The sequence below is a fragment of the Lucilia sericata genome, unplaced genomic scaffold (genome assembly GCF_015586225.1).
Source record: "Lucilia sericata isolate MDLA Ls3-8-SP2 unplaced genomic scaffold, ASM1558622v1 Contig000670F_arrow, whole genome shotgun sequence".
In the NCBI taxonomy this organism is placed as follows: Eukaryota; Metazoa; Arthropoda; class Insecta; order Diptera; family Calliphoridae; genus Lucilia; species Lucilia sericata.
Window position 1 is genome coordinate 30143 of NW_023994675.1, and position 72089 is coordinate 102231.

Consider the following 72089-nt stretch of genomic DNA (forward strand, 5'->3'; position numbering starts at 1 on the left):
CAGTTCTAGTTCAGTTCTAATTTAGCTCTAGTTCAGTTCCAGTTCAATTCTAATGCAGTTCTCGTTCAGTTCTAACTCAGTTCCAGTATATTTTTTATAGAATATTAAAAATATCAAAAATTTTAATTGTTTTTCTTTCGATTTGGGAAATATATTCAAAATGTAGTGTTATATTACTTGTTACTAAATTAAGGAATTTAAAACATCTGCCTTAGAGTTTTGTTTCTCTGGGCAACCTCCATATGTTTACATTTGTACTGTTGGATTTCCCCTTCATTTCCTCCAGTACGCTATCATGATTAATTCAATTATTACAAATCCAGTTACCTCCCAAGATTAAATAACATTTAAAATTAGCATAAATTACATACGCCAAGCAAAACACTGCATATATTAACTCATACACTTATTCAATGATTTACGAATATTCGATCTTATTCAATCAGTATTAATTTTCACCCACCCCAACCACTATATGTTGTTGACAATGTTTGCAAAGTAAACCTATTAAAACGTATTTGTTTTTCCTAGAAATTATAAGCAAAGCAATTGTCAGACTCATCCTGAGGCTTATAGAAAACGTCTTAAATATTGAAAAGAAATCCTTAGCAGAGCAAGTATGTTAAAGGAAATCGCGCTATCTATGACTTGTTGAAAGTGAAAAGGTGCGAGAGTTTTTGTGTTTATTTTCAATTTATAAACAAAACACACGCAGGATAAACATAGATACTCAGAACACCTATGTAGACGGTTAGAAAACTTACAACGTTTTTTCGTTATAGTTGCAATACAAACCACAAACTACTTACAACATATTGCCTTTATTTGTATAATATCGCTTGTCGTCTGACGGTTTTATTGTAAACATAGGTTTAATTCTGAATTTTTCTTTCCAAACGCTAAATATAAAACCGTTTCCTTGCAATAAAAATTGTCTCGATATTTAAGCTGCTAAAGCTATTTGTCATTTTCCTCCTTGTTCCTTAATTTTCTTACTTGTTGTCATTTATCTTCCCCTGCTGCTGTTGTGGTTGTGACTTGCCGAGGGTTGGGATTGATTTTGGTTTTTTGTCTTGTTACAAATATTGAATACCAAAAAAAAAATTAAATTTCTATACAATTTGCATGAATGTCTTCTAATGAAAAGAAGACCGACAAAATCAACCACAACAGCAACAACAATAGAAGCAACGAAAACATATCATCTTCGAAAGAACAACATCTGCATGGTATGGATCATGTACTAATACAACTGAACACCCAACAATTTTTTTTTTATTATTTTGTGCTTCATTTAATGGTTTCAAACGCCAAAGAGAGAAAAAACGGGGAAGGATCTAAAAAAGTTACAAGCTAGTGACAAAAAAAGAAAAACACCTTCCATGGTTACCACCCCTTTGTTGTGTTAGTTTGTTGCTTTAATAGATTTTACCTTGAAATTTTCGAAAAATTAGCATTTTCTTTGTAAGGGTATTATGGATTGTGTGCGAGTGTATAGAAATACCTATATATTTGTGTTAGTTAAGATGATTTTATAAACTTTAACACCACGAGATATTTTGTACATAAGATAGCCTCAAAAGTTATATATATCTAATTAATACTTTCAATTATACTTTTATGAACTTTAAATGAATGCTGCTCCCTATATTTTAGGATACTGATTACGTCTAATGAAAAGCAATATCTGAGTCAATGTAGTCGATGTCATTCTTAAATTAAGTTCGAATATCACTTTAGATTTTTTTATATTTTTAATTCCTTACAACTGAAATCATACTAATATTGACACATACTTGCAGTATCTACAAACACATAAAAGTAAAAAATTATAAAAACATGAGTTTCATCATAAGAAAATTCACAATATTAACTGACCCGTGAACAAATTAAATCAAATTGCAAGTCCTTGTGCTCTGGTAACACTAACATGAAATAAAATGTTTCTGAATTTATAAGGCAAACGACAATATCCTCAACATCATGAGCTTTGTAATAATTATCAAAGTTCAGTTCTAGTACAGTTCTAGTTTAGTTCTAGTTCAGTTGTAGTTCAGTTGTAGTTCAGTTCTAGTTCAGTTGTAGTTCAGTTGTAGTTCAGTTGTAGTTCAATTGTAGTTCAGTTGTAGTTCAGTTGTAGTTCAGTTGTAGTTTAGATGTAGTTCAGTTCTAGTTCAGTTCAGTTCTAGCTCAGTTCTAGTTTAGTTCTAGTTCAGTTCTAGTTCAGTTCTAGTTCAGTTGTACTTCAGTTGTAGTTCAGTTGTAGTTCAGTTCTAGTTCAGTTGTAGTTCAATTGCAGTTCTCTTCTAGTTCAGTACTAGTTCAGTTCAAGTTCAGTTCTAGTTCAGTTCTAGTTCAGTTCTAGTTCAGTTCTAGTTCAGTTCTAGTTCAGTTCTAGTTCAGTTCTAGTTCAGTTCTAGTTCAGTTCTAGTTCAGTTCTAGTTCAGTTCTAGTTCAGTTCTAGTTCAGTTCTAGTTCTAGTTCAGTTATAGTTCAGTTCTAGTTCAGTTCTAGTTCAGTTCTAGTTCAGTTGTAGTTCAGTTCTAGTTCAGTTGTAGTTCAGTTGTAGTTCAGTTCCAGTTCTCTTCTAGTTCAGTACTAGTTCAGTACTAGTTCAGTTCAAGTTCACTTCTAGTTCACTTCTAGTTCAATTCTAGTTCAGTTCTAGTTCAGTTCTAGTTCAGTTCTAGTTCAGTTCTAGTTCAGTTCTAGTTCAGTTCTAGTTCAGTTCTAGTTCAGTTCTAGTTCAGTTCTAGTTCAGTTCTAGTTAGTTCTAGTTCAGTTGTAGTTCAGTTATAGTTCAGTTGTAGTTCAGTTCTAGTTCAGTTCTAGTTCAGTTCTAGTTCAGTTCTAGTTCAGTTCTAGTTCAGTTCTAGTTCAGTTCTAGTTCAGTTCTAGTTCAGTTCTAGTTCAGTTCTAGTTCAGTTCTAGTTCAGTTCTAGTTCAGTTCTAGTTCAGTTCTAGTTCAGTTCTAGTTCAGTTCTAGTTCAGTTCTAGTTCAGTTCTAGTTCAGTTCTAGTTCAGTTCTAGTTCAGTTCTAGTTCAGTTCTAGTTCAGTTCTAGTTCAGTTCTAGTTCAGTTCTAGTTCAGTTCTAGTTCAGTTCTAGTTCAGTTCTAGTTCAGTTCTAGTTCAGTTCTAGTTCAGTTCTAGTTCAGTTCTAGTTCAGTTCTAGTTCAGTTCTAGTTCAGTTCTAGTTCAGTTCTAGTTCAGTTCTAGTTCAGTTCTAGTTCAGTTCTAGTTCAGTTCTAGTTCAGTTCTAGTTCAGTTCTAGTTCAGTTCTAGTTCAGTTCTAGTTCAGTTCTAGTTCAGTTCTAGTTCAGTTCTAGTTCAGTTCTAGTTCAGTTCTAGTTCTAGTTCAGTTCTAGTTCAGTTCTAGTTCAGTAGTTCAGTTCTAGTTCAGTTGTAGTTCAGTTGTAGTTCAGTTCTAGTTAAGTTCTAGTTCAGTTCTAGTTCAGTTCTAGTTCAGTTCTAGTTCAGTTCTAGTTTAGTTCTAGTTCAGTTCTAGTTCAGTTCTAGTTCAGTTCTAGTTCAGTTCTAGTTCAGTTCTAGTTCAGTTCTAGTTCAGTTCTAGTTCAGTTCTAGTTCAGTTCTAGTTCAGTTCTAGTTCAGTTCTGTTCAGTTCTAGTTCAGTTCTAGTTCAGTTCTGGTTCAGTTATAGTTCAGTTCTATTTCAGTTCTAGTTCAGTTATAGTTCAGTTCTAGTTCAGTTCTAGTTCAGTTCTAGTTCAGTTCTAGTTCAGTTCTAGTTCAGTTCTAGTTCAGTTCTAGTTCAGTTCTAGTTCAGTTCTTGTTCAGTTCTAGTTCAGTTCTAGTTCAGTTCTAGTTCAGTTCTCGTTCAGTTTTAGTCCATTTCTAGTTTAGTTATAGTTCATAAATTTTTTTATAAATATGTATAACTAAATCATTGAAGTGTTTAAAATCGGCTCTAGTGCCTACAATGTTAATTTTATTGAATCGATAAAAATGTCATTAGTATCATAATTTACAAATTCTTAAAGTATTCATTCCAATTGTAATATAATACATTAAATAGTGATGTCATATTCACACTGTGTGTCCCATTACGTACATTCTCCATGTTATTTTCGAAGTTGTTTGGGTCACCATTCAAAGTGTTTAATTCTATTGCTTTGTCATCACCATTTTCATTGTTTGATTTTACTTGTTGTTGCTCAAGATTAAATTGTATCAAGATGATTAAATATGTTGTAATGCCACCACAAAACTTCAAATTTTTTTATAGGAAATTAAAAGAGTTATTGGTTTTAAAATGCTAAATGATAACTTACACCGAATAAAGTTTCCATATCTAAGGAAAAATAACCGCAGGCATTAGAGTTTAAAGCTTGATTGAATAGTTTTAACGAGAGGTGATTAATCTAAAAAAAAAATAATTTAGCCTTGAAGGGGTAGATAAAAAAACTTCAGATGTCAATTACCATTTCATAGGTGTCATTTTTATCATCTGCCATTGCACAGCGATGCATACAGATGCCGGTCTTTTTCGATTCCAAATTTGTTTTCCAGTTTCCACTTAAAATTGTAATACATTTGGAGGATATATACCAGATATATAGAGAGGTTATCCACCAACTTTGGGCCGGTCGAAACAGGGCTGGAACTAACTGTAGTATAGGAAAATTCAATTAATTTAGTAAATATCTTTATAGATTAGTGGATTATTACTTGTTTTAGGATGCAATGCTTCCTTCTATCTTAAACTCACCTGATTCACTTGAGAACAGTAAAAGAAATACAATTGGGCCGTGACAATAAAAAATCCATAACCCATCAGCATTAGAATGGGAATGGCATAGACTTCGTTTAGTTGTCTGCCCACCCTACACAAAGTATCATGCAGTTGACAAAATTTTACGAATCTGTCCTCCAGACTTGCATAAGCTGGACCATAAGATGTCGAGGAATTAGAGGATGTAGAAGTTGAGCGAGGTTTTGAAATTTCTGCTATAGCATCATTAAAAGAATTGGAAAATATTTGAGGATTGCGGACGACATCACCGAAAACTGCTTGAAAATTCGTAGCAACTTAAAAAAAAACAATAACAGATTAGTAACTGAAAGTAACATTTTGGATTTTCAATCACTCACCTGGTCTTATTTGATTTTTGAATGAATATTTTAGAATCCTATTCTCGTTTTTGATCTTTTTAGAAACTTTAAACCTTTTTTCCTTTTGCTGTTTTCTTCCTATTTTCAAAGCCTCCTCATCGAAAGCTCTATTAATGGCCTCAAAACGCTGTTTGATGGCCATGAGTATGAAAACATACCACATTTTGTCCAGGGTATTAAATAAAGTCGGTATGTTCGTATAAATCCACAACCAAGCCGTCCAATTGTCCTTGTCCACATATAATATGAAGCTTAAGATAAATATTACGATTTCCCAGATAAATGTCAAAATATGCCCCACCACAAACGATATTTGATAAAACTATTATCGAATATAATATTCAAATCCCTAAAGTCTTCATCTATTTCTTGCAGTTGCTTAAAAATTCCAATAAAACCTTCCTGTTTCACCAAACCCGTTATACGATCAGCCAAAACTAAGGCCAAACTGAAATAGGTCAAGGCAAATCCTATGCCCACTGACAACAGATCTAATGGTATAAAAAACAAACTATAAATATATATTTTTCCAAAAACCAATATCTCACCTTTTTGCGCTATGTAGGATCTTGATTCAAACACCGCAACCATTAAATTAAAATTAATAAATAATATTATTACGCCTATTATTACCAATCCCTCTCCGGTTGCTGATTTCTTTAAGTGTTTATACTTGCGAAATTCCTCCCAATCCTGTGAATTAATGCCCAGTACTTTGCATATATAAAATAAAACAGTAAAACTTTCCAATAACGGTTTGTTGAGTTCCGTTTGTGTTCCCGAAGTTTTCCTTCTATAAGCGGTCATTATGTTTAAAGGGTTGCGATTGAACTAACTTCAAAACAGGTTATTAATGTAAATGTTTGCACCTAATAATATTAATTGTTTATCATAATTGTCTATCTAATGCTTTAATTAATTAATTTTATAATTTGTCTATATGATAAACAGCGTAATTATTTAATACCTATTAATGTATTGGAAAAATACAGGTTGGTTGGGTTACGATGGTGGTGAGTTTTCTCAACAAATATGTAAATTTGTTAAAATAATATTAAGTCCGGGTTTTAACTGTTCACAATAAGGGAAGAAATATTATTTAAATTTTGAAATAGTACAACAATTTCAGTTATAATTTAGTTTTAGATTATTTCTAGTTCAGTTCTAGTTCTAGTTCATTTCTAGTTCAGTTCTAGAACTAGTTCAGTTCTAGTTCAGTTCTCGTTCAGTTCTAGTTCAGTTCTAGTTCAGTTCTAGTTCAGTTCTAGTTCAGTTCTAGTTCAGTTCTAGTTCAGTTCTAGTTCAGTTCTAGTTCAGTTCTAGTTCAGTTCTAGTTCAGTTCTAGTTCAGTTCTAGTTCAGTTCTAGTTCAGTTCTAGTTCAGTTCTAGTTCAGTTCTAGTTCAGTTCTAGTTCAGTTCTAGTTCAGTTCTAGTTCAGTTCTAGTTCAGTTCTAGTTCAGTTCTAGTTCAGTTCTAGTTCAGTTCTAGTTCAGTTCTAGTTCAGTTCTAGTTCAGTTCTAGTTCAGTTCTAGTTCAGTTCTAGTTCAGTTCTAGTTCAGTTCCAGTTCGGTTCCCGTTCAGTTCTAGTTCAGTTCTAGTTCAGTTCTAGTTTAGTTCTGTTGAGTTCTAGTTGAGTTCTAGTTTAGTTCTAGTTTCAGTTCTAGTTAAGTCTAGTTGAGTTCTAGTTCAGTTCTAGTTCAGTTCTAGTTCAGTTCTAGTTCAGTTCTAGTTCAGTTCTAGTTCAGTTCTATTCAGTTCTAGTTCAGTTCTAGTTCAGTTCTAGTTCAGTTCTAGTCCAGTTCTAGTCCAGTTCTAGTTCATTTCTAGTTCAGTTCTAGTTCAGTTCTAGTTCAGTTCTAGTTCAGTTCTAGTTCAGTTCTAGTTCAGTTCTAGTTCAGTTCTAGTTCAGTTTCTAGTTCAGTTCTAGTTCAGTTCTAGTTCAGTTCTAGTTCAGTTCTTAGTTCAGTTCTAGTTCAGTTCTAGTTCAGTTCTAGTTCAGTTCTTGTTCAGTTCTTGTTCAGTTCTAGTTAGTTCTAGTTTCTAAGTTCTAGTTCAGTTCTAGTTCAGTTCTAGTTCAGTTCTAGTTCAGTTCTAGTTCAGTTCTAGTTCAGTTCTAGTTCAGTTCTAGTTCAGTTCTAGTTCAGTTCTAGTTCAGTTCTAGTTCAGTTCTAGTTCAGTTCTAGTTCAGTTCTAGTTCAGTTCTAGTTCAGTTCTAGTTCAGTTCTAGTTCAGTTCTAGTTCAGTTCTAGTTCAGTTCTAGTTCAGTTCTAGTTCAGTTCTAGTTCAGTTCTAGTTCAGTTCTAGTTCAGTTCTAGTTCAGTTCTAGTTCAGTTCAATTCACTTCCAGTTCAGTTCTAGTTCTGTTCTAGTTCAGTTCTAGTTCTAGTTCAGTTCTAGTTCAGTTCTAGTTCAGTTCTAGTTCAGTTCTAGTTCAGTTCTTGTTCAGTTCTAGTTCAGTTCTAGTTCAGTTCTAGTTCAGTTCTAGTTCAGTTCTAGTTCAGTTCTAGTTCAGTTCTAGTTCAGTTCTAGTTCAGTTCTAGTTCAGTTCAGTTCTAGTTCAGTTCTAGTTCAGTTCTAGTTCAGTTCTTGTTCAGTTCTTGTTCAGTTCTAGTTCAGTTCTAGTTCAGTTCTAGTTCAGTTCTAGTTCAGTTCTAGTTCAGTTCTAGTTCAGTTCTAGTTCAGTTCTAGTTCAGTTCTAGTTCAGTTCTAGTTCAGTTCTAGTTCAGTTCTAGTTCAGTTCTAGTTCAGTTCTAGTTCAGTTCTAGTTCAGTTCTAGTTCAGTTCTAGTTCAGTTCTAGTTCAGTTCTAGTTCAGTTCTAGTTCAGTTCTAGTTCAGTTCTAGTTCAGTTCTAGTTCAGTTCTAGTTCAGTTCTAGTTCAGTTCTAGTTCAGTTCTAGTTCAGTTCTAGTTCAGTTCTAGTTCAGTTCTAGTTCAGTTCTAGTTCAGTTCTAGTTCAGTTCTAGTTCAGTTCTAGTTCAGTTCTTTAGTTCAGTTCAGTTCTAGTTCAGTCTAGTTCAGTTCTAGTTCAGTTCTAGTTCAGTTCTAGTTCCAGTTCTAGTTCAGTTCTAGTTCAGTTCTAGTTCAGTTCTAGTTCATTCTAGTTCAGTTCTAGTCAGTTCTAGTTCAGTTCTAGTTCAGTTCTAGTTCAGTTCTAGTTCAGTTCTAGTTCAGTTCTAGTCAGTTCTAGTTCAGTTCTAGTTCAGTTCTAGTTCAGTTCTAGTTCAGTTCTAGTTCAGTTCTAGTTCAGTTCTAGTTCAGTTCTAGTTCAGTTCTAGTTCAGTTCTAGTCAGTTTTAGTTAGTCTAGTTCAGTTCTAGTCAGTTCTAGTTCAGTTCTAGTTCAGTTCTAGTTCAGTTCTAGTTCAGTTCTAGTTCAGTTCTAGTTCAGTTCTAGTTCAGTTCTAGTCAGTTCTAGTTCAGTTCTAGTTCAGTTCTAGTTCAGTTCTAGTTCAGTTCTAGTTCAATTCTAGTTTCAGTTCTAGTTCAGTTCTAGTTCAGTTCTAGTTCAGTTCTAGTTCAGTTATAGTTCAGTTCTAGTTCAGTTCTAGTTCAATTTTAGTTCTAGTTCAGTTTTTATTTCTAGTTCCGTTTTATTTCTAGTTTCGTTCTAGTTGTGACACTCACGTCTACAATGATCGATTTAACGCTTTAGTGTTGCCAAACAAAAATTTGTCGCTAAAAAATTTCCGGAACTGGCCGTTACAAAACGGTTTAGTTTAAATGCAAATACAATTTCGTAACAATATTTGTATAAAAAAAACTTTATACGCTCTTTTGATTTTAAATAAATTAAAGAAAATACAACCATTTACTATGGGTCATAAAGACGATCTTATTTAAAATCTCATCTTCTTAAACAAAATTGCAATTGTTGTGATAATCCTTATAGAATAAACTACAGGTTATATGGCTAAGAATATAGATACTTTTGCTAACAAAAGAATTTTTACAAACATTTTTATAACGAGTTAAAGGATAAAAGTGAAAAAATATATTCCAGTAAATTTGCCACATACAAGTAGTGCTGAACAAAGAAAGTATCTGTGGAAAAACTACAAGAAATTTTCCCTAAAAAAAGGGAAAGTAACAAGATTTTGGTGTGTGTGTTTTATCTTCAGTAGTTGTGGGGTAGTTGTATGAACCCCATATGGATAAAAAGAGCAAAAGCAAGTAAGTAAAAGACTAAAATTGCTTTAGTGGCCTTTAAAGTGTCATAAATTTTGTGCTCAACAAAAGCTTAGTAAAGCCTTAAATTGGCCAAAAATTGCGAGTCTTATATAGTGTCCACAGAAAATAGGAGTTTTTTTTAGTTAGTCCTTTTGCTGGTCTAAACGTATGTTTTATGTATTTTACTAACGACATGTATAACAACATGCAATGTGACCCCTTTTAAGGGAATTAGACACAAATTTTCTTAGTGATTTTTTTTTTTAAAAGAGATTTTCATTTCTTTCTTTTTTTTTGTGAGTCGGTCGCCATAACATGTTAACAAGAATATGCAATGTTTAACAAGATATTAAACGAATTTCACAAGGATTTTTTTGTTGTGACGACTACCTTCATAAGGAAATGACTTTTAATAGTAAGTTTTTATATAAACAGTGATGGTATTTTGAAAACCTACGAACTTAAAAGATCATTTATATCAGGATCGAGATTGGTAACCGTGTGGGAGTTTATTTGAAGGCAATAATGAGTTATTTGAGTAGAATTGTAAAAATATTATCTGAAGTTTCAGCCACGATCCTTTACGTTAAGATAATTTCTTAGTCAGGGACGATTCCGAGAATAAGATATGATCGTTTTCTTTTTAATCATCATACGCCTCTGTTTTTCTATATTTTTTTATAAAATAGTTAATTCTTTGTTATTACACTCCCAGAGTATGTGTATGTTAAATTTATTCTTTTATTTTTTGTTTACAAACTCATAAAATGATGGAGAAAACACCTTTTTATATTATTATAATGATAATTGTACACCACATTTACGAACAAGTATATATTCCCAGCAAAAACTTTCGTTTACTATGATGTCATAGGATATAAGTACTTATATACCACAATCGCTTATAAGTAATTCGAAAAATAAGTCAATGTAAATCGTATGAAAGCTGACTAATAACAACTTATTAAACTACTTCTATGTTAGCAGGACGATATGTAGTAATCATTGAAAAGTATGTTAATAGATAAGTGGTTACAATAGAAAGTCATTAACAAGTTTTTGCTGGGTTATATGGGTAGGAATATGTGAAATATGATTTATGATTATATGTAAGAGAAAGAATAAAAAAATAAAATGAAAATAGAAAATCATACATAATAAGAAAAAAAGCCACAATTTTCAGACAAGCCCACAAATACAACAATGTTAATTTAACTACATACAATTACAAAAAGCACACATAAACATACAATCCCAATTTGAAAAAGTTTAATATAAAATTTTTCTATAACGGATGTGGCATATCACTTGAGGATATACAAAATATGTAGAAAATTTCCCATTTCCTGTTCCATTGGGTGGCTAAAAAGTAAATAATCAAACATTTACTACATACAGTACCGAACACAAAGTATATACATACATACATATACATAATATACATATGTATGTATGTATATATTCATGTGTATTATTACTTGTAAAAATTTAGATAATAGAGATTTTTAAATGTTACAGAATCGTATGTTTGTAAAAATAAATATGTTGTTTTTTGAATTTTTACCTCAAAGTTTTATTTATTTTCATATGTACTTTTACTCCCAAATTCATATCCTTTGGAGAATAGACGAACAAAAACATTTATATATACTAGATAGATATAAATACTATGTACATATGCATGTATATTTACTTCAAGCAAGGGAGTGTGTATGTCCTTATGGCAAATGTTGAGTAGAAAAAAATACCAGGAAATGTTGCATTATAAATTGATGTGACAAAAATGCAAAAAAATATTTTATAGAGTAATTCATATTTTAATGTCGTAAATCATCCTAATGACAAATAACTGCAATGTAGACAATTTTAGCTAATATAGGCCGGGGAATTTGATTAATTGAAACTGATTTTCAGCATGTTCCTTGGAAGGTACTGAACTAAAATTGAACTTAAACTAAACTGAACTAGAACTGAAATAGAACTAAACTGAACTAGAACTGAACTAGAACTGAACTAGAACTGAACTAGAACTGAACTAGAACTGAACTAGAACTGAACTAGAACTGAACTAGAACTGCACTAGAACTGAACTAGAACTGAACTAGAACTGAACTAGAACTGAACTAGAACTGAACTAGAACTGAACTAGAACTGAACTAGAACTGAACTAGAACTGAACTAGAACTGAACTAGAACTGAACTAGAACTGAACTAGAACTGAACTAGAACTGAACTAGAACTGAACTAGAACTGAACTAGAACTGAACTAGAACTGAACTAGAACTGAACTAGAACTGAACTAGAACTGAACTAGAACTGAACTAGAACTGAACTAGAACTGAACTAGAACTGAACTAGAACTGAACTAGAACTGAACTAGAACTGAACTAGAACTGAACTAGAACTGAACTAGAACTGAACTAGAACTGAACTAGAACTGAACTAGAACTGACTAGAACCTGAAACTAGAACTGAACTAGAACTGAACTAGAAACTGAACTAGAACTGACTAGAACTGAACTAGAAACTGAACTAGAACTGAACTAGAACGAACTAGAACTGAACTAGACGACTGAACTAGAACTGAACTAGAACTGAACTAGAACTGAACTAGAACTGAACTAGAACGAACTAGAACATGAACTAGAACTGAACTAGAACTGAACTAGAACTGAACTAGAACTGAACTAGAACTGAACTAGAACTGAACCTAGAACTGAACTAGAACTGAACTAGAACGAACTAGAACTGACTAGAACTGAACTAGACTAACTGACTAGAACTGAACTAGAAACTGAACTAGACTGAACTAGAACTGAACTAGAACTGAACTAGAACTGAACTAGAACTGAACTAGAACTGAACTAGAACTGAACTAGAACTGAACTAGAAACTGCAACTAGAACTGAACTAGAACTGAACTAGAACTGAACTAGAACTATTGAACTAGAAACTGAACATAGACACTGAACTAGAACTGAACTAGAACTGAACTAGAACTGAACTAGAACTGAACTAGAACTGAACTAGAACTGAACTAGAACTGAACTAGAACTGAACTAGAACTGAACTAGAACTGAACTAGAACTGAACTAGAAAACTGAACTAGAACTGAACTAGAACTGAACTAGAACTGAACTAGAACTGAACTAGAACTGAACTAGAACTGAACTAGAACTGAACTAGAACTGAACTAGAACTGAACTAGAACTGAACTAGAACTGAACTAGAACTGAACTAGAACTGAACTAGAACTGAACTAGAACTGAACTAGAACTGAACTAGAACTGAACTAGAACTGAACTAGAACTGAACTAGAACTGAACTAGAACTGAACTAGAACTGAACTAGAACTGAACTAGAACTGAACTAGAACTGAACTAGAACTGAACTAGAACTGAACTAGAACTGAACTAGAACTGAACTAGAACTGAACTAGAACTGAACTAGAACTGAACTAGAACTAAATTAGAACTGAAAAAGAACTGAAATAGAACTGATATAGAACTGAACTAGAACTGCAATAGAACTGAACTAGAACTGAACTAGAACTGAACAAGAACTGAACAAGAACTGAACTAGAACTGAACTAGAACTGAACTAGAACTGAACTAGAACTGAACTAGAGCTGAACTAGAACTGAACTACAACTGAACTAGAACTGAACTAGAACTGAACTAGAACTGAACCAGAACTGAACTAGAACTGAACTAGAACTGAACTAGGAGTTTCTCTTATAATCATTAATCACCTCAGTTAGCAACACCCTTTCTCTGAATTAAGCAGTTACACTATAGAAAATCTCATATGTTGCTTTTACATTTTTATATCTCCATGAATTCCAAGTCTGCATAATCCTTCTGCTCTACATACATATGTATGTCTCTGTGTAAAATGTCATTCTTAATACAACTTTACATCTACAAAAAATATTAATAAATATATTTTTGTTATTTAATCATAAACATTGTGTAGCACTTTCTTTTATGATTGTGTCACAATAATTTTTGGGTCTTAAACAAAAAAGTTCTTCATACAGCTTTCATAGACAGGTAAATTTAGTGTCAAATGGGGCCATTTAGATTTTATTTTTATTTTACTATAAAATTTATAATGAGTCATAAAATTCGAAACAAATTGTTATATTTTATGTAGTTTTATAGTTGGAAAATTTAATTGCAGGACTTTTTGGAGAACTAAGGAAGTAAAAATTAGATTTTGAAAAGCTATTAAATATGGATAAATTTTTTCTGTGGTAAAATTACTTCCAATGGAGAGATATATAATTACAAATTACTTTCGCTAACTATCATTCAGTGTTACATTTAATTTCTCTACCCCGTCGCTGTGGAATATTTTTAAACTTTTCATGAATGTGTCTGTCTGTCAGTCTAGCGCAAAAATTCTAAAAACAAGGGGAGAAATTACAAAAAAGTTTCAAAAACAAGTAAATGAACAAATGAAAATCATAACAAAAGTAATAACAACGATTTGCAAATGATGTTCCATGACCCCAAACAACATCGAAAACAAAAACTACAAATACTTACTTCCCATTATAGTCCAATAACAAATACTTAGTTACTACTAACTACACCTGTAGCACAAAATGTTACATTACGTGCAACAAAACAAATATTTAAAAATATTTCAACATTTTGAAAAAATAAGCAAAAAACTTTCAAACCATCGAAGCGCATTTGGATTTGGAAAAAAATATTTGCATTTAAATAGAAATCTTTTTGATTATATTTTAAGGTTGAAAAAAAAGTTATTTTTGTTATTAAAATAGAAGATAGTGGTTGTGTTTAGATTGAAAAATACAACAAGTTTTATTTTATTCTTTAAAATTTATTTTGTTTTCCAGTAATACTGAAAGTAATAGATTACATAATTTTTCTTTCTACATGCTACAGAAACTTTTCTATAGAAAACATGCTTCTTAGAGAAGCAACTTTTCTATAGAAAACATGCTTCTTAGAGAAGCAACTTTTCTATAGAAAACATGCTTCTTAGAGAAGCAACTTTTCTATAGAAAACATGCTTCTTAGAGAAGCAACTTTTCTATAGAAAACATGCTTCTTAGAGAAGCAACTTTTCTATAGAAAACATGCTTCTTAGAGAAGCAACTTTTCTATAGAAAACATGCTTCTTAGAGAAGCAACTTTTTTATGGAAAACATGTTTCTTAGAGAAGCAACGTTTCTATAGAAAACATGCTTCTTTAAGAAGCAACTTTTCTATAGAAAACATGCTTCTTTAAGAAGCAACTTTTCTATAGAAAACATGCTTCTTTAAGAAGCAACTTTTCTATAGAAAACATGCTTCTTAGAGAAGCAACTTTTCTATAGAAAACATGCTTCTTAGAGAAGCAACTTTTCTATAGAAAACATGCTTCTTAGAGAAGCAACTTTTCTATAGAAAACATGCTTCTTAGAGAAGCAACTTTTCTATAGAAAACATGCTTCTTAGAGAAGCAACTTTTCTATAGAAAACATGCTTCTTAGAGAAGCAACTTTTCTATAGAAAACATGCTTCTTAGAGAAGCAACTTTTCTATAGAAAACATGCTTCTTAGAGAAGCAACTTTTCTATACAAAACATGCTTCTTAGAGAAGCAACTTTTCTATAGAAAACATGCTTCTTAGAGAAGCAACTTTTCTATAGAAAACATGCTTCTTAGAGAAGCAACTTTTCTATAGAAAACTTGCTTCTGTGAGCAGCAACTTTTCTATAGAAAACATGCTTCTGTGAGCAGCAACTTTTCTATAGAAAACATGCTTCTGTGAGCAGCAACTTTTCTATAGAAAACATGCTTCTGTGAGCAGCAACTTTTCTATAGAAAACATGCTTCTGTGAGCAGCAACTTTTCTATAGAAAACTTGCTTCTGTGAGCAGCAACTTTTCTATAGAAAACTTGCTTCTGTGAGCAGCAACTTTTCTATAGAAAACTTGCTTCTGTGAGCAGCAACTTTTCTATAGAAAACTTGCTTCTGTGAGCAGCAACTTTTCTATAAAAAAATTGCTTCTGTCAGCAGCAACATGCTTCTTAGAGAAGCAACTTTTCTATAGAAAACTTGCTTCTGTGAGCAGCAACTTTTCTATAGAAAACATGCTTATGTGAGCAGCAACTTTTCTATAGAAAACATGCTTCTGTGAGCAGCAACTTTTCTATAGAAAACATGCTTCTGTGAGCAGCAACTTTTCTATAGAAAACTTGCTTCTGTGAGCAGCAACTTTTCTATAGAAAACTTGCTTCTGTGAGCAGCAACTTTTCTATAGAAAACTTGCTTCTGTGAGCAGCAACTTTTCTATAGAAAACTTGCTTCTGTGAGCAGCAACTTTTCTATAAAAAACTTGCTTCTGTCAGCAGCAACTTTTCTATAAAAAAGTTGCTGCTGACAGAAGCAACTTTTCTATAGAAAACTTGCTTCTGTCAGCAGCAACTTTTCTATAGAAAACTTGCTTCTGTGAGCAGCAACTTTTCTATAGAAAACTTGCTTCTGTGAGCAGCAACTTTTCTATAGAAAACTTGCTTCTGTGAGCAGCAACTTTTCTATAGAAAACTTGCTTCTGTGAGCAGCAACTTTTCTATAGAAAACTTGCTTCTGTGAGCAGCAACTTTTCTATAGAAAACTTGCTTCTGTGAGCAGCAACTTTTCTATAGAAAACATGCTTCTTAGAGAAGCCACTTTTTCTATAGAAAATATGCTTCTTAAAGAAGCAACTTTTCTATAGAAAACATGCTACTTAGAGAAGCAAGTTTTCTATATTACGTTTGACAATTATGTGACATACAAACGTGTGTATTCTGCTTATCAACATGTTCCTCAACATTTCAACTTAACGATTTCCATATTATAGCAACATGTTTAGTTTAACATTAATAAGAGTTTAGTTCAATACTAAATAACTCTTAGTGAAACGCACAACTTAATTAAGCTACTCTTAATAAAACAACAAAGTCACGTGTTGTTTCATGCTCTTAGCCAGTGCTTGTTGTTTAAAGCTCTCTTTAAATTGTTGTTATTTTAATTTAAATAGAGAATTGTGGATTTTAAAATGCAATGCGCATGACTGCTAGACAACTGATTAACTTAATTATGTTTAAAGCTTATTTTTATACATTTTCTTTTATGCGGTTCTTGTTTAACAGCTCTGACAAATGTCAAAAGTCATGAGAGAGAGAGAGAGAGTCAGTTAAATGTTTAGATTTGTTTGTGTTGCTTTTTTATTATCTTCCAGCTTGTTTTGCTTGTGTTTTGACAGTTTTAGCTTAAAAACAGCTGTGTGTGAATGCTAAATATTAAATAAAATTGCAAATTTATTTAGTTAGTTATTTGTAAATAAACCTTAAATCGATAAATATTAAAAAGAAATAAACCTGTTTATTTGTTTTTTAAATTAATAAAAGGAATTTCCCAAATGAACTTAACAGCGTCAGTGACAGCAGCAACAAAAAATTTCCAGATTTATCAGCAATATTTTTAAATAAATTAATTTATTTTTGTGTTTCTTAAAGCAAAACAAAAAAAAATCGAATTTGGCCACCAAAACGGGTGAGTGTTGCGAGTGAGTGCGTTTGGTGATTTGAAAAAAAAAAAAAAAAATAACAAAATTATGAAACAATTTCACGTTTTGGCAAAGTCGCGTTTCTTTGTTTGTTTTTGTCATTGTTGTTTTTGCTGTTGTGATGTTTATAAACAAGTGTGTAAATAAGTGCGTGTGTTTTGCCGTATACTAACGAGTTGTTGTAATTTAAATTCGTTCCTTGTTATTGTTGCTCTCTGTGTGTATTTATTACAACAATAACACCAAAAAAGAAGAAACAAACAAAAAACTTCCTGTTTGTTGTTTGTGTTATTTTTAAAGTTATAACAGTAGAAGAAGTCGAAATAACTGGTTTATTTTTATCAAATTGACCAAAAACCACTTGCTGCTGCTGCTAATAACCCTACAAGAAGGGTGTTCGCCATACGACATTCCTTTAGCAGTTCGCAACATTTAAAGATCTTTACATAAAAAAGTAAGTGTTATAAAAATTATTCAAATTTTTAATGTTCGTAAATGTTCAAAGTTCGAAATTTTTAAAATTTGTAATATTCGAAAATTTCAATGTTCGAAAATAATAATAATCCAGATTATTAATATGTCAAAACTTGAAATTCGAAAAAGATTTAACCTCGATAATTTTTAATGTTCGTAAATTATAAATCTTCGAAAATTTTTAATATTCTAAAAATTTAGACGAATATTCGAAAAATTTTCTATAGAAAAGAAATTTATTCGAATATTCGAAAAATTTTCTATAGAAAAGAAATTTATTCGAATATTCGAAAAATTTTCTATAGAAAAGAAATTTATTCGAATATTCGAAAAATTTTCTATAGAAAAGAAATTTATTCGAATATTCGAAAAATTTTCTATAGAAAAGAAATTTATTCGAATATTCGAAAAATTTTCTATAGAAAAGAAATTTATTCGAATATTCGAAAAATTTTCTATAGAAAAGAAATTTATTCGAATATTCGAAAAATTTTCTATAGAAAAGAAATTTATTCGAATATTCGAAAAATTTTCTATAGAAAAGAAATTTATTCGAATATTCGAAAAATTTTCTATAGAAAAGAAATTTATTCGAATATTCGAAAAATTTTCCATAGAAAAGAAATTTATTCGAATATTCGAAAAATTTTCTATAGAAAAGAAATTTATTCGAATATTCGAAAAATTTTCTATAGAAAAGAAATTTATTCGAATATTCGAAAAATTTTCTATAGAAAAGAAATTTATTCGAATATTCGAAAAATTTTCTATAGAAAAGAAATTTATTCGAATATTCGAAAAATTTTCTATAGAAAAGAAATTTATTCGAATATTCGAAAAATTTTCTATAGAAAAGAAATTTATTCGAATATTCGAAAAAATTTTATAGAACAGAAATTTATTCGAATATTCGAAAAATTTTCTATAGAAAAGAAATTTATTCGAATATTCGAAAAATTTTCTATAGAAAGAAAATTTCCACGAATATTCGAAAAATTTTCTATAGAAGGAAAATTTAGACGAATTTTCAATACTCGAAAATTATAAATCTTTGAAAATTTTTAATATTTGAAAAATTTTGAAAATTCAAAAAATGTTCTGTAGAAGGAAAATTTAGTCAAATATTCGAAAAATTTTCTATAGAAAGAAAAAATATATTCGAAAAATTTTCTATAGAAAAGAAATTTATTCGAATATTCGAAACATTTTCTATAGAAAAGAAATTGATTCGAATATTCGAAAAATTTTCTATAGAAAAGAAATTGATTCGAATATTCGAAAAATTTTCTATAGAAAAGAAATTGATTCGAATATTCGAAAAATTTTTTATAGAAAAGAAATTGATTCGAATATTCGAAAAATTTTCTATAAAAAAAAAATTGATTCGAATATTCGAAAAATTTTCTATAGAAAAGAGATTGATTCGAATATTTGAAAAATTTTCTATAGAAAAGAAATTTATTCGAATATTCGAAAAATTTTCTATAGAAAAGAAATTGATTCGAATATTCGAAAAAATTTCTATAGAAAAGAAATTGATTCGAATATTCGAAAAATTTTCTATAGAAAAGAAATTGATTCGAATATTCGAAAAATTTTCTATAGAAAAGAAATTGATTCGAATATTCGAAAAATTTTCTATAGAAAAGAAACTGATTCGAATATTCGAAAATTTTTCTATAGAAAAGAAATTGATTCGAATATTCGAAAATTTTTCTATAGAAAAGAAATTGATTCGAATATTCGAAAATTTTTCTATAGAAAAGAAATTTATTCGAATATTCGAAAAATTTTTTATAGAAAAGAAATTGATTCGAATATTCGAAAAATTTTCTATAAAAAAAAAATTGATTCGAATATTCGAAAAATTTTCTATAGAAAAGAGATTGATTCGAATATTTGAAAAATTTTCTATAGAAAAGAAATTTATTCGAATATTCGAAAAATTTTCTATAGAAAAGAAATTTATTCGAATATTCGAAAAATTTTCTATAGAAAAGAAATTGATTCGAATATTCGAAAAATTTTCTATAGAAAAGAAATTGATTCGAATATTCGAAAAATTTTCTATAGAAAAGAAATTGATTCGAATATTCGAAAAATTTTCTATAGAAAAGAAACTGATTCGAATATTCGAAAATTTTTCTATAGAAAAGAAATTGATTCGAATATTCGAAAATTTTTCTATAGAAAAGAAATTGATTCGAATATTCGAAAATTTTTCTATAGAAAAGAAATTTATTCGAATATTCGAAAAATTTTCTATAGAAAAGAAATTTATTCGAATATTCGAAAACTTTTCTATAGAAAAGAAATTTATTCGAATATTCGAAAAATTTTCTATAGAAAAGAAATTTATTCGAAAAATTTTCTATAGAAAAGAAATTTATTCGAAAATTTTTTATAGAAAAGAAATTTATTCGAATATTCGAAAAATTTTCTATAGTCGAATATTCGAAAAATTGTGTATAGATGTATAATTTATTCGAATTTTTTTCGAAGTCACCTATACTCTGACAAACTAATCATACCTTTCAATACCCTTTAGCTAAGACCAACTTAATCTTGTGGTTTATTGGACAAAAAAATAACGCCAATTAAAATATACTTAATTATTTATGAATTTAAGAAAGTAAATCCAAATTAAAGTTGTCATTTAATTAAAATCTTTTGTGAAAGTATATAAATATCTTGGTTTTTTCATTTATTCGCAATTCTCTTTCAGTTTAAATCCAACAAAAAAATTTAATTTTACGTCACCTACAATTTCAACAAAAAGCAAAAATGTTTGTAATGTTGTTCTTAAATTGTCATATGACTTATCACTTGTATTTACCATCACATCTGATTTTATTATTGTTGTTTTCGTGTCTCATTACTTGTCGTTTGGTTCGTTTAATTTATTATTGCTGTTTATTCTTTGATTCGTATATTCAACTAAAACTCTTATACTGGTTACATTACATTGTATACGAGTTATGTTTAACACATCTTCACCATATGTTGAGTTACTGTTCGTTAGAGTAGTGATTGTAATTTTATAATATTGCTCATTTACTAAAAGTCTGCCATAAGTTTTAAATTATAATGTTGATTTTTTACGATCAAGTCACTTTCTGCAAGTCTTCTTTGTATGGCATCAAAGAGTCAAATTTCATTCGATCAGTGCAAAATTTATTAGTATCATTTAGGTTTATAGAACCTTTTCTTCCAATTTTTACTAATATATCTAACATCATAATAATAAAAGCTCTAATCGGGGGGTATGGTTGTATGAAGGCTAGGTGAGATAATGAACCGTTTTCAACCAAAATCAATAGCTAGTCCTTGGGGCAAAATGTGTCTAGTCTATAGACTAGACTATAGACTAGACTATAGACTAGACTATAGACTAGACTATAGACTAGACTATAGACTAGACTATAGACTAGACTATAGACTAGACTATATACTAGACTATAGACTAGACTAGACTATAGACTAGACTAGACTAGACTAGACTATAGACTAGACTATAGACTAGACTATAGACTAGACTATAGACTAGACTATAGACTAGACTATAGACTAGACTATAGACTAGACTATAGACTAGACTATAGACTAGACTATAGACTAGACTATAGACTAGACTATAGACTAGACTATAGACTAGACTATAGACTAGACTATAGACTAGACTATAGGACTAGACTATATGACTAGACTATAGACTAGACTATAGACTAGACTATAGACTAGACTATAGACTAGACTATAGACTAGACTATAGACTAGACTATAGACTAGACTATAGACTAGACTATAGACTAGACTATAGACTAGACTATAGACTAGACTATAGACTAGACTATAGACTAGACTATAGACTAGACTATAGACTAGACTATAGACTAGGACTATAGACTAGACTATAGACTAGACTATAGACTAGACTATAGACTAGACTATAGACTAGACTATAGACTAGACTATAGACTAGACTATAGACTAGACTATAGACTAGACTATAGACTAGACTATAGACTAGACTATAGACTAGACTATAGACTAGACTATAGACTAGACTATAGACTAGACTATAGACTAGACTATAGACTAGACTATAGACTAGACTATAGACTAGACTATAGACTAGACTATAGACTAGACTATAGACTAGACTATAGACTAGACTATAGACTAGACTATAGACTAGACTATAGACTAGACTATAGACTAGACTATAGACTAGACTATAGACTAGACTATAGACTAGACTATAGACTAGACTATAGACTAGACTATAGACTAGACTATAGACTAGACTATAGACTAGACTATAGACTAGACTATAGACTAGACTATAGACTAGACTATAGACTAGACTATAGACTAGACTATAGACTAGACTATAGATTAGACTATAGACTAGACTATAGACTAGACTATAGACTAGACTATAGACTAGACTATAGATTAGACTATAGACTAGACTATAGACTAGACTATAGACTAGACTATAGACTAGACTATAGACTAGACTATCCTAGACTATAGACTAGACTATAGACTAGACTATAGACTAGACTATAGACTAGACTATAGACTAGACTAGACTAGACTATAGACTAGACTATAGACTAGACTATAGACTAGACTATAGACTAGACTATAGACTAGACTATAGACTAGACTATAGACTAGACTATAGACTAGACTATAGACTAGACTATAGACTAGACTATAGACTAGACTATAGACTAGACTATAGACTAGACTAGACTAGACTATAGACTAGACTATAGACTAGACTATAGACTAGACTAAGACTAGACTATAGACTAGACCATATACCGGCGGATAGAGAGGCAGATAAAAAAATCACCACTACACACACACCATTGGCATTTTTTCAATGAAATTGCACTGAAAAAAATATTTGGTTATTTTTAATTTTGAAGATTAAATTGCATTACTGTAAAATGCGAATATTTATAAACAAAATGTAATCAATGTACTTAAGAATGATAATTTCTTCACATAGAAACAACATTTCTAATTAAAATGTAAAAAAAAAGTATGAAACAAGATGAACTTATTTACTTTCATTGTTATGCATTCTAGAAAATTATTTAGGGTGTACGTTGTTTTTGTAAATTATGCTCTTGCTTTTGCAAGTTGTTTTTGTTTTTTCAAGTTGTGTTTGCAATTTCTTTAACAAAGCGACATCAACCTGCTTTGTTGAATGCTGTCAAGCAACTAAATAAAATATTTGTATTTTTGATGCTCTTGTTTAGAGGTTCGTATGCGATCGTGTTGTGTACATGTAATTTGCCGAAAATCTTCGTTGTCAGAACAATACTAGCGCCGACGTCTGGACTAGACTATAGACTAGACTATAGACTAGACTATAGACTAGACTATAGACTAGACTATAGACTAGACTAGAGAATAGACTAGACTAGACTAGACTATAGACTAGACTATAGACTAGACTATAGACTAGACTATAGACTAGACTATAGACTAGACTATAGACTAGACTATAGACTAGACTATAGACTAGACTAGACTAGACTATAGACTAGACTATAGACTAGACTATAGACTAGACTATAGACTAGACTATAGACTAGACTATAGACTAGACTATAGACTAGACTATAGACTAGACTATAGACTAGACTAGACTAGACTATAGACTAGACTAGACTAGACTAGACTAGACTAGACTAGACTAGACTAGACTATAGACTAGACTAGACTAGACTAGACTATAGACTAGACTATAGACTAGACTATAGACTAGACTATAGACTAGACTATAGACTAGACTATAGACTAGACTATAGACTAGACTATAGACTAGACTATAGACTAGACTATAGACTAGACTATAGACTAGACTATAGACTAGACTATAGACTAGACTATAGACTAGACTATAGACTAGACTATAGACTAGACTATAGACTAGACTATAGACTAGACTATAGACTAGACTATAGACTATAGACTAGACTATAGACTAGACTATAGACTAGACTATAGACTAGACTATAGACTAGACTATAGACTAGACTATAGACTAGACTATAGACTAGACTATAGACTAGACTATAGACTAGACCATAGACTAGACCATAGACTAGACCATGGACTAGACTATAGACCAGACCATAGACCGGTCTATAGACTAGACTATAGACTGGACTAAGAGAAAGAGTCCGACCAAAGGACACCTGAAGATGCACAAAAGACTTGTAAATATTTGTTTTTGAAATTATTTCTATTTAAATAAATCATTTACATATTCTATATTAAAACATTAATTTTTTAAGACTAACCCAACTTTTATGTTAATAAGTATAGTTAAGTCTTACCTAATGGTCTTAACAACAATCGAAAACAATGATTTACTTTCAACCCCAAGAACAAATAATCCTTCATTATTACAAAAAAGGAATTAAATTTTCGTTAAGTCTACAATTGAACATCAATTACATTTTTATTAAGAATTCTTAACCTTTAAAAATATTCCCACTTTGAAGTATTTGATACAAGAATAACAATTTCAAAGAAAATTATCAAATTTCAATAGAAAGGAAAGGTTAAACATAAAAACATCATTTGAATTTTAATTATCACATAAATAGTAAGTTTAAAATTGTCTATTCATTTAACCTTAACAAATATTTTAAACATAACAATGTCAATCCTAGACTTAACAAATAAATATAGATTTTGTAAACATTTGAAACATTCAATTTTTGTGAACCCCGGCCAGGTATCTTGTGATAATCATTAATTCGAACAACAATTGAAACCACCAAATAACAAAAGATTAAAATTAAACACCCTTCTATTGAAGGGTGAGATATTTTCACACATACAAACACTTCAGACCTAAGTAGAGGTAATGGCTTAGGTGGTAAACGAATTAGAAGCACTTTATCGGAAACAACTTGGTAATGCATTACTATTATATAAACAGTTTCTTGTACATGACAACCTATCATATTGTTTACATGGAAGTGGTTCTTAAATGACTACCCTTCGGCAACATTACTTAGTTATGAAACTATATTTTCCACTTACCTTATGTAGCGCAACACTAATAGTATCAATCGCTGTCAGTCCTCTATAATCATTTCCAACCGTTAAACTTCATAATTTCAAATTCAACTACTGTCGTTAAGCTTATCAGTTACTTCATTAATTTGACAACGCGTTATCATGACAATGACAATTCCTGCCCTTTATTGATAATTTCTGCGGCAGTCGCTGTGTTTGTTTCCTGTCATAAAGGTTTTTTTTTCTATTAATATAAAATGAGTATTTTTACCAAACTCATACTTGGCTTAATTGGTTGTATTGTTGGTCGATTGGTCATGGTGGTGGAAATAAATATATATTTAAAACTCAATGAGCGTTAGTTGTATTACATGTAGGGTTTTACAAACAGGACAAATTTCTTGGGAAATCAAGCAATTGTTTTGGTTTATCGAGAGGTTTAAACGACTTTGGTTTATCGAGAGGTTTAAACGACTTGGAGGCCAATAGATAGATTTGAGACATTAAAAAATTGGGAAAAATTATCAAGTTTATGTTCATGTATAAAGACTATAACCAAAACTATAGGACAGACTACAATAGTCATAACTATAGATCAGTCTTGGACCAAGACTATAGATCAGTCTGTATTAATGTCTTTAGATCAGTCTGTAGTCAAGGCTATGGGACATATAATGTATCAGATTATAGTCAAGACCATAGATCAGTATATATTAAAGATTATAGACAAGTCTGTAGCCAAGACTATAGACCAGTCGAGACTATAGATTAGTCTGTAGTTGAGAATATATATCATAATGTAGTCAAGACTATAGATCAGTCTATAGTCGAGACTATAGATCAGTCAATAGTCGAGACTATAGAGAAGTCTATAGTCGAGACTGTAGATCAGTCTATAGTCGAGACTATAGGTTAGTCTATAGTCAAGACTATAATCAATCTACAGTCAAGACTATATATCAATCTAAAGTCAAGACTATAGATCAATCTACAGTCAAGATTATAGATCAGTCTATAGTCAAGGCTATAGATCAGTCTATAGTCAAGGCTATAGATCAGTCTATAGTCAAGGCTATAGATCAGCCTATGGGCAAGGCTATAGATCAGTCTATGGCCAAGGCTATAGATCAGTCTATAGTCAAGGCTATAGATCAGTCTACAGTCAGGACTATAGATCAGTCTACAGTCAAGACTAAAGATCAGTCTATAGTCAAGATTATAGATCAGTCTTTAGTCGAGACTATAGATCAGTCAATAGTCGAGACTATAGAGAAGTCTATAGTCGAGACTATAGATTAGTCTATAGTCAAGACTATAATCAATCTACAGTCAAGACTATAGGTCAGTCTATAGTCAAGATTATAGATCAGTCTATAGTCAAGGCTATAGATCAGTCTATAGTCAAGATTATAGATCAGTCTATGGGCAAGGCTATAGATCAGTCTATGGCCAAGGCTATAGATCAGTCTATAGTCAAGGCTATAGATCAGTCTATGGTCAAGACTATAATCAATCTACAGTCAAGACTATAGGTCAGTCTATAGTCAAGTTTATATATCAATCTAAAGTCAAGACTATAGATCAATCTACAGTCAAGATTATAGATCAGTCTATAGTCAAGGCTATAGATCAGTCTATAGTCGAGACTATAGATTAGTCTATAGTCAAGACTATAATCAATCTACAGTCAAGACTATAGGTCAGTCTATAGTCAAGATTATAGATCAGTCTATAGTCAAGGCTATAGATCAGTCTATAGTCAAGATTATAGATCAGTCTATGGGCAAGGCTATAGATCAGTCTATGGCCAAGGCTATAGATCAGTCTATAGTCGAGACTATAGATTAGTCTATAGTCAAGACTATAATCAATCTACAGTCAAGACTATAGGTCAGTCTATAGTCAAGATTATATATCAATCTAAAGTCAAGACTATAGATCAATCTACAGTCAAGATTATAGATCAGTCTATAGTCAAGGCTATAGAACAGTCTATAGTCAAGGCTATAGATCAGTCTATGGGCGAGGCTATAGATCAGTCTATAGTCAAGGCTATAGATCAGTCTATAGTCAAGGCTATAGATCAGTCTACAGTCAAGACTATAGATCAGTCTATAGTCAAGACTATAGATCAGTGAGTGTATAGTCTCAAGATTATAGATCAGTGTATAGTCTCAAGACTATAGATCGGTCTATAATCTTAAGACTATAGATCAGTCTATGGTCTCAAGACTGTAGATCAGTCTATAATCTCAAGACTATCTATCAGTCTATAGTCTTAAGATTATAGATCAGTCTATAGTCAAGACAGTAGATCAGTCTATAGTGAAGGCTAAAAATCGGTCTATATTCAAGACTATTTCATTAAATTATTCTATAGACTGGTTCATTTTATACTATTAAAACTCTTGTGAATTTAAAAGATATATCCGTGAACATATATGAAAAACTTCTTGAAATGAAAAACCCTTATTTGCAGGTTATTTGTCCTAGTCTTTATGGCTACATACATATCTATTACTTTTATGAATCTATGACCCATATTTTTGTAAATGTGTATTGTTATTATAAAAATGCAGGGGTTAAACCAAACTAACGGCTTGATAGTTGGTACAATTGATACTTGTTACTATAACACCCAGTTTACCCACACAGTGCTTGATTTTTTGGGTAAAGATTCCTTTTTTTTTACTTTTTTTGCCAGATTATGTGTCTGTGTGTCATATGTAGATATCAATTTTCATCAAATACTCCTTCCATTATACATTTTTATTTTGGTTTTTTTCTCATTCAGTTTTCGTTTTGTTTTCGCGTTTTTCACTGATGACAGTTTTTTCGCATGACGATGACTTTAAAGCCCACACTAACTACATTTAAATGACTAGGTTTTGTTTTTTTATAATTTTTCACATTCTGTACCGTTAAATTGAAAAATCTTTAACATTTAATTTTTCTTTGTTAGTTATTTTTATAAAAATTAAGAAAATGAAATGTTAAATGAAGACAGGGTCTGGTGAAATATGAATTCTGTAAAATTAGCTAAAAAGAATTCAATTCGATCATTGATGCTTAGCGACGACATCTTTGTTCACAGACAGCCCGGTTGCACCAACGATTATTGTTGCCACCACAACCCCAATAATGCAATGGTTGACAACGTCTGGCAACAGCATTGTAGTGCCACATACTACGAACTCCGGAACAACGTATACCAAGCCATCCCGAATGTCGGGGACCAGAACAGGAAGGATTAGCTAGAAAATTAAATATACTTTAACATAAAATCAATAGGATAGAAAAGTAAACTTACGTGGACTACCCCGACATCCCTGAGCAGAGGTGTACGACTCTAGAGCCACCAATAACAAACTTAATATATTTAAAATTTTCATTTTATCATGAAATTTTGTTTAAATTCAAGCTACTTTGAGTATTTATAGTAAAATTAAAATTTGTGGATTTTATTGTTGAGATATAACTGATTGTTCTTGCTTTTTATCCAAATACATGTGTAGTTTTTTTAACAAAAAAATCAGTAACAATATTTAAGCAAGTGTTGCATTGTTCGAAATATTTTATTGTAATCATTTTATGTTTCATTAAACAAAATTTTTTATATTGTTTTGAAACAAACTACATCTTTTGTATTCCCTAAATTGCAGAGAATGGCATAGTTCGCAATGCTGCCTTTCCAGCAACAACCATACATAAAATAATGTGAATTTAAACAAGGTGTTATAGTTAAGACTGTAGATCAGTCGACATTAAGGGTTATAACCCAAGAGATAGCCAAAATTATAGAACAGACTAGACCTAAGTCAAGACCATGCATCCGTCCATGGTCGAGACCAGCTTATAGTTTAGACTATACCACAAACTACAGGCAACACTATGGCCATATTAGTCGATACTATCGACCAGACAACGGCCGAGCCTATAGTCGAGAATATAGATCAGAATATAGTCTAGATTTTAGACCATACAATAGATAAGACAAGATTTTAATCAAATATAGACTATACTAGGCCAGATAATAGTTAAGTTAGACTATAGTCAAGACTATTAACTAGACTATAGTCATGACTATTGACTATAATAAAGTTAAGATTAGACTATAGATTAGATTTTAGATTAGTCTATAGACCAGATTATAGTCAAGAGTATAGGCTAGACTATAGTCAAGAGTATAGACTAGACTATAATCAATACTATAGACCAGACTATAGACCAGACTATAGACCAGACTATAGGCCAGACTATAGTCCAGACTATAGGCCAGACTATAGTCCAGACTATAGACTAGACTATAGTCAAGACTATAGACCAGACTATAGTCAATACTATAGACTAGACTATAGTCAAGAGTATAGACTATACTATAGTCAAGACTATAGACTAGACTATAGTCAAGACTATTAACTATAGTATTGTTAAGACTATAGACTAGACTATAGTCAAGACTATTGTCTATAATATAGTTAAGGCTAGAGTATAGACAAGATTATAGTCAAGTCTAGACTATAGTCAAGACTATAGACTAGACTACAGTCAAGACTATAGACCAGACTATTGTCAAGACTATAGACTATACTATAGTCAAGACTATTAACTATAATATTGTTAAGACTACAGACTATACTATAGTCAAGACTATTAACTATAATATTGTTAAGACTATAGACTAGACTATAGTCAAGACTATAGACCAGATTACAGTCAATACTTTAGACTAGACTATAGACTATACTACTATACTAGTCAAGATTATAGACTATAATATAGTCAAGACTACAGACTATACAATAGTCAAGACTATTAACTATACTATAGTCAAGACTATAGACTATAGTCAAGACTAGACTATAGTCAAGACTATAGTCAAGACTAGACTATATTCAAGACTATAGACTATAGTCAAGACTAGACTGTAGTCAAGACTAGACTATAGTCAAGACTATATACTATACAATAGTCAAGACTATTAACTATAATATTGTTAAGACTATAGACTAGACTATAGTCAAGACTATTGACTATAATATAGTTAAAGTTAGACTATAGACAAGACTATAGTCAAGACTATAGACTAGACTATAGTCAAGACTATAGACTATACTATAGTCAAGACTATTAACTATAATATTGTTAAGACTATAGACTATACTATATATATAGTCAAGACTATAGACCAGATTATAGTCAATACTTTAGACTAAACTATAGACTATACTAGTCAAGCTATAATATAGTCAAGATTATAGACTATAATATAGTCAAGACTACAGACTATACAATAGTCAAGACTATTAACTATACAATAGTCAAGACTATTAACTATACTATAGTCAAGACTATTAACTATAATATAGTTAATACTGTAGACAAGACTATAGTCAAGACTATAGTCAAGACTATTGAATAGACTATAGTCAAGGCTATTGACTATAATATAGTTAAGATTAGACTATAGATTAAACTTTAGATTTGTCTGTAGACTAGACTATAGTCAAGGCTATAGTCAAGACTATAGAATAGACTATAGTCAAAATTATAGTCAAGACTATAGATTAGATTATAGTCAAGACTATAGATTAGATTATAGTCAAGACTATAGACTAGACTGTAGTTCAGATTATGAATTGGAATATATTAAAGATTATAGTCACGACTATAGTCAAAACTATAGACTAGATTATACTAGACTATAGTCAAGACTATAGAATAAACTATAGTGAAGACCTTAGAATAGACAATAGGCAAAACTATATATAATCCAGTGTATAGGCAAAATCATATACCATTCTAAAGTCTATATATGTATGTAAAGTGACTATATATCTGTCTAATTTAGTGAGACTATAGACTAGTCTGAAACTATAGAGCAACCCTTGTCAATGATCCCAAAAGGGTTGTAGCTAACCTACTAACACAATTTTACTTCACGATTACATCTTGCTTTCATTAAAAAAAATATATATTGAGAAAGACACAGACGTTCACCATAAGGGCTTCCAGCGATTCAATCGAACGAATAAACGAGCCTTCAAACAAACAAGTTAAACGTTTGTGTTTTTCCCATTAAAGGTTTGTGGGTTCTATCCATTTCGTTCGTTCGTATGTTTCTACATCAGTGTTGCTCAAACACATACCACCATAGATTACCATAGTTTTATTTGTGTTGGTAAAGCAGCAGAGAACAGAATTCAATTCAAAATAAAAGTATACGAATAAAATGACTACAAACTATAAAGTATATGCTAACTGTCAAATATTTATTACGGATTTTGACAGTCAGCGTATATCAAAGTCTATATATAAAAAACTGTCAACTGTTCTCTCATGTTCTCCTACATTAATTCGACTTTCTCAAAATTTTGTTGTTGTATTTCTGTGTGTATTTTAAAAACGTTGCGCACAGACCTCGCTTTGACAAGTGCTGATCAGCAACTGATTTGATTTTGTTTTTCAAGTTGAGAGAAAACCAACTGATATTGCTCATTATAAAAAGAAGAAGAATTAAACCTATAGTGTATGTGTACCAACTTAGCGTCAGCAGAATTTTCTTACCCTATCACGCGTGCTATGTAATGGCAATATTGAGCTCCTCTGTTCTACATTCATTTATTCAATAGCATACTCAACGGTTTTAACATTATCCTGCAAGTCCGAAGTCCCAGCAACCTATTAATAGTATTTTAACTATCTTATCTACTTATCAGTATACTAGTCCTAGAATGGCTTTAGTTGTAATACTCTTATGTCCGTAATTTTTGCATCTCTTTGTGATGGGAACTATACAACCTATATAAGAGGTTGTCATATTAATCAAAATTTATTAATATTTACCTTTAAAACTACCGTAAAGCAGTTTGATAAATGGATGCTTTGGCTGCTTGAATTTAGTGGTTCGTTTTGGTAATAAGCATCTATTTTGTTGGTTTGAGGATTACAATACATAAATGTTGGTTAGTGGAGGCACTGGTTGCTACTCCTACGCACGCACAGACACACACTCTTAGTTTTGATGTCATTGTCATGGCATGTTACTTATAGAGATGCTGCTGCGACTGTTGTTACGACGATGGATGATATTGGTGGTGTTGATGTTGATGATACTGATGTTGTACATCTACAACTAACAACAACAATGAAGATGATGATGATAACGATAATAATGGTGGCACTGAAACACTTCCCTCTATACATACATACATACATACATATTTATATATAGTATGTATTTGTAATTGTAATGTTATAAAATGATGACATTACTGCACAAATTATTACTGATAAGAGGATTTCAAACTATTGTTTGTCACTGATAACAACAGTTTTGTGGAAAATTCTTCACACTATTATTATTGATTTTCAAGTATTCAGTTGTGTTTGCTCTATATGTATGTATTTTCGATGGTGCTTTTAGGAATTTGCAATGCAACTTTAAATAGCTATTATTACTTTTACGATTGAAATTGAATAAGTACAATGCATTCAACTAAATTAATTATGTAGGCATTTTACACAATATTCAAATACATTGGCGGTTTACACCGCACTAAGTTCTAAAAGGGAGTTGGATTACAAAAGAAACCCTAAATGAAAATTATTCATTAATGTAAGAATACCTCGAATTTTTTCGGCCAGAAAAAAAGACTTAATATATAAGGTGTATGTATACTTACATGACTCCGAAATAAGCTGCTCTTTTAATAGTGACCATATCGAATTCTCTCGACCATGCTTTTAATAGCCTTCAATGTTTTTGCCTTCGCCAGATTAACTTTATTAAGCTAACTTTCTAATATGTGAATTAGACTCGATCTTACATAACCTGTTGTCCCCAGTCCAGTGTAGAGCTTATCACTGAGAAATTTCGGCTTTCTTATAGTCCAAATACGATTCTAGATTTAACCTTATATCGTCAAAATATATGAACCTCTATTCACGCCCTATTCAATCCATTTCATACGTTATGTGATAGCACGGACTTTCGTTTGGAAGTTGCAGTTCCGTACCCGTTGAGTCTCATACTTTTTTTTAAGGCTTATCTGCAAATACAACCAAAATCTCGAGCTGGATCCGCGGTCGTCTTAATCGGGGTCCAGTTCGTATAGAAATTGTAGGTTTTCTCGGCCAGAGGTGGAACGTGTTGTTAGTAGTTAGTTAGTTAGTTAGTTGTTAGTAGTTAGTTAGTTAGGTTAGTTAGTTGTTAGTTAGTAGTTCGTAGTTAGTTAGTTAGTTAGGTTAGTTAGTTAGGAGTTAGTTCCAGTTAGTTAGTTAGTTCGTTAGTTATGTTAGTTAGTTAGTGTAGTTAGTTTGTTAGTTAGTTAGTTAGTTAGTAGTTAGTTAGTTAGTTAGTTAGTCGTCAGTTAGTTAGTTAGTTAGTTAGTTAGTTAGTTAGTTAGTTAGTTAGTTAGTTAGTTCGTTAGTTAGTAGTTAGTTAGTTAGTTAGTTAGTTAGTTAGTTAGTTAGTTTAGTTAGTTAGTTAGTTAGTAGTTAGTTAGTTAGTAGTAGTTAGTTAGTTAGTTAGTTAGTAGTTAGTTAGTTAGTTCGTTAGTAGTTAGTTTAGTTAGTTCGTTAGTTAGTAGTTAGTTAGTTAGTTAGTTAGTTAGTTAGTTAGTTAGTTAGTTAGTAGTTAGTTAGTTAGTTAGTTAGTTAGTTAGTAGTTAGTTAGTTAGTTAGTAGTTAGTTAGTTAGTTAGTTAGTTAGTAGTTAGTTAGTAGTTAGTTAGTGGTTAGTTAGTTAGTTAGTTAGTTAGTTAGTTAGTTAGTTAGTTAGTTAGTTAGTTAGTTAGTGTAGTTAGTTAGTTAGTTAGTTAGTTAGTTAGTTAGTTAGTTAGTTAGTTAGTTAGTTAGTTAGTTAGTTAGTAGTTTAGTTAGTTAGTTAGTTAGTTAGTTAGTTAGTTAGTTAGTTAGTTAGTTAGTTAGTTAGTTAGTTAGTTAGTTAGTTAGTTAGTTAGTTAGTTAGTTTAGTTAGTTAGTTAGTTAGTTAGTTAGTTTAGTTAGTAGTTTTGTTAGTTAGTATAGTTAGTTAGTTAGTTAGTTAGTTAGTAGTTAGTTTAGTTAAGTGTTAGTTCTGTTAGTCATTTAGTTAGTTAGTTAGTTAGTTAGGTAGTTAGTTAGTTAGTTAGTAGTTAGTTAGTTAGTTAGTTAGTTAGTAGTTAGTTAGTTAGTTAGTTAGTTAGTTAGTTAGTTAGTTAGTTAGTTAGTTAGTAGTTAGTTAGTTAGTTAGTTAGTTATTAGTTAGTTAGTTAGTTAGTTAGTTAGTTGTTAGTTAGTTAGTTAGTTGTTAGTAGTTAGTTAGTTAGTTTAGTTAGTAGTGTTAGTTAGTTAGTTAGTTAGTTAGTTAGTTAGTTAGTAGTTAGTAGTAGTTAGTGTTAGTTAGTTAGTTCGTTAGTTAGTAGTTAGTTAGTTAGTTAGTAGTTAGTTAGTTAGTTAGTTAGTTAGTAGTTAGTTAGTAGTAGTTAGTTAGTTAGTTAGTTAGTTAGTTAGTTAGTTAGTTAGTAGTAGTTAGTTAGTTAGTTAGTTAGTTAGTTAGTTAGTTAGTTAGTTAGTTAGTGTTAGTTAGTTAGTTAGTTGTAGTTAGTTAGTTAGTTAGTTAGTTAGTAGTTAGTTAGTAGTAGTTAGTTAGTTAGTTAGTTAGTTAGTTAGTTAGTTAGTTAGTTAGTTAGTTAGTAGTTAGTTAGTTAGTTAGTTTAGTTAGTTAGTTAGTAGTAGTTAGTAGTTAGTTAGTTAGTTAGTTAGTAGTTAGTAGTTAGTTAGTTAGTTAGTTAGTTAGTTAGTTAGTTAGTTAGGAGTTAGTTAGTTAGTTAGTTGTTAGTTAGTTAGTTAGTTAGTTAGTTAGGTAGTTAGTTAGTTAGTTAGTTAGTTAGTTAGTTAGTTAGTTAGTTAGTGTTAGTTAGTTAGTTAGTTAGTTAGTTAGTAGTTAGTTAGTTAGTTAGTTAGTTAGTTAGTAGTTAGTTAGTTAGTTAGTTAGTAGTTAGTTAGTTAGTAGTTAGTTAGTTAGTTAGTTAGTTAGTTAGTTAGTTAGTTAGTTAGTTAGTTAGTTAGTTAGTTAGTTAGTTAGTTAGTTAGTTAGTTAGTTAGTTAGTAGTTAGTTAGTTAGTAGTTAGTTAGTTAGTAGTTAGTTAGTAGTAGTTAGTTAGTTAGTTAGTAGTAGTTAGTTAGTTAGTTAGTAGTTAGTTAGTTAGTTAGTTAGTTAGTAGTTAGTTAGTTAGTAGGAGTTAGTAGTTAGTTAGTTAGTTAGTTAGTTAGTAGTTAGTTAGTTAGTTAGTTAGTTAGTAGTTAGTTAGTTAGGTAGTTAGTTAGTTAGTTAGTTAGTTAGTTAGTTAGTTAGTTAGTTAGTTAGTAGTTTAGTTAGTTAGTTAGTTAGTAGTTAGTTAGTGTTAGTTAGTTAGTTAGTTAGTTAGTTAGTTAGTTAGTAGTTAGTAGTTAGTTAGTTAGTTAGTTAGTTAGTTAGTTAGTTAGTTAGTAGTTAGTTAGTTAGTTAGTTAGTTAGTTAGTTAGTTAGTTAGTTAGTTAGTTAGTTAGTTAGTTAGTTAGTTAGTTAGTAGTTAGTTAGTTAGTTAGTTAGTTAGTTAGTTAGTTGTTAGTTAGTTAGTTAGTTAGTTAGTTAGTTAGGTAGTTAGTTAGTTAGTTAGTTAGTTAGTTAGTTAGTTAGTTAGTTAGTTAGTTAGTTAGTTAGTAGTTAGTTAGTTAGTTAGTTAGTTAGTTAGTTAGTTAGTTAGTTAGTTAGTTAGTTAGTAGTTAGTTACCGGTTAACAGCTCTCTGTTAATTTCAAAAACATATTGTACAGAATTTGGTTTGTGTCTTTGCTAATTCTAAATTATCTTCACATACTCATATCATTGATTTAGAGATTACAAACTAATTACATCACACATTCATAAGTCGTTATTAGACTACTTCTAAGTAAGCTGAACCGTATCTAATAGTCATCAAGACTGGTTGCATTTGGAAGTCATTACCAAGTTCTTCCTGTGTATTTATTTTTCGACCTTGTTTTAAAATATTTATTCTGCCACTTTTTCATACAACTCTGTAATGTTAACATTTTCTTGCCATTTTTTATTACAAACCAAAATTCAAGTTGGCAGTAATACAACTTTAATCTGACACCCTCAAAGGCAATGTTTACGAAAATTCGAGGGGGTAAAATAAGAAAATTCTTAACTGTGGTCATAAATTGCCGAAAGAAAAGCCAAAAAAAGGAAATAAAATGACAGATAGAATGTCACATAAAAAGGATAACAAAACATTTAACGTAAATTAGAAGAGAATTTTGTCTCCCAAACACACACAAAAACTTTCTAGCAGTTTATTTTAGAAAAGAGAGTAAGCTTTTTCTCGAAGTGCAGTGTTAGGAGAGTAAAAATACGACAACATGCGCTTTGGCAAACAACTAACAACACCCATATAATATGAATACTATAATGGAAACAAAGAAAAAAGAAAATTTAAAGAATTTTTCAAAATTTCATTATGATTGACAGCTTAATGTGGAAGTTTGTTTTTTGGTTGTTGTATTGTTTGTTCTTTATAAACTCCAAAACAAACAGCATACGAATGTTTGCCCAAGCAGGTGGTCCTGCTAGAGACCTATTAAGACTTTATATTTCAAATTTAACCATTTTATTAGTTTTCTTGTTAATAATTTAGGACATTTTTAAATAATTTATTTCTTGCTGTTTTCCTTAACATATCAATCATTTAATTTTCAAAACAATTTTGACATTTTCTCTTTATCCTGTTGTGGTTTAAAAGATTTCTTTTTCAGTTTATTTTATACAAAAATGCTTTATTATGAAAACATCTGTCATAATTTTGGCCTTGTCAAATTTTTGGGAGGGTTTTTTCTTGCTGTTAAACATGAAGGTTAACAAACTATTTTTGTCCTGTCAAGTATAAATAGCCAAAGTGTCAATGTTGTTTTATCCCACCTCCAATTAAAGTTTATTTTTCTTAGCCAATGTTTTCCCATATTCTTGTAACCATTTAAGCGTTTAAGACCATTTAAATTGCCATCTGTTTCTGTTGGTCAATTTAATAGGCCAGTTTATTATTTTTATTTCCCTTTTGAATCTTTTTCCTTCTATTTGTATAAACATTTTCAAGGCTACAAACATAATTAGAAACGTTTCAATAACGATTCAGTAACCAATATGTAGGGGGGAGGGTTCAAACTTTAACCTCGTTTCAACCCAACAACTTTTGTAATCAATCTTTTAAGTAAAAGAAAAAAGTTTTAAAGTGGAGAGAAATGTAGATCTTTCTAGAGTAAAATTTTAAATAATTGTTCATAATAAATACATTATTTGTTATTGTTATGTTATTATTTTGGTTTTCTAATAAAAAGAATAAAAGTTTGTTTTATCGGTTTGTGATTAGTTTTAAATACAAAGTAACCGCTTTAATGGTAAGAATTTAAAGTTTTCTTGGGAATATATAGTTTCTTATATTTACTGTAGTCAAGCATTTTTTATTTGTGGTTATAAAACTTTTCTGCGAAAATTCATTTGTGGTGTTTAAACCAGCTAGTTTACTAGTTTTAGAAATTACAAATAATTGAAAACTTTTCATTAGAAATTTAGTAGAGCACACAAGGTGATCCAGGAAGTTAATGTCAATCGCATTACATCTCTGGAAACAATGCCAGATATTATTCCACCCATTGAAACATATAAGAAACATATAAGGCTGCACTTACAGTTGAATGGCTCTTAACTTTAGGCGAACTGAACAAAAGCGGTTATAAGACACTGGACACGAGGAACTTTAAAGCAAATACCAGTAGGAATCCGTTGATACACGGATGGCTCTAAATTTTGAGACAAAGTGGGCCTAGGTTTTATATTGAATAGCCAGAAACAGAAATTATACACCGTTTACCTAATCACAACACTAGCTTCCACGCAGAAGTCCGAGCAATAACGGAATGCGTAAATTGGATTAGAATAAATATGGTCTATATAGACTATAGACCAGACTATACTAGACTATAGACTAGACTATAGACTAGACTATAGACTAGACTATATACTAGACTATAGACTAGACTATAGACTAGACTATAGACTAGACTATAGACTAGACTATAGACTAGACTATAGACTAGACTATAGACTAGACTATAGACTAGACTATAGACTAGACTATAGACTAGTATAGACTAGACTATAGACTAGACTATAGACTAGACTATAGACTAGACTATAGACTAGACTATAGACTAGACTATAGACTAGACTATAGACTAGACTATAGACTAGACTATAGACTAGACTATAGACTAGACTATAGACTAGACTATAGTCTAGTCTATAGTCTAGTCTATAGTCTAGTTAAGTCTAGTCTATAGTCTAGTCTATAGTAGTATAGTCTAGATAGACTATAGACTAGACTATAGACTAGACTATAGACTAGACTATAGACTAGACTAGACTAGACTATAGACTAGACTATAGACTAGACTATAGACTAGACTATAGACTAGACTATAGACTAGACTATAGACTAGACTATAGACTAGACTATAGACTAAACTATAGACTAGACTATAGACTAGACTATAGACTAGACTATAGACTAGACTATAGACTAGACTATAGACTAGACTATAGTCTAGTCTATAGTCTAGATAGACTAGACTATAGACTAGACTATAGACTAGACTATAGACTAGACTAGAGACTAGACTATAGACTAGACTATAGACTAGACTATAGACTAGACTATAGACTAGACTATAGACTAGACTATAGACTAGACTATAGACTAGACTATAGACTAGACTATAGAAGACTATAGACTAGACTATAGACTAGATATAGACTAGACTATAGACTAGACTATAGACTAGACTATAGACTAGACTATAGACTAGACTATAGACTAGACTATAGACTAGACTATAGACTAGACTATAGACTAGACTATAGACTAGACTATAGACTAGACTATAGACTAGACTATAGACTAGACTATAGACTAGACTATAGACTAGACTATAGACTAGACTATAGACTAGACTATAGACTAGACTATAGACTAGACTATAGACTAGACTATAGACTAGACTATAGACTAGACTATAGACTAGACTATAGAGACTAGACTATAGACTAGACTATAGAAGATATAGACTAGACTATAGACTAGACTATAGACTAGACTATAGACTAGACTATAGACTAGACTATAGACTAGACTATAGACTAGACTATAGACTAGACTATAGACTAGACTATAGACTAGACTATAGACTAGACTATAGACTAGACTATAGACTAGACTATAGACTAGACTATAGACTAGACTATAGACTAGACTATAGACTAGACTATAGACTAGACTATAGAGAGACTATAGACTAGACTATAGACTAGACTATAGACTAGACTATAGACTAGACTATAGACTAGACTATAGACTAGACTATAGACTAGACTATAGACTAGACTATAGACTAGACTATAGACTAGACTATAGACTAGACTATAGACTAGACTATAGACTAGACTATAGACTAGACTATAGACTAGACTATAGACTAGACTATAGACTAGACTATAGACTAGACTATAGACTAGACTATAGACTAGACTATAGACTAGACTATAGACTAGACTATAGACTAGACTATAGACTAGCTATAGACTAGACTATAGACTAGACTATAGACTAGACTATGAAGAGACTATAGACTAGACTATAGACTAGACTATAGATACCTAGACTATAGACTAGACTATAGACTAGACTATATAGACTAGACTATAGACTAGACTATAGACTAGACTATAGACTAGACTATAGACTAGACTATAGACTAGACTATAGACTAGACTATAGACTAGACTATAGACTAGACTATAGACTAGACTATAGAATAGACTATAGACTAGACTATAGACTGACTATAGACTAGACTATAGACTAGACTATAGACTAGATATAGACTAGACTATAGACTAGACTATAGACTAGACTATAGACTAGACTATAGACTAGACTATAGACTAGACTATAGACTAGACTATAGACTAGACTATAGACTAGACTATAGACTAGACTATAGACTAGACTATAGACTAGGACTATAGACTAGACTATAGACTAGACTACAGACTAGACTAAGACTAGACTATAGACTAGACTATAGACTAGACTATAGACTAGACTATAGACTAGACTATAGACTAGACTATAGACTAGACTATAGACTAGACTATAGACTAGACTATAGACTAGACTATAGACTAGACTACAGACTAGACTATAGACTAGACTATAGAGACTATAGACTAGACTATAGACTAGACTATAGACTAGACTATAGACTAGACTATAGACTAGACTATAGACTAGACTATAGACTAGACTATAGACTAGACTATAGACTAGACTATAGACTAGACTATAGACTAGACTATAGACTAGACTATAGAGACTATAGACTAGACTATAGACTAGACTATAGACTAGACTATAGACTAGACTATAGACTAGACTATAGACTAGACTATAGACTAGACTATAGACTAGACTATAGACTAGACTATAGACTAGACTATAGACTAGACTATAGACTAGACTATAGACTAGACTAGACTAGACTATAGACTAGACTATAGACTAGACTATAGACTAGACTATAGACTAGACTATAGACTAGACTATAGACTAGACTATAGACTAGACTATAGACTAGACTATAGACTAGACTATAGACTAGACTATAGACTAGACTATAGACTAGACTATAGACTAGACTATAGACTAGACTATAGACTAGACTATAGACTAGACTATAGACTAGACTATAGGCTAGACTATAGACTAGACTATAGACTAGACTATAGACTAGACTATAGACTAGACTATAGACTAGACTATAGACTAGACTATAGACTAGACTATAGACTAGACTATAGACTAGACTATAGGCTAGACTATAGACTAGACTATAGACTAGACTATAGACTAGACTATAGACTAGACTATAGACTAGACTATAGACTAGACTATAGACTAGACTATAGACTAGACTATAGACTAGACTATAGACTAGACTATAGACTAGACTATAGACTAGACTATAGACTAGACTATAGACTAGACTATAGACTAGACTATAGACTAAACTATAGACTAGACTATAGACTAGACTATAGACTAGACTATAGACTAGACTATAGACTAGACTATAGACTAGACTATAGACTAGACTATAGACTAGACTATAGACTAGACTATAGACTAGACTATAGACTAGACTATAGACTAGACTATAGACTAGACTATAGACTAGACTATAGACTAGACTATAGACTAGACTATAGACTAGACTATAGACTAGACTATAGACTAGACTATAGACTAGACTATAGACTAGACTATAGACTAGACTATAGACTAGACTATAGACTAGACTATAGACTAGACTATAGACTAGACTATAGACTAGACTATAGACTAGACAATAGACTAGACTATAGACTAGACTATAGACTAGACTATAGTCTAGTCTATAGTCTAGTCTATAGTCTAGTCTATAGTCTTAGTCTATAGACTAGACTATAGACTAGACTATAGACTAGGACTAGACTATAGACTAGACCAGACTATATACTAGACTATAGACTAGAATAGACTAGACTATTCTAGACTAGACTAGAATAGACTATTCTAGACTAGACTAGACTAGACTAGACTATAGACTATAGACTATAGACTATAGGACTAGACTATAGGCCAGACTATATTTTCATCTATACAAGACATTTGTTTGACACAATCTTACATACGTAGAGTTTAAGTAGATTTGGGAGGTTTGATGATTGAGTTTCAGCCTTTTTTTGTAAGTGTAATTAGTGGGAGGTACTGTTCTTTGTCATTCTCATAAGGTTAAGTTGAAATGAGGATATAAATATATTATATCCTCCTACAATAGGCCTCTATTGGACTAGTAGAGCGTTCCTGTATTCCAAGAAACTCAGTTTCCCAGGCGTTATTCCTTAGAATTTTCAATCAGTGTTCCATTGTTTCTAACACAAAAAAATACTCTTTTTCCAAATAATAACTTAAATAATTGTAGGAGTTTTAAACAAAATATAAAATATGTATGCAAAACAACCTTGTACTGTCCACACTATCAGCTGAAATGAAATGAAATACACTTAATCATATTTCTTGGGAAACATAATACAGAAACTAGTACTGATGATGTTGGTGGTAGTGGGTGTCTGGGTGTTGGCCTGTCATTACAACTTATAAATGTAGTTTGAAACCAAAAGTGATGCAAATTTGACCTAATTTTTTTTATTCTGTTTCTTGTCTTGTTGCAAAAACTCTATGGAAAATAAAATGAGGAATAGTATTTGATACTTTTAGTTGTAGTTGCAGTAGTGGTGAAAAAAAGGATACACCAACAGCAAATATGTACATATATAGTTTTGTTTTTGCTTCCAGGCTTTTTTGTCATTTACTAAGTTGTGGTAGAGAAATTTTTTGTTTTGTGTTTTGAGAAATAGCAGAAAAAATAGTTTAGTGCAAACACATTTTTTTGATTTAGACAATATGTATTATTTATTTAAAAGAATTCTGTTTTTATGTCAAACGACTAGGGTTAAAAGGGGGAGTGAAAATGTTTATTTCTTTTTTATTTTAAATACTTTTAAGCTAAATGTAATTTTTTTGTGAAAATTAGTTAGTATTTTTTCTACATTTATTGTGCATCATTTAACCAATTAAACCATAAATACTACCATTATACATTTGACCACTTAGAATTACTTTTTCCTTAAAACTGTCTGTCTGTTCAGTTACTCCACTGGTGATAACTTCTTTACATATAAAACCAAATTCTTTAGCATCACAATTAACAATATTCCAAGGCATATTCTTTCGATGTTTCATTATATAAACGCATTGCTTACTGGTTGCCAATTTATCTAACTCCTCGAATGCCCAATTGGAAAAGGTGAATTCTTGCTCATTGTTAGCCCAATGAAAGGAAATTTTATCATAAATCACATTTCCCGCCAATCCATAAGTTTTTGCTTTTATCTAAAAGAAATAAACAGAAAAACTAATTATTAGAGGAAAGTATACTAAAACAGAACCACTTACCATTCAGACCCCTTAACAATTTCATTATTATACGATTCTGCTCCTCACTCTCTATAGCTATCAATTCGGCATCATAACGGGCACATTCATTCCAGGCTTGATACCAATTAAACTTCAATACAAATTAACTATTAAATATGAATTTTCTTCAAAACTTCACTTCCCTTACCTTTTCCTCGGTCTCTATTAGATATTTTATACCATCACTAGCCTCGTACCAGACAGGTTCCATTGCTATTAAATCAAATTGTATTAAAAGTAATACCGCCAATTTGATCCATACCTTAATGTTCTTCATTATTGTAAATACTGTTGAAAACTAGTGAGATTTCCACATTTACTTTATCAATTTATATATGAGAATAATATTTTTATAGTAATCTCCTATTGTCAACAGTTTAATTTAATTTATTTGATAATTTGTACGTCAATAATTGTTTAAATTGAATTTTGTGAGAGCTAGTGGGTGGAATATGATCAGTTGGGGTTCAAAGCGTCAAGTACGCTACACAAATATAGGTAGAACTGAACTACACTGAATTAGGACTGAACTAGGACTGAACTAGAGTCTGAACTAGAACTGAACTAGAACTGAACTAGAACTGAACTAGAACTGAACTAGAACTGCACTAGAACTGAACTAGAACTGAACTAAAACTGAACTAGAACTGAACTAGAACTGAACTAGAACTGAACTAGAACTGAACTAGAACTGAACTAAGAAACTGAACTAGAACTGAACTAGAACTGAACTAGAACTGAACTAGAACTGAACTAGAACTGAAATAGAACTGAACTAGAACTGAACTAGAACTGAACTAGAACTGAAACTAGAACTGAACTAGAACTAGAACTGAACTAGAACTGAACTAGAACTAGAACTGAACTAGAACTGAACTAGAACTGAACTAGAACTGAACTAGAACTGAACTAGAACTGAACTAGAACGAACTAGAACTGAACTAGAACTGAACTAGAACTGAACTAGAAACTGAACTAGAACTGAACTAGAACTGAACTAGAACTGACTAGAACTGAACTAGAACTGAACTAGAACTGAACTAGAACTGAACTAGAACTGAACTAGAACCTGAACCAAGAACTGAACTAGAACTAAACTAGAACTGAACTAGAACTGAACTAGAACTGAACTAGAACTGAACTAGAACTGAACTAGAATTGAACTAGAACTGAACTAGAACTGAACTAGAACTGAACTAGAACTAGAACTAGAACTAGAAACTAGAACTGAACTAGAACTAGAACTGAACTAGAACTAGAACTGAACTAGAACTGAACTAGAACTGAACTAAAACTGAACTAGAACTGAACTAGAACTGAACTAGAACTGAACTAGAACTGAACTAGAACTGAACTAGAACTGAACTAGAACTGAACTAGAACTGAACTAGAACTGAACTAGAACTGAACTAGAACTGAACTAGAACTGAACTAGAACTGAACTAGAACTGAACTAGAACTGAACTAGAACTGAACTAGAACTGAACTAGAACTGAACTAGAACTGAACTAGAACTGAACTAGAACTGAACTAGAACTGAACTAGAACTGAACTAGAACTGAACTAGAACTGAACTAGAACTGAACTAGAACTGAACTAGAACTGAACTAGAACTGAACTAGAACTGAACTAGAACTAGAACTGAACTAGAACTAGAACTGAACTAGAACTGAACTAGAACTGAACTAGAACTGAACTAGAACTGAACTAGAACTGAACTAGAACTGAACTAGAACTGAACTAGAACTGAACTAGAACTGAACTAGAACTGAACTAGAACTGAACTAGAACTGAACTAGAACTGAACTAGAACTGAACTAGAACTGAACTAGAACTGAACTAGAACTGAACTAGAACTGAACTAGAACTGAACTAGAACTGAACTAGAACTGAACTAGAACTGAACTAGAACTGAACTAGAACTGAACTAGAACTGAACTAGAACTGAACTAGAACTGAACTAGAACTGAACTAGAACTAGAACTGAACTAGAACTAGAACTAGAACTGAACTAGAACTGAACTAGAACTAGAACTGAACTAGAACTGAACTAGAACTAACTAGAACTGAACTAGAACTGAACTAGAACTGAACTAGAACTGAACTAGAACTGAACTAGAACTGAACTAGAACTGAACTAGAACTGAACTAGAACTGAACTAGAACTGAACTAGAACTGAACTAGAACTGAACTAGAACTGAACTAGAACTGAACTAGAACTGAACTAGAACTGAACTAGAACTGAACTAGAACTGAACTAGAACTGAACTAGAACTGAACTAGAACTGAACTAGAACTGAACTAGAACTGAACTAGAACTGAACTAGAACTGAACTAGAACTGAACTAGAACTGAACTAGAACTGAACTAGAACTGAACTAGAACTGAACTAGAACTGAACTAGAACTGAACTAGAACTGAACTAGAACTGAACTAGAACTGAACTAGAACTGAACTAGAACTGACTAGAACTGAACTAGAACTGAACTAGAACTGAACTAGAACTGAACTAGAACTGAACTAGAACTGAACTAGAACTGAACTAGAACTGAACTAGAACTGAACTAGAACTGAACTAGAACTGAACTAGAACTGAACTAGAACTGAACTAGAACTGAACTAGAACTGAACTAGAACTGAACTAGAACTGAACTAGAACTGAACTAGAACTAAACTAGAACTGAACTAGAACTGAACTAGAACTGAACTAGAACTGAACTAGAACTGAACTAGAACTGAACTAGAACTGAACTAGAACTGAACTAGAACTGAACTAGAAACTGAACTAGAACTGAACTAGAACTGAACTAGAACTGAACTAGAACTGAACTAGAACTGAACTAGAACTGAACTAGAACTGAACTAGAACTGAACTAGAACTGAACTAGAACTGCACTAGAACTGAACTAGAACTGAACTAGAACTGAACTAGAACTGAACTAGAACTGAACTAGAACTGAACTAGAACTGAACTAGAACTGAACTAGAACTGAACTAGAACTGAACTAGAACTGAACTAGAACTGAACTAGAACTGAACTAGAACTGAACTAGAACTGAACTAGAACTGAACTAGAACTGAACTAGAACTGAACTAGAACCTGAACTAGAACTGAACTAGAACTGAACTAGAACTGAACTAGAACTGAACTAGAACTGAACTAGAACTGAACTAGAACTGAACTAGAACTGAACTAGAACTGAACTAGAACTGAACTAGAAACTAGAACTAGAAACTGAACTAGAACTGAACTAGAACTGAACTAGAACTGAACTACTAGAACTGAACTAGAACTGAACTAGAACTGAACTAAACTGAACTAGAACTGAACTAGAACTGAAGTAGAACTGAACTAGAACTGAACTAGAACTGAACTAGAACTGAACTAGAACTGAACTAGAACTGAACTAGAACTGAACTAGAACTGAACTAGAACTGAACTAGAACTGAACTAGAACTGAACTAGAACTGAACTAGAACTGAACTAGAACTGAACTAGAACTGAACTAGAACTGAACTAGAACTGAACTAGAACTGAACTAGAACTGAACTAGAACTGAACTAGAACTGAACTAGAACTGAACTAGAACTGAACTAGAACTGAACTAGAACTGAACTAGAACTAGAACTGAACTAGAACTAGAACTGAACTAGAACTGAACTAGAACTGAACTAGAACTGAACTAGAACTGAACTAGAACTGAACTAGAACTGAACTAGAACTGAACTAGAACTGAACTAGACTGAACTAGAACTGAACTAGAACTGAACTAGAACTGAACTAGAACTGAACTAGAACTGAACTAGAACTGAACTAGAACTGAACTAGAACTGAACTAGAACTGAACTAGAACTGAACTAGAACTGAACTAGAACTAGAACTGAACTAGAACTGAACTAGAACTAGAACTGAACTAGAACTGAACTAGAACTAGAACTGAACTAGAACTGAACTAGAACTAACTAGAACTGAACTAGAACTGAACTAGAACTGAACTAGAACTGAACTAGAACTGAACTAGAACTGAACTAGAACTGAACTAGAACTGAACTAGAACTGAACTAAACTGAACTAGAACTGAACTAGAACTGAACTAGAACTGAACTAGAACTGAACTAGAACTGAACTAGAACTGAACTAGAACTGAACTAGAACTGAACTAGAACTGAACTAGAACTGAACTAGAACTGAACTAGAACTGAACTAGAACTGAACTAGAACTGAACTAGAACTGAACTAGAACTGAACTAGAAACTGAACTAGAACTGAACTAGAACTGAACTAGAACTGAACTAGAACTGAACTAGAACTGAACTAGAAATGAACTAGAACTGAACTAGAACTGAACTAGAATAACTAGAACTGAACTAGAACTGACTAGAACTGAACTAGGAACTGAACTAGAATGAACTAGAACTGAACTAGAACTGAACTAGAACTGAACTAGAACTGAAGCTGAACTAGAACTGAACTAGAACGAACTAGAACTGAACTAGAAACTGAACTAGAACTGAACTAGAACGAACTAGAACTGAACTAGAACTGAACTAGAACTGAACTAGAACTGAACTAGAACTGAACTAAGAACTGAACTGAAGAACTGAACTAGAACTGAACTAGAATGAACTAGAATGAAACTAGACTGAACTAGAACTGAACTAGAACTGAACTAGACTGAACTAGAACTGAACTAGAACTGAACTAGAACTGAACTAGAACTGAACTTAGAACTGAACTAGAAACTGAACTAGAACTGAACAATGGAACTGAACTAGACTTGAACTAGAACTGAACTAGAACTGAACTAGAACTGAACTAGAACTGAACTAGAAACTGAACTAGAACTGAACTAGAACTGAACTAGAACTGAACTAGAACTGAACTAGAACTGAACTAGACTGAACTAGAACTGAACTAGAACTGAACTAGAACTGAACTAGAAACTGAACTAGAACTGAACTAGAACTGAACTAGAACTGAACTAGAACTGAACTAGAACTGAACTAGAACTGAACTAGAACTGAACTAGAACTGAACTATATGAACTAGAACTGAACTACTAGAACTGAACTAGAATTAAACTAGAACTGAACTAGAACTGAACTAGAACTTAACTAGAACTGAACTAGAACTGAACTAGAACTGAACTAGAACTGAACTAGAATTAAACTAGAACTGAACTAGAACTGAACTAGAATTAAACTAGAACTGAACTAGAACTGAACTAGAACTTACTAGAACTGAACTAGAACTGAACTATTTCAAAGTAAAAATTACCTTTCAGATTTTCGATTCTTAGAATCTATTATCATTCTTTGAACTTCTAAGAACAGTACCTAGAAATGAACAAAGTAATATTTAAATTAATAGGTAACAATAAAAAAATTCGTTTAAAATGCACTATATAAATTTAATTAAACATTCGGTGTCAACAGTTCACCGTTAAATATTCAACAATGAACATCTCTAAAGAGACTTGGAAAGTGATTTTATTTTTAGTTTTTGCACAATCAATATTAGCAAAAGCAATTGAATTTAAAGCCGACAATGGAGAGCTATATATATTGGAACCAAGTGAAGAGGTGAATTTATTTGAAAAAGAACAATAAATATTTAAAATAACTAAATCTGATCCTATTTATATTGTAAAAATTAAAGTATAACTGGTATCAGGCTTGGCTGACTTGTTCCCACCAAAATGGGCAACTTATAAATCTTAATACCGAGGAAAAGAGTAAACTTTTGCACAAAATATTTGAAAGTAATCAGGGTAAGTTTTCAATGAAAACTTAAAATAAAAGGCCGCTTTTGCTAATTTGAATTGTTTTAGTTCAATTTACAAATTTTTGGATCGGTGGCAAAGCTTCTGTAGATGAGAATAATAGTCCCTTTTATTGGCAGTCGTTGAAACAAGAATTTTCCTATGCCCAGTGGGATGAAAATCAACCTAATAAAAGTCTAACGGAGCCCTTATGCGTCTATATAACTAAAAACTCTGAAGTGCCCTACAGCTGGAGATCTGACACATGTTATGACCTTAAACTTGGTTACATATGCGAAAGGTCTGAATATTCAAATTCCCCGACAATAAAACAACATATCAACTTTAAAGACCACAATAAAATAGATGAACTATCGCAGTATTCATTATTGCCAAAGAATTTAAATAAGTTGGGAAATTATACTACTGCTTGGAGGGATCTGGTTAGAAAGGCTATAAGAAAAACGCAAATAAACATCGTTAGAAGCTTTTTTCAAATAGAACATTTTATTGCCAAGTTACGAGGCATTAAAGAAAACGTGAATTAAAAGTATATGTTGTGAAAATTTGAAAATAGAATACGGCTAAAAAATATAAAATTTTCAATATTTATCTAATTAATAAATATTTTTTTTAGTTCAGTTCTAGTTTAGTTCTAGTTCACATCTAGTTCAGTTCTAGTTCAGTTTTAGTTCAGTTCTAGTTCAGTTCTAGTTCAGTTCTAGTTCAGTTCTAGTTCAGTTCTAGTTCAGTTCTAGTTCAGTTCTAGTTCAGTTCTAGTTCAGTTCTAGTTCAGTTCTAGTTCAGTTCTAGTTCAGTTCTAGTTCAGTTCTAGTTCAGTTCTAGTTCAGTTCTAGTTCAGTTCTAGTTCAGTTCTAGTTCAGTTCTAGTTCAGTTCTAGTTCAGTTCTAGTTCAGTTCTAGTTCAGTTCTAGTTCAGTTCTAGTTCAGTTCTAGTTCAGTTCTAGTTCAGTTCTAGTTCAGTTCTAGTTCAGTTCTAGTTCAGTTCTAGTTCAGTTCTAGTTCAGTTCTAGTTCAGTTCTAGTTGAGTTCTAGTTGAGTTCTAGTTGAGTTCTAGTTCAGTTCTAGGTCAGTTCTAGTTCAGTTCTAGTTCAGTTCTAGTTCAGTTCTAGTTCTGTTCTAGTTCAGTTCTAGCTCAGTTTTAGCTCAGTTCTAGTTCAGTTCTAGTTCATTTCTAGTTTATTTCTAGTTCAGTTCTAGTTCAGTTCTAGTTCAGTTCTAGTTCAGTTCTAGTTCAGTTCTAGTTTAGTTCTAGTTCAGTTCTAGTTCAGTTCTAGTTCAGTTCTAGTTCAGTTCTATTTCAGTTCTAGTTCAGTTTTAGTTCAGTTCTAGTTCAGTTCTAGTTCAGTTCTAGTTCAGTTCTAGTTCAGTTCTAGTTCAGTTCTAGTTCAGTTCTAGTTCAGTTCTAGTTCAGTTCTAGTTCAGTTCTAGTTCAGTTCTAGTTCAGTTCTAGTTCAGTTCTAGTTCAGTTCTAGTTCAGTTCTAGTTCAGTTCTAGTTCAGTTCTAGTTCTAGTTCTAGTTCAGTTCTAGTTCAGTTCTAGTTCAGTTTTAGTTCAGTACTAGTTCAGTTCTAGTTCAGTTCTAGTTCAGTTCTAGTTCAGTTCTAGTTCAGTTCTAGTTCAGTTCTAGTTCAGTTCTAGTTCAGTTCTTCTTCACTTCTAGTTAAGTTCAGTTCAAGTCCAGTTCAGTTGTAGTTCGTTTCTGTAAATAATAATGTTTAATGCTAAATTGTAATATGTCAACTTTGAATATCAAAAAACATTTCTCATTAATATTACTAGAAATTTAATTAACACTTAATGTAGGGCAATATAACAATTGCTTGTTGCATTTGCAGTTTGTGTGGAATTTAAATGACAAAATATGCAAATAAAGAAAACTCTTCATAAATAAACATAATTATGAAGAAATTACTCTTACTAGTTTATAACAACTTTATGCTCTTAAGTTTCGTTAAGTTTTTATAGCAAAGTTGGTTGTGCTCTCTGTACAATATTAAAGAGAAAACGGGAAATAAAAAAAAGTTTTTGTATTGAATTTTTTTGCATAAAGACAAAGCGGAAGTAAACAACAGTTGTTTTGTTTTCTTTTTGGATATTTTTGTTTTTGTGGGGTATTTTTTGACTGGTTGGGTAAATATAGTTATAAGTATATTCCGGTTGTTTGATGATTAAGAGAGTTGAAAGTGTTTAAGAGAGAGAGAGAGGGAAGAGTTTGTTGTGCTATGTTTGTTATCATTGTGATAGTAGGCTAATGATGATTTAGTTTGCTGTTTTGATGTTTTGTTGTGATAAATAAGAAAAAGGGAAATTTTGTTAGAAAGTTGGTTTTTATTTAAGTTTTATTGATGTAAGAGTGATAGTTAGATGTTTTGTTTTGTAGAGAGATAATTTCTTTATAATTGTTTTGTTTACTGTTTTGTAATGAGATTTTCTTTATTGTTGATTTGTGGTTGTAATATTAAGAGAGTGTGAAATATCTCTTTGAATTGGGGAGCATTAAATATTTTCGTTAAATTTACTTGTACTCGTCGTTTTACTAGTTTGTTGTATACTTTATTAAAAAAAGTACAACAACATCATTATCATCTTAAAGCAGCAGCAGCAAAACACGATTATTTGTGGAGTGTGTTAATGATGATGTTGTTGTATTTTGGGGTATTTTCTGTGTGTATGTATATGACTGGGTACTTTTTTTTTACTTCTTCTTCTATATGCTTGTTTTTATTGTTGTAGTGAGTGTGTATTACACAGAGTAGAGCTCTGTGTTATTATTATTTTCTGTTGTGACTGTCTGACTGACACCAACCAAATGAAATCCAATTTGAAAACTTCAGTTATAGTTGGAGCGTATAGCTAAACGGTACGTTTTTAAAAAAGCGACGCTTGTCAATTTTTTTCGTTAACCCTGTAACGTTTCTTCTTCTTCGTGTGTATATGTGTATGTGTGTGTTACCACTTAAAAGAGTTTTTCTTGATTATAATACGGACGGTTTTAAATTTTACAATATTTTTTTTCTTGTTTGTTATTAAATTAATGTAACGAGCGTAAGCTTAACGAAAACGTTAACGTTGTAGTTTTTTAAAAGCGTTTAAAACAAAAAAAAAATTATTAAAAAAAATTTGCAAAAATTTATAAGAAATCCCCAAAAAAAAAAAGTGTTGTTTTCTGTGTGTCGTGTCTTTTAAAGCTTAAAGTTAAACAAAAATTCGTGATTTCCTCGTTATTTTTTTCCCTACTTTTTGCTTCCCTTTACCACGACCACTTTTCCATTACTCGTTTGCCTCTGTCCTGTGTCAAGCAATTCGTTGTTAACAGAAAAAAATCGTGTTTTTTGTTGTTTTTTTCTTACGTTTCTTTTGCTTGATTCGTTTCTGTGTTTAACAATTTTTTTTTGTGTTGGTTCCTGCATCTGAAATTTTGTAATTATTATAACCAAACATCATCAGTTCGTGTAACAAAATAAAAAAAAAATTGTGTTTATAACAAAATATTATAAAAAGTTATTTAACCAAAATTATCAAACATATTGTAAGTGTAAATCTTAAAAATTTTAAAAAAAATAATAAAATAAAAATAAAATTTTTTATTAAAAATTAAAAAAATAATAAAAAAATATTTCCAAAATATCAAAAGTGAAATTTGTTGATTAATTAAGTAAATATTAAAATTTTAACAATTTTTAAGTGTTATTTATTTAAAGCTGTTAAATTTTGCCAAAAAATCTCATTAATCTTCTAAAACTAACAAAACTTTCAATTTCATTTTTTGAAAGATTTCTCATCAATTTTATTATATATAATAATAATGTTGTTGTAACAATAATAATACATAATAACATTGAAACTGATTTCTGACCTTTTCATTTTTATTTCTGCTGATCCCCCCTTCTCACTTCTCTTAAAAGATCTCTCTGCTAAAAAGCTACTCTTTATATTGTTGCTAATACTGCTGCTTCTTCAGTTTCAAATGTTTATTGTTGTTATTATTGTTTGTCTATTCCCTACATCTTCACTTTCTTAAATTGTTGATCAAGCTACAAAACAAATGATAGAGCAGCATAAATAGTACCTCAGTCTCTGACGCAGTGCTCAACCTTAAGACGACTGAGACTCTCTTTTTAAGATCGTTTAAAGTAATTTATTGCTTTTAAACTAGTTTTTTTACAATATTGAACCTTTTGTTTGTTCTCATTTAAATGTTAATTACAAAATTTTAAAAAGTGTTTATTGATTGCTTAATGTTGTAAACCGGTTCAGTTTTAACCGGTGTTTGGTAATAAAGTTTACTTAAGATTACAATTGTTTAATAACTACATATTTAATCGGTTTAAATAATAAAACTTTGTGATCTTTAAGAAAATATTAAAGTTTTTTGCTCTAGATGCTAAAGAGGTTAACTTAACTTTTTATGAAATTTCAAGAACCAGGAAAGTTTTTGGTGTTTGGTTCCAAAATATGTTCAAAAGTTAGAAGAATTAAGACACTGATGTTGTTTTTGATAGTAGAACGGACGGACGGACAGACGGACGGGACAATTTGCTCAAATATTTCTATTCAGAACAGAATAGTTTGGGCACGTCCTATCCGGTTAAGAAAGGAACAAACATTTGCTCTTTGATGATGTTATGGTGCATAAACACTAAACACTTGTTTGATAAGCTTATTTTATAAGGCAAATTCCATTAGAATCGGTCCATAATTGACCAAATCCGGTACATTATTTTCACAATAAAATTATTATATATTTTAAGTCCTTATAGAAAGTGCAATCAATTTAGTAATATCTGCCTGTCTGTCTGTCTATGCATCCAACACTAATTCTTCGTTTAATAACCTTACTTTATCAATCAAATTCCAGTAGAATCGGTCCATAATTGACCATAGCTGATCCATATTGTTCTCTTTTCAATATTAAATTTTTATATATTTTGAATCCTTATAGGTAATGTAATCAGTTTAGTGATATATCTGTCATCATCTGTTATGGTGCCCCAGTACTAATTATTTGTTTAATAACTTTATTTTCGCAGTTAAAGTCCAGTAGCATCGATCCATAATTGACCATAGCTGATCCATATTGTTCTATCTTCAAAATGAAATGTTGATATATTTTGAATCCTTATAGATAGTGCCAATCAATTTAGCGATATCCATATGCATGTTCATGATTTCGTTTGACTGTCCGTATGTTTGTTAAAAACAACATTTTTGAAGACCCTAGATATTTTTGGGTTCCAAATTTTTATTAACTATATCAATTATGCAATCAAGAAGTTAAGAAATATAATTAATACTGTGATAAAACTCAATACAAATACGTTGTTTAATCACTTTATTCCAACTGTCAAGTTCTTGGAGAACCGGTCCATAATTGTCTTTAACCGGTCCATATTGTTAATATATATAATTTGCACAATATAAATTGTTATGAATTCTTTTAGATGCTCACTTAGTGATGTCCGTCTGTCTGTCTTTTTGTCCTCAACTTTGTTAAAAACAATTTTTTGAAAACCCTAGATAACTTTGGGATCTAAGGTCATATGCTGTCAAGAAAAACGATTTTGTATATCGTTAGCCTATATTCAAAAAGTACTAAGTAAGCATAAGTTCAAAATTATGCAATTTTTCTTTTAAGTTATGCTATCAAGAAGTTGATAATTAGAATTAATACTGTGATAAAACTCAACACAAATACATTGTTTAATCACTTTACTTCAACTGACAAATTTTTGGAGAACCGGTCCATAATTGTCTTTAACCGGTCCATATTGTTAATATATATAATTTGCACAATATATATTATTGTGAATCCTTTTAGATAGCGAACTGGATTTAGCGATATCCGTCTGTGTTCATCTGTCTGTCTGTCCGTAATTTTATTGAAAACAATTTTTTTAAAGACCCTAAATATCTTTGGGATCCAAGGTCCTATTCTGTCAGTAACAACGGTCTTGTATATCGATAGCCTATATCCAGAAAGTACTAACTAAGCTTAAGTTCAAAATTATGCAATTTTCCTTTCTGTTCTTCTGAAAACTAGAATTTTTGAGTTACTCTTCACCTCTGTAATGGAAGCAAATACTTTATATGTTTGGATTAATCTTTTATAGGGAAATATTTATACCAATATATAACTTTTGGCCCTACCTATAAGGGACTTTCGAATTTTAATTGTTTTAGGAAGACGGATGGACGGACGTCTAATTTGGTCCAACTTTTGTTTATAACAATTTTACCAATTTTCAGCAAGGAATATTGTTCAATATTATATTTAAGGAACATTTTTGTCTTTCGATTGGGCCTAGAAGAGGCGATCCTAATCTTTCCTGGTCTTTAATAGACTTAGCTTGATAATTTTGGAAGTTTATAAGAACCTAGAATTATAAAGTTTTAGTCGGATTAACTGACGGCCTTTTGATTTTGTAAATAGATTAACTTTCCATTTAAAGGTAAAATCAATCTTTATGATGATGGATCGAATAATGATCAGCTGTTTTCATAAGTAGGTTTGTTACTACACTGAATGGGTTAATAACCTTGCTAAGTTAAAAAGCTGCATTACTATTTAAAATTTTCTAAAAGCCAAACAATTGCACTTCGTTTTATTTGTTTATAACAATGACTATTTAAATGCTAAATAATTAACTATAAACTATTCATGCATCCTCATACACATATTAATGTCAAAACAAATTTTCCAGTAGCCCGTTTTCAAAACGATTTAAATACATTTAATTTCTACCTACAAATCGTGATAAATGCATTAAATTGTGCTAGAAAAAATAGTATTGTATTCTATAGACTATATGACGCAAATAAGCATTAAAAATCAAATTAAGATAACTATAAATATCTACATGTATTTATATTTAAATATACATATGGTTGGGATTTTGATGACAGTAATTAGTTTTATATGGTGGTTGGTTAATTGACATATAAAATTAATTTAAGTTTTTTTGTTCTTTTTCATTAAATACACAAAAAGAGAATTCAATTAGCAAGAACTAAACAGAATCAAGTTAAAAGCGAAATATAATAATCTGCGTATTATCACTATAACAAAATTATCAAAGTGAATTCCTCTTCCTCTTACAGCTTAGCAGTATTTTACTAAATTTATTTTACAGCAACACCAGCACCTTTACCCCTTTACCTACTGCTTAGCATTTTCGTAAATATATATTAACATTAATTTCCCCAATGACTGTCTCATAAACTTAACACTGTTATCGAAAATAATATAAAATAATTGGCATACCTTAAGGGTGGTTAACTTGTTTAACAAAGTGTATATTTATGGGTAGATGAAAAAAAAACATGTAAAGACCGCCCCTGCAAGTATGTTAATCATGTTTATGATTGAATATTTTGATAACATAAAAGAATTTATTGTTATATTCGATAAATTTATGTTTTTCCCCGTTTTTTGTAACAAATTTAGTTTAAGGGATTTTCCTCTTGATATTAATTTAATAAGAGTCTCATAAAATGTTAAACTACTGTGGCAGTTTAACTTGTAATGCATACTTTTAGGTGGATTTTTTATTAAGTATGCACGGCATACTTTTTTGATAAATAAAATTGGGGAATTGTTAATTCTGGTTATATTTACTATTAAAAAACTGATAATCAGATTTTGGGGGAAATAATAAAATTGAATTCAGGAATTTCTGAGAATATTCCATAAATGAATCTTGATTTACTTTTCTGTTGCATACTTTAAGGCATAAATTTATAAACTGAACTAGAACTGAACTAGAACTGAACTAGAACTGAACTAGAATTGAGCTAGAACTGAACTAGAACTGAACTAGAACTGAACTAGAACTGAACTAGAACTGAACTAGAACTGATTTAGAACTAAACCAGAACTGAGCTAGAATTTAACTAGAAATACACTAGAAGTGAACTGGAAGTGAACTAGAACTGAACTAGAAATGAATTAAAAGTGAACTAGAACTGAACTAGCAGTGAACTAGAAATGAACTAGAACTGAACTAGAACTGAACTGGGACAAAACTAGAACTGAACTAGAAATGAACTAGAAGTGAACAGGATGTGAACTAGAACTGAACTTGAACTGAACTAGAAGTGAAGTGGAAGTAAACTAGAACTGAACTAGAATTGAACTAGAAGAAAACTAGAACTGAACTAGAACTAAACTAGAACTGAACTAGAACTGAACTAGAACTGAACTAGAACTGAACTAGTACTGAACTAGAACTGAACTAGAACTGAAGTAGAACTGAACTAGAACTGAACTAGAACTGAACTAGAACTGAACTAGAACTGAACTAGAACTGAACTGGGACAAAACTAGAACTGAACTAGAACTGAACTAGAACTGAACTGAACTAGAACTGAACTAGAACTGAACTAGAACTGAACTAGAACTGAACTAGAACTGAACTAGAACTGAACTAGAACTGAACTAGAACTGAACTAGAACTGAACTAGAACTGAACTAGAACTGAACTAGAACTGAACTAGAACTGAACTAGAACTGAACTAGAACTGAACTAGAACTGAACTAGAACTGAACTAGAACTGAACTAGAACTGAACTAGAACTGAACTAGAACTGAACTAGAACTGAACTAGAACTGAACTAGAACTGAACTAGAACTGAACTAGAACTGAACTAGAACTGAACTAGGACTGAACTAGAACTGATTTGGAATTGAACTAGAACTGAACTAGAACTGAACTAAACTAGAACTGATCTAAAGCTACCTAAACTCAACTGAAAATAATTTGTAAATAAAATTAGAGATAACAGAAAACTGTTGCCCAATTATAGGCGAATATATGGTAGGATTACTTGACCTTCATGTATAAAAATAAATTATGTATTATTCCCCATATATGTATACTCCAGCAACTAATTATCCAAAAAAAAAAACTCATATATTCTCTCAAAACATCCTCGAATCTAACAATTAGTTTACAAATAAATTTCACTTTCATTGCTCACATAAAATGTTAAGCTCACTTTTGCATCTAAGCTTACTAAAACAACGTGCTAAAAATCTTAAATAAAAAATTTCAGCAAAATCTTAATAATAAACATTCAGCCCCCTCCCTTAATACCCCAAAAATAAGAACTTTCTTGCGAAAAACCCACACACATGTCTCGTACGAACTAAATATAAGAAGAAAAGAAAAATTTTCGACAAACATTTTAATTACGTATAAATCCGCTTAGGAAAGACAACGATGTATGGAATTTCTATATAAATGTGATAATAAATTTTGATAATAATACCAGGCGAACGAATAAAAAATGGTCAAAGTGATGTAAACAAATCTAAAGATTAAAAAACAACAATTTTTCTTATTAATTGTGTTGTAGCAGTGTAAAACAATATAAATTACTTGAAAATACTGGGAAGTAAATAATTAAGTGTATTTTTGTACATATTTCAACAAGACATTTAAATGATGCGCACTGATAGTAAATGAATTGAAAATTAAATATGAAAAAAACATGAATAAAAATTTGCTCGTAAATTAATTTAAATGAAAGATTGAAATCTGATATTCTTAGAAAGATAAAGATGAAATACTAAATAATATACTGCAATAACAATTAAACACTGTCTGTCTATTGAAAAAGAAAATGTGGTTGAAAAAAAAAAAAAACACTTCGAAATAGAAGATGAAAAAAGACCGTGACAATTTTATAGAAATAAAAAAAACAATCATTATTGTGGGTTCACAAAAATTATTTAAACAAATAAAAGAATAATATAATACATGACCTTCATAGTTAAAAGTATTTTTGCAAAAAACAGAGCAGACCATATTCCATAGAAAGCTTCAGGGGAAATTCGTTAAAATTTTAATTAAAGGAAAAACTAAAAACATTTCTTTTTGCTAAAAAAGTAGTCAATTAACTTAGGTTTGAAAATTAATTTAGAGCAATTCGTAAAAAATATTTTCCAAAATTTTTCGAGAATATTCCAAGAGTGCGTTTAAGTTTAACATATTAGTGCATACTTTGAGGCAGAAATTAATAAAACATTTTGATACAAAAACTGAACTAAAAGTGAACTAGAACTGGAAGTAAACTAGAACCAAATCTGAACTAGAACTAAACTAGAATTGTACTATAACAGAACTAGATCTGGACTAGATTTGAACTAGAACTGAAGTAGAACTAAACTGGGACTGAAATAGAACTAAACTAGAACTGAACTAGTGATAAACTAGAACTGAACTAGAGCTGAACTAGAGCTGAACTAGAACTAAACTAGAACTAAACTGAACTAAACTGAACTAAACTAGAACTAAACTAGAACTGAACTAGAACTGAACTAGAACTGAACTAGAACTGAACTAGAACTGAACTAGAACTGAACTAGAACTGAACTGAACTGAACTAGAACTGAACTGAACTAGAACTGAACTAGAATTGAACTAGAACTGAACTAGAACTGAACTGAACTAGAACTGAACTAGAACTGAACTAGAACTGAACTAGAACTGAACTAGAACTGAACTAGAACTGAACTAGAACTGAACTAGAACTGAACTAGAACTGAACTAGAACTGAACTAGAACTGAACTAGAACTGAACTAGAACTGAACTAGAACTGAACTAGAACTGAACTAGAACTGAACTAGAACTGAACTAGAACTGAACTAGAACTGAACTTGAACTGAACTAGAACTGAACTAGAACTGAACTAGAACTAAACTAGAACTAAACTAGAACTGAACTAGAACTGAACTAGAACTGAACTAGAACTGAACTAGAACTAGAACTGAACTAGAACTGAACTAGAACTGAACTAGAACTGAACTGAACTGAACTGAACTAGAACTAGAACTGAACTAGAACTGAACTAGAACTGAACTAGAACTGAACTAGAACTGAACTAGAACTGAACTAGAACTGAACTAGAACTGAACTAGAACTGAACTAGAACTGAACTAGAACTGAACTAGAACTGAACTAAAACTGAACTAGAACTGAACTAGAACTGAACTAGAACTGAACTGAAATAGAACTGAACTAGAACTGAACTAGAACTGAACTAGAAATGAACTAGAACTGAACTAGAACTGAACTAGAACTGAACTAGAACTGATCTAGAACTGAACTAGAACTGAACTGAAATAGAACTGAACTAGAACTGAACTAAAACTGAACTAGAACTGAACTAGAACTGAACTAGAACTGAACTAGAACTGAACTAGAACTGAACTAGAACTGAACTAGAACTGAACTAGAACTGAACTAGAACTGAACTAGACTGACTAGAACTGAACTAGAACAGAACAAGAACTGAACTAGAACTGAACTAGAACTGAACTAGGACTGAACTAGAACTGAATTAGAACTGAACTAGAACTGAACTAAAACTGAACTAGAACTGAACTAGAACTGAACTAGAACTGAACTAGAACTGAACTAGAACTGAACTAGAACTGAACTAGAACTGAACTAGAACTAGAACTGAACTAGAACTGAAATAGAACTGAACTAGAACTGAACTAGAACTGAACTAGAACTGAACTAAAACTGAACTATAACAGAACTAGAACAGAACTAGAACAGAACTAGAACAGAACTAGAACTGAACTAGAACTGAACTAGAACTGAACTAAACTAGAACTGAACTAGAACTGTACTAGAACTAGAACTGAACTAGAACTGAACTAGAACTGAACTAGAACTGAACTAAAACTGAATTAGAACTGAACTAGAACAGAACTAGAACAGAACTAGAACAGAACTAGAACTGAACTAGAACTGAACTAGAACTGAACTAGAACTGAACTAGAACTGAACTAGAACTGAACTAGAACTGAACTAGAACTGAACTAGAACTGAACTAGAACTGAACTAGAACTGAACTAGAATTGAACTAGAAATGAACTAGAACTGATTTTCAGACTTGTTTTATTACATAAATCAACGCTGTTCATAAAAGACATGGTATTGCTTATTTGTCGCGAACATTCCGAGAGTTATTCTTAGATATTTAAATGAGGTATACTTTTAGGAAGTCCTGAAAATATATGCAATATATGGCCCCTTAATTTCTCTAATGTTTGGCTATCTCTGCTGCCCACATGTTTAATTTTTTTGTTTATTTCTAAACCAATCTTTAATTGTGCGATAAGTATAATTTTTTTGCTTCATTCATAAATTATGATAGTGTTTTTTAAGATTTTTGTCTTTCTCTAATACAAATTAAAAAAATAACAATACAACTAATTAAATATGAAAAAAAATTATTTTTTGCAAAGTCTTTAAAGAACACAACAATAAAAAAAACCAGTCAGCAAAAATAATGCAAATTATAATTTTTTGAAAGTTTTATATTAAATTTCAGAAGAAAATTTAACAAAAAATACAGCATTATTTAAAATATGACTTTTATTTATATTTGAATTTAAATATGAATTGTTTTATAACCAGAAATTCAAGTACATTTTCAAAATGTGTATGCAATTGTTGTGTTTTTTTGTTTTTGGTTCTACGAAAAACCCCCACCAATGACGCTGAAATTTGTGTTTTTTTTTCTTTTTGTTGAATGTTTGAATAATTGTGCAAATAAGATATTTTGAACAAAAGTAAAGTGTGATATTTGTGAAAACAGTGTTTATTTGTTTAATAAAAGATAAGAAAACAGTGAAATGTCGTTAAAAGGGACTTTAGAATTTGATTTCTCATGATGTAAAAATATTCCTTGAACATTTGAATACAATACGTTTTAAATTTCAGAAACTTGTAGTGAACATTTTTATAATTGATATAAAATTATTGACTATATTTACTTCGTTTATAACTTTCATTCTTAATTATTCTAAATGCTTCAGGTTAACGATATTAGAGAACAATGTTATCGTTGTAAACTACGCAATAACTAACGTTGCTAAGTTGCAAGTGCCGTGTAAAATTATAAGATTTCATTGAGTGTTTTTCATACAAAGTTTCTAGACTATTATAATTTTTTAAATAAAAATATTACTTAATATTAATAAGATATTTATATCGTATTTCTAAAGTACTTGTAAAAGTCATCAAATAATTGCTCTAGAAGTTATTGTAACGTTAAGTGAGAAAGCCAGACATTTTCAACAAAAGTTAATTTTGTCATGAGTGACTCTTGAGTATGTTAACTTTTTAATTGAAAAAAAAAATAATTTAATTTATTTTAAGGAAATTTCAACAGCAATGATGAACTTTTGTGAAAGACTGAACGTAGATTTTTTTAAACAACTGCAATTTTTCAAAAGAAAGGCAATTCAATAATATCTGTTAATTTTTATTTTTTTGTTTATGCCTGAAAATAGGTTTTAGTTTTGTTCACGTAAACAATATAAGAACAATTCTAGGAATATTCACGAAAATTTTCTATTAATATCCCCATCAAAAACTGAACTAGAACTGAACTAGAATTGAACTAGAACTGAACTAGAACTGAACTAGAACTGAACTAGAACTGAACTAGAACTGAACTAGAACTGAACTAGAACTGAACTAGAACTAGAACTGAACTAGAACTGAACTAGAACTGAACTAGAACTGAACTAGAACTGAACTAGAACTGAACTAGAACTGAACTAGAACTGAACTAGAACTGAACTGGAACTGAACTAGAACTGAACTAGAACTGAACTAGAACTGAACTAGCACTGAACTAGAACTGAACAAGAACTGAACTAGAACTAGAACTGAACTAGAACTGAACTAGAACTGAACTAGAACTGAACTAGACACTGAACTAGAACTGAACTAGGAACTGAACTAGAAAACTGAACTAGAAACTGAACTAGAACTGAACTAGAACTGAACTAGAACGAACTAGAACTGAAACTAGAACTGAACTAGAACTGAACTAGAACTGAACTAGAACTGAACTAGAATGAACTAGAACTGAACTAGAACTGAACTAGAACTGAACTAGAACTGAACTAGAACTGACTCAGAACTGAACTAGAACTGAACTAGAACTGAACTAGAACTGAACTAGAACTGAACTAGAACTGAACTAGACTGAACTAGAAACTGAACTAGAACTGAACTAGAACTGGAACTAGAACTGAACTAGAACTGAACTAGACACTGAACTAGAACTTGAACTAGAACTGAACTAGAACTGAACTAGAACTGAACTAGAACTGAACTAGAACTGAACTAGAATGAACTAGAACTGAACTAGAACGAACTAGAAACTAGAACTGAACTAGAACTGAACTAGAACTGAACTAGAACTGAACTAGAACTGAACTAGAACGGAACTAGAACTGAACTAGAACGGAACTAGAACTGAACTAGAACTGAACTAGAACTGAACTAGCACTGAACTAGAACTGAACTAGAACTGAACTAGAACTGAAACTAGAACTGAACTAGAACTGAACTAGAACTGAACTAGAACTGAACTAGAACTGAACTAGAACTGAACTAGAACTGAACTAGAACTGAACTGGAACTGAACTAGAACTGAACTAGAACTGAACTAGAACTGAACTAGAACTGAACTAGATCTGAACTAGAACTGAACTAGAACTGAACTAGAACTGAACTAGAACTGAACTAGAATTGAACTAGAACTGAACTAGAACTGAACTAGAACTGAACTAGAACTGAACTAGAACTGAACTAGAACTGAACTAGAACTGAACTAGAACTGAACTAGAACTGAACTAGAACTGAACTAGAACTGAACTAGACTACTAGAACTGAACTAGAACTGAACTAGAACTGAACTAGAACTGAACTAGAATTGAACTAGAATTGAACTAGAACTGAACTAGAACTGAACTAGAACTGAACTAGAACTGAACAAGAACTGAACTAAAACTAAGCTAGATCTGAACTTGAGACGAACTAGAGACGAACTAGAACTGAACTTAAATTGAACTAGAACTGAACCGGAACTGAACCGGAACTGAACTGGAACTGAACTGAACTGGAACTGAACTATAGTTTAACTAGAATTGAACTAAAATAGAACTTAATTAGATGTGAACTTAACTGAGCTACAACTAAAATAGAACTGAAGTAGAGCTAAACTGAACTGGCACTTTCAATCTAGCGATATCCGTCCATCTGTCTTCTGATTAAATTCGTTTCAAGATTAAAGATTAAATCCACAATAAAAATAATTTTGTCTCTTTGTTAATATCAAACAACAGGTCCTTATTAGATTTTAGGATAACCAAGTGATGTCCGTCCGTCTGTCTTTTGGAATGACGTAAGAAGGAGGGAGGGAGGATTTACAAGGATAACATTTTCTACAAATAACTAGGGCCTACTTTGGTACCGAAAACTGGTTTACTTTTGTGTCTAAATATTTTTTATAATCGTTCCGTTTGTAATACGGAACAGGTCCTTGTTGATTTTTTAAGAAATTGCATGTCCGTTAGTCTGTCTTTACATTGGTTGATATTTTGTATTGTTCTTCAGTATTTCTGAAGTAAAAGTTGTATGTTAAAAATTTTATCAGATTCTTATGCTTATGCTGATTAAATAATTTTGTCTTTGCTTTTTCCACCTTCATTTCATCATAATTTTATTTGTGCCTGAAAATATACTTTACTTTTGTGCAAGCCTAGGCAATATGAGAACCATTGCAGGAATATTCTCGAAAAATAATAAAAGTCAAACAATTTTGAAGATTCTTTATTTATTTGCGATCAAAACAATTTTGTGATTCTGCTTAAAACATGAAATATATCACTTTTTAATTAAAATAAATTTTATATGTGTCTGTCCATCTGTTACAATTACAAAAAAAAAACTGAAATTTATAAATAAATACCACATTCGCTTAAACTCCTCTAAATGTTAAAAATAAACCTAAATTGCAACTATTATTGCCAAAACTAAATCTAATACAATGGTATTTTTATTTTTATAATAAACTAAAAACAATATGTATTTAAAATGTAATACTCCACATATACAAAATCAAACAATTCAACTTTTTTTTACCCATTACTCAGCCAAGTACCTACTTGGGTAATTCTCCAACAATTGTAGTGGCCTGGTTGTTGACTTCAAGAAAAAAATGTTGATTTTGTTGGCATTAGTCGGTCGATAGCCGAATGTTGAAAATGCGTATTTAACAATTTTAGTCTGTTTATATTTTTCTTCAAGTATTTCTCTGTATAAAATCCACTAAAATAACAACAACTTGTTGGAAGAGTTTGATGGGCGATATTGGATAAAGAACGAACCACAACAACTGGGTGATAAAAAGACTTTTGTTAAGTTGTTGTCAATGATCTAATGTTAGGAATTTGAAGAAATGAAAATGTTTTTTTTTTTCACGAGTTGATATCATCTTGATTTTCCTTTTAACACTTTACTGTCCAAACAATTACAAATAAAGTTTTAAGTGTTTGAAAAATTAGAGAAATTGTTTAGAGTTTGTATCATTATCATTGGACAGCTGGAGATTTATAGAAATGAACTTTGTTAGGAATTTTTATAAATAAAAAAATATTTTTTTGTTTAGCAATTGGATGGACGAACGGACTTTTTCATTCAAATGTTGTTGTAGAAATTTAGGCTAATTTTTAATACGTAGCTTATCATCAGCGATCATTTGTGGAAAACTTCAGTTCTCAATCTTTTCCCGGAACCCATTGTGATCTTAATGTACGGCCACACATATAAATAGACGGACAAACGTGTAAAATTTTAAAAACTGCAAAAATTTTTTCGATCTTTTATCAAATTAGTTCTAGCTCAGTTCTAGTTCAGATCTAGTTCAGTTCTAGTTCAGTTCTAGTTCAGTTCTAGTTCAGTTCTAGTTCCAGTTCAGTTCTAGTTCAGTTCTAGTTCAGTTCTAGTTCAGTTCTAGTTCAGTCCTAGTTCAGTTCTAGTTCAGTTCTAGTTCAGTTCTGTTCATTTCTAGTTCATTCTAGTTCAGTTCTAGTTCAGTTCTAGTTCAGTTCTAGTTCAGTTCTAGTTCAGTTCTAGTTCAGTTCTAGTTCAGTTCTAGTTCAGTTCTAGTTCAGTTCTAGTTCAGTTCTAGTTCAGTTCTAGTTCAGTTCTAGTTCAGTTCTAGTTCAGTTCTAGTTCAGTTCTAGTTCAGTTCTTAGTTCAGTTCTAGTCTAGTTCTAGTTCAGTTCTGTTCAGTTCTAGTTCAGTTCTAGTTCAGTTCTAGTCAGTTCTAGTTCAGTTCTAGTTCAGTTCTAGTTCAGTTCTAGTTCATTTCTAGTTCATCTTTCTAGTTCATTTCTAGTTCAGTTCTAGTTCAGTTCTAGTTCAGTTCTAGTTCAGTTCTAGTTCAGTTCTAGTTCAGTTCTAGTTCAGTTCTAGTTCAGTTCTAGTTCAGTTCTAGTTCAGTTCTAGTTCAGTTCTAGTTCAGTTCTAGTTCAGTTCTAGTTCAGTTCTAGTTCAGTTCTAGTTCAGTTCTAGTTCAGTTCTAGTTCAGTTCTAGTTCAGTTCTAGTTCAGTTCTAGTTCAGTTCTAGTTCAGTTCTAGTTCAGTTCTAGTTCAGTTCTAGTTCAGTTCTAGTTCAGTTCTAGTTCAGTTCTAGTTCAGTTCTAGTTCTAGTTCAGTTCTAGTTCAGTTCTAGTTCTAGTTCAGTTCTAGTTCAGTTCTAGTTCAGTTCTAGTTCAGTTCTAGTTCAGTTCTAGTTCAGTTCTAGTTCAGTTCTAGTTCAGTTCTAGTTCAGTTCTAGTTCAGTTCTAGTTCAGTTCTAGTTCAGTTCTAGTTCAGTTCTAGTTCAGTTCTAGTTCAGTTCTAGTTGGGTTCTAATTCGGTTCTAGTTCAGTTCTAGTTCAGTTCTAGTTCAGTTCTAGTTCAGTTCTAGTTCAGTTCTAGTTCAGTTCTAGTTCAGTTCAGTTCTAGTTCAGTTTGGTTTAGTTCTAGTTCAGTTCTAGTTCAGTTCTAGTTCAGTTCTAGTTCAGTTCTAGTTCAGTTCTAGTTCAGTTCTAGTTCAGTTCTAGTTCAGTTCTAGTTCAGTTCTAGTTCAGTTCTAGTTCAGTTCTAGTTCAGTTCTCGTTCAGTTCTAGTTCAGTTCTAGTTCAGTTCTAGTTCAGTTCTAGTTCAGTTCTAGTTCAGTTCAGTTCTAGTTCAGTTCAGTTCTAGTTCAGTTCAGTTCTAGTTCAGTTCTAGTTCAGTTCTAGTTCAGTTCTAGTTCAGTTCTAGTTCAGTTCTAGTTCAGTTCTAGTTCAGTTCTAGTTCAGTTCTAGTTCAGTTCTAGTTCAGTTCTAGTTCAGTCAGTTCATAGTTCAGTTCTAGTTCAGTTCTAGTTCAGTTCTAGTTCAGTTCTAGTTCAGTTCTAGTTCAGTTCTAGTTCAGTTCTAGTTCAGTTCTAGTTCCCAGTTCTAGTTTCAGTTCTAGTTCAGTTCTAGTTCAGTTCTAGTTCAGTTCTAGTTCAGTTCTAGTTCAGTTCTAGTTCAGTTCTAGTTCAGTTCTAGTTCCAGTGTCTAGTTCAGTTTCTAGTTCAGTTCTAGTTCAGTTCTAGTTCAGTTCTGTTCAGTTCTAGTTTCAGTTCTAGTTTCAGTTCTAGTTCAGTTCTAGTTCAGTTCTAGTTCTGTTCTAGTCAGTTCTAGTTCAGTTCTAGTTAAGTTCTAGTTCAGTTCTAGTTCAGTTTCTATTCAGTTCTAGTTCAGTTCTAGTTCAGATCTAGATCAGTTCTAGTTCAGTTCAGGTTCAGTTCAAGTTCAGTTCTAGTTCAGTTCTAGTTCAGTTCTAGTTCAGTTCTAGATCAGTTCTAGTTCAGTTCTAGTTCAGTTCTAGTGCAGTTCTAGTTTTAATTCTACTGACTAATCTATATTCTGGTCTATTAGACTAGTCTACGGACTGGTGTACTGACTAGTCTATGGAAAATAATGCAGAGGGACCGACAGACGAACTTTCGATCTTCCATAGTATTTTTTAAAATATCCATTCTTTCCAGATTTACATTTTAATTTTACCATAATCAACTGAGCTTTCTTAACAAGAAATTTTGCAATGATTATAAAAATATTGTACAATATTATTATGTTACTTTTAAGAAAACCCATAAGTTGTAGACAGATTGAATAATATTCGTAACTCTATAATTTCTTCTACTTTGCTCTATTTAAATTAAAAGAAAAAGTAACTAAAACAACTCTTTAAATAAGTATGTTTTTTTCTTTGCAAAAAATATATTTAATATGCGAATACAAGTACATAATAAAATAGAAAAACAATATCTTCCAGGGAAAATAATACCATGCCTTAAATCAATTGAACAAGTTATTGTTTAAGATAAAGTTGTATACCTTCCGCCATGGTATACATAGATATTGGTTTTATTAATTATATAATAAATACTTGTTTACACTTTACAATGAATAAACCACTAACCAATAAATCAATTGAATTAAATATGATCTGTTATATTAGAAAGTGAGATCAATCATGTATGAAAATGATGTAGTTAGAGGGCTGTGAATTATCAAATAGATTTTTAGAAAGAAACAAAATAAACTATATATTCTTAAATTAGTTAACCTAATTAAGCGTTCATATCAACAATTAGTGATCATCTTTCATATTATGTTGATCTGTTGAAAAGTCAGCGATCAGACAGTCAGTCTACTACTTAGAGTATAACTCTAAAGTGAGTGGAAATTGTACTTAGATAATTTTAAATAAAATCTTAATGGTTTTCTAACTAACTATTTGTTTTAAGCTTTCTAATCGAGATTAATTGCAGATTAAACGATTCTTTTTTTAAATCGTTTATTAATCTTTACCTGTGTTTTATTTAATTCTGTTTAAAAACCACAGTTGGCTTAAGGAAACTTTTTTCAAAACAATTAATTTTCATTTTAGGTTTTCTGGTTTTAAATTTAAACCACATTTGTACTTTTATAATCCATATATTTAAGATTTAATTTTCTGTGGATTATATTATTATTATTTTATATTTAAAGAGTTAATTTATTAAGATTGCAGCAAGTTAATGTTTCTTTTTAAAATAAAAAAAAAAAACTTTAGCTGCAAAATTTATTTATTTATTTTACTCTTCAATTAAAAAAAGGGGACTTTTTATTTGTCATTTAAAATTCTGTTTTAAATTAAACTAAAAACCCCTTGTAAGAAAAAAAAAACCCTTCAAAAAAGGCAAATTTTCTTAATGGTACTTTTTTATCAGCTTAAGGCTGTCATGCTAGCGGTGCTGACGTTTGTAAAACAAATTTATTAAATTTCACTCCTTAAATTATACTCTAAAATTATATATAAAATTGAGCCTAATTATAGGCAATAGTTTTGTGTTATTTTTTTTTCAATAATTTAAATTAATTCTAAAACTAATAACTATCGCATTTGTTCTTCGTTTATTAAATTTAGTTTATTATAATACTATTTTCTGCTTAATCATACATATTATAAAGTTTTAAACATTTTTTTTTCTAAATAATTATAATATTTATTGTTTTCTATTAATTTAAATATTTTTTTTTATTTATAAAGCACTTAGAAAATTAAATAGTTTTCTAAATGCATAAACACATTACTTTTTAATTACCATTAATTAGTTGAAAGCAAATATTGAGAGAAAATTTTCTATAATTCTTCGTAATGTATTAATTAACTTTCATTAGTTAAACGTGCTGCATAATGCAGTTACACAAATTAGAAAGAAGAAAGCTAGTACTGATTCTTAGAAATATTAGCACACAATTATAGTAATTATTATTATAATAGATTATTTTAGGATGTACTTATTTTGTGTTCTAGTATAGTAACTTGTCACTGGTCTAGTCTATGAAATAGACTATGGTCTAGTTTATTGACTAGTATGTGTTCTAGTCTACTGACTAGTTTCTGGTATAATCGTTTGACTAGTTTACGGTCTATTTACTAGTCTACACAGATATAAAAAACCGGTAGAAAAGTACCAAAATTTATACATTCTGTTGTCAAAAGTAAACTTACTACATTTGTTAACATTTAGACAACGGATGTGTATAAAATTTAAAAAATACCCAGTTATTATTTTGACAACCATTGTTGTAATTTTGACAACGCATCGTTGCCCTTGCAACAACTCATTGCTGTCATTTTGATTACGCTTTGTGTCATTTAGGCAATGCATAGTTGTTATTTTGACAACGCAACGTTCTGTTTGATAACATAGCGTTGTCACTTTGGTAACACATTATTATTTTGTTCATTTATTTGATAACTTCAATTTTGTTGTTTATTTGATAATTATACGTACATACATTGGAAACGGATGTTATTAAAAAATTATAAACACTTTGGTGTCAATTTGTTACCAGGCGAGTTTTTTTTCCCTCTGTCTACTGACTACACTGTCTAAAATGAAATAGTCCATTGTATAGTCTATGATCTAGTCTATAAACTGAATTAAGAATTAGTCTATTGTCTGGATGAGTCTAGGGAATGACTAGTGACTAATAGTTTATGGGCTAGTGAACACACTCATCTATAAACTAGTATGCTGATAAGTCTATTGATCAGACTATATGGACTAGTATTTGCAAAAGTCTATAGATTTATTTATCAGACAGGCGGACAGACCTAGAGCGTCGGAGGTAGAGACAGACGAACATAATAATCAAGAGTGTTTAAGGATCTCGATTTCATCCATTTGTAATTCTAGACATTTTGGATCAATAAATAATATCAGATATCTTGGGTTTTATTTGGTTTCGAATATCGGATGAACAGAAATTTTATTTTAAATTGTATTGTGCCGATTTGACAAATTTTTGATCCACAAACAAACATTAAAAACTTCAAACCATTAACTCTTATCTTTTGGGCCCCATTGAGCCTTTAGTGGACAGACAGACGGACAAACATATAAATATAAAAGCAGTCGGATAGATTTACAAAGATCGTTTGAAAATCGTATAAAGACAAAAAATGTATAGCTTCTCGTGTTTGGGCAATATTGTGCTTTCAACAAAAAGATACTCAGAGGGACAAATTGACACTAAACTGTTTGAAATTTTTCAATACCATCTGTTGTCAAAGTATATACATACGTACGACAACACTATGTAATGTTGACAACATTGCAACAATTCGTTGTCGAACTCTATATTTTATACACATCCGTTGTCTAAATGTTAAGCTTTGACAAACAATCCGTTGCCTATAGTCTAGTCTATAGTCTAGTCTATAGTCTAGTCTATAGTCTAGTCTATAGTCTAGTCTATAGTCTAGTCTATAGTCTAGTCTATAGTCTAGTCTATAGTCTAGTCTAGTCTATAGTCTAGTCTATAGTCTATAGTCTAGTCTATAGTCTAGTCTATAGTCTAGTCTATAGTCTAGTCTATAGTCTAGTCTATAGTCTAGTCTATAGTCTAGTCCTATAGTCTAGTCTATAGTCTAGTCTAGTCTAGTCTAGTCTATAGTCTAGTCTATAGTCTTAGTCTATAGTCTAGTCTATAGTCTAGTCTATAGTCTAGTCTATAGTCTAGTCTATAGTCTAGTCTATAGTCTAGTCTATAGTCTAGTCTATAGTCTAGTCTATAGTCCTAGTCTATAGTCTAGTCTATAGTCTAGTCTATAGTCTAGTCTATAGTCTAGTCTATAGTCTAGTTCTATAGTCTAGTCTATAGTCTAGTCTATAGTCTAGTCTATAGTCTAGTCTATAGTCTAGTCTATAGTCTAGTCCTATAGTCTAGTCTATTAGTCTAGTCTATTAGTCTAGTCTATAGTCTAGTCTATAGTCTAGTCTATAGTCTAGTCTATAGTCTAGTCTATAGTCTAGTCTATAGTCTAGTCTATAGTCTAGTCTATAGTCTAGCCTATAGTCTAGTCTATAGTCTAGCCTATAGTCTAGCCTATAGTCTAGTCTATATCTAGTCTATAGTCTAGTCTATAGTCTAGTCTATAGTCTAGTCTATAGTCTAGTCTATAGTCTAGTCTATAGTCTAGTCTATAGTCTAGTCTGTAGTCTAGTCTATAGTCTAGTCTATAGTCTAGTCTATAGTCTAGTCTATAGTCTAGTCTCTATAGTCTAGTCTATAGTCTAGTCTATAGTCTAGTCTATAGTCTAGTCTATAGTCTAGTCTATAGTCTAGTCTATAGTCTAGTCTATAGTCTAGTCTATAGTCTAGTCTATAGTCTAGTCTATAGTCTAGTCTATAGTCTAGTCTATAGTCTAGTCTATAGTCTAGTCTATAGTCTAGTCTATAGTCTAGTCTATAGTCTAGTCTATAGTCTAGTCTATAGTCTAGTCTATAGTCTAGTCTATAGTCTAGTCTATAGTCTAGTCTATAGTCTAGTCTATAGTCTAGTCTATAGTCTAGTCTATAGTCTAGTCTATAGTCTAGTCTATAGTCTAGTCTATAGTCTAGTCTATAGTCTAGTCTATAGTCTAGTCTATAGTCTAGTCTATAGTCTAGTCTATAGTCTAGTCTATAGTCTAGTCTATAGTCTAGTCTATAGTCTAGTCTATAGTCTAGTCTATAGTCTAGTCTATAGTCTAGTCTATAGTCTAGTCTATAGTCTAGTCTATAGTCTAGTCTATAGTCTAGTCTATAGTCTAGTCTATAGTCTAGTCTATAGTTAGTCTATAGTCTAGTCTATAGTCTAGTCTTAGTCTAGTTTATAGTCTAGTCTATAGTCTAGTCTATAGTCTAGTCTAGTCTATAGTCTATTCTATAGTCTAGTCTATAGTCTAGTCTATAGTCTAGTCTATAGTCTAGTCTATAGTCTAGTCTATAGTCTAGTCTATAGTCTAGTCTATAGTCTAGTCTATAGTCTAGTCTATAATGAGCTTACCACGTTTGTTAAAATTTATACACTGTTGACAAT

At 31.0% G+C, this 72089-nt stretch overlaps 4 protein-coding genes and 1 long non-coding RNA gene across 6 annotated transcripts in view; 2 read left to right on the forward strand and 3 right to left on the reverse strand.

Moving 5' to 3' along the window:
• Positions 1–4070: 4070 nt before the first annotated feature.
• Positions 4071–5938, reverse strand: LOC119607190 (gustatory receptor for bitter taste 66a; the record flags this gene model as incomplete). Its single annotated transcript, XM_037961000.1, is given in 7 exon segments — positions 4071–4226; positions 4291–4380; positions 4441–4622; positions 4724–5047; positions 5111–5434; positions 5437–5622; positions 5680–5938. Coding segments are annotated over 7 exon segments (1521 nt in total), but the record flags the coding sequence as incomplete, so codon positions are not given.
• A 21495-nt stretch (positions 5939–27433) lies between these two features.
• On the reverse strand, positions 27434–27963 carry LOC119607188 (male accessory gland serine protease inhibitor-like). The gene is made up of 2 exons (XM_037960998.1): positions 27707–27963; positions 27434–27650 (listed from the first exon to the last, which is right to left on the reverse strand). Exons 1-2 carry the CDS (start codon positions 27786–27788, stop codon positions 27466–27468), a joined length of 267 nt encoding a protein of 88 aa, XP_037816926.1. The 5' UTR covers positions 27789–27963; the 3' UTR covers positions 27434–27465.
• Positions 27964–41957: 13994 nt separating this feature from the next.
• Positions 41958–42879, reverse strand: LOC119607187 (lectin subunit alpha-like). Its single transcript, XM_037960997.1, has 3 exons — positions 42698–42879; positions 42529–42640; positions 41958–42465 (listed from the first exon to the last, which is right to left on the reverse strand). The coding sequence occupies exons 1-3, from the start codon at positions 42824–42826 to the stop codon at positions 42422–42424; spliced, it is 285 nt and encodes a 94-aa protein (XP_037816925.1). The 5' UTR covers positions 42827–42879; the 3' UTR covers positions 41958–42421.
• A 5108-nt stretch (positions 42880–47987) lies between these two features.
• LOC119607186 (lectin subunit alpha-like) lies at positions 47988–48911 on the forward strand. The gene is made up of 3 exons (XM_037960996.1): positions 47988–48133; positions 48210–48321; positions 48382–48911. Exons 1-3 carry the CDS (start codon positions 48008–48010, stop codon positions 48858–48860), a joined length of 717 nt encoding a protein of 238 aa, XP_037816924.1. The 5' UTR covers positions 47988–48007; the 3' UTR covers positions 48861–48911.
• Positions 48912–51152: 2241 nt separating this feature from the next.
• Positions 51153–72089, forward strand: part of LOC119607189 — an 89719-nt gene continuing 68782 nt past the window's right edge. For both annotated transcript variants that reach the window (XR_005231714.1, XR_005231715.1), the window contains exon 1: positions 51153–51864. This is a non-coding gene — a long non-coding RNA (uncharacterized LOC119607189). The remainder of the gene's footprint in view (positions 51865–72089) is intronic.

What these genes read in the sequence shown, in the direction of transcription:
- LOC119607188 (XM_037960998.1), bottom strand. Translation starts at nt 27,788, where the DNA reads ATGAAAATTTTAAATATATTAAGTTTGTTATTGGTGGCTCTAGAGTCG. An exon ending in GGGATGTCGGGGTAGTCCAC is followed by an intron (nt 27,651 to 27,706) that starts GTAAGTTTACTT and finishes TTAATTTTCTAG; the next exon opens with CTAATCCTTCCTGTTCTGGT.
- LOC119607187 (XM_037960997.1), bottom strand. Translation starts at nt 42,826, where the DNA reads ATGAAGAACATTAAGGTATGGATCAAATTGGCGGTATTACTTTTAATA. An exon ending in TAATAGAGACCGAGGAAAAG is followed by an intron (nt 42,641 to 42,697) that starts GTAAGGGAAGTG and finishes TTTGTATTGAAG; the next exon opens with TTTAATTGGTATCAAGCCTG. An exon ending in ATTGTTAAGGGGTCTGAATG is followed by an intron (nt 42,466 to 42,528) that starts GTAAGTGGTTCT and finishes TATTTCTTTTAG; the next exon opens with ATAAAAGCAAAAACTTATGG.
- LOC119607186 (XM_037960996.1), top strand. Translation starts at nt 48,008, where the DNA reads ATGAACATCTCTAAAGAGACTTGGAAAGTGATTTTATTTTTAGTTTTT. An exon ending in TATTGGAACCAAGTGAAGAG is followed by an intron (nt 48,134 to 48,209) that starts GTGAATTTATTT and finishes TAAAAATTAAAG; the next exon opens with TATAACTGGTATCAGGCTTG. An exon ending in AATATTTGAAAGTAATCAGG is followed by an intron (nt 48,322 to 48,381) that starts GTAAGTTTTCAA and finishes GAATTGTTTTAG; the next exon opens with TTCAATTTACAAATTTTTGG.